Source organism: Lygodium microphyllum, chromosome 23 (genome assembly GCF_053477565.2).
Source record: "Lygodium microphyllum isolate KBCC chromosome 23, Lygodium_microphyllum_v1.1.10, whole genome shotgun sequence".
Taxonomy (NCBI): Eukaryota; Viridiplantae; Streptophyta; class Polypodiopsida; order Schizaeales; family Lygodiaceae; genus Lygodium; species Lygodium microphyllum.
This window is the reverse complement of record NC_141157.1, coordinates 105,013,266-105,085,354: the sequence shown is the minus strand read 5'-3', so window position 1 is coordinate 105,085,354 and position 72,089 is coordinate 105,013,266. Positions and strand designations below refer to the sequence as shown.

Sequence of the window (72,089 nt, the reverse complement as noted above, 5' to 3'; positions counted from 1 at the left end):
CTCTACAAAAATAGGTGAATGACAGAATAGAGGTTCTATAATTCTAGTGTTATTTGTCATTATTATGGAAGAATAGGTCATATATCCATTGTTTTGATAAGAAGGATGACATTTGTAGTGGCGAATTGCAGCAAGAAAATTACGCAACGTCTCCAAGGTAAAATGATGACAAAAATAAGTGTTTGTTTATTATATAGCATACGATGAATATTGTTGTATAAAAGGGGATATGTCATGATATATAGTATGTTGATTCATGTGCATCTAATTGAAAGGGAAGCGGAACCCAGGAGGAGGAAGCTTGGCGGTGAGAGCTATGGCGGATGGAGAGCAAGAGCCAAGAGAGAGAGAGAGAGTGACTCAAAAGTGGGAACTCCAACAACCACAATGTGTGGCCGGGCCTAATACACGAGCGGCTAGGTGGAGGCGCCTTTACCCCCAACAACCTCCCACTTAAAGGCGAATCTACCCCAATGAGAGAAAAAGAACATATAGTATAACATGTACACATGTACAATAGGATGAGGAAAAAGATGTCATCTCATCCAATGCCCATCAAACTCCTGAGGAAGACAAAGCGCTCGGTATTGAGGCTTTTCGTGAGCAAGTCTCCAGAATTCTACTCAGTCGAAATCTTGACAAGGTCAATTGACCTGTCCTCAATGACCTCGCGAATGAAGTGATACCTCACCTCAATATGTTTCGTCTTCGCATGGAAGACTTGATTCTTGGCCAACTAAATGGCACTTATAGAATCTGAGTGCCTCCTTGCAAGCCTCTGTGGTTGTAACATACTCGGCCTCTGTAGTAGAAAGAGCCGTACACTTCTGCGCCCTGGACATCTAAGAGATAGCCCCTCCAACATAAGTGAACACATAGCCAGAAGTGGACTTCCTACTATCTACATGTTTTGCATAATCAGAGTGAGTGTACCCCACGACTCCTGTATCTTGGCTGCCATAGCAAAGGCACATATCTGTTGTGCCCTTCAAGTACCTCATGATACCCTTTATGGCATCCCAATGTTTCTTGCCAGGTGTAGCCATATAACGTGCCACAACCCCAACTGCAAAAGCTATATCTGGACAGGTGGCTATCATGGCATATATAAACTGCCCATGGCTGATGCATAGGGAATCTTGGCCATCTTGGCCCTCTGCTCATCTGTGTGTGGATAATCGGTCTGTGAAACCTTCACATGAGAAGGTAATGGACAACCAATAGGCTTAACATCCTGCATACAGAAGTGCTCAAGGACTTTATGAATGTACTCCCTCTGGGACAAATAGAGTAGTCCTTGAGATCGATCGCACATAATGCACATACCAAGTATATGAGAGGCATGTCCCAGATCTTTCATCTCAAAGCTCTTCTTGAGCTGAGCCTTAAGAGCATATAGCTCCTCGTGAGCTGTCCCTGCTAAAAGCATGTCATCTATATAGAGTACCAAAAGCAGTAAAGAACCGTCACAGGCTTTCTTCGTGTACAAGCACGGATCCATAACATTGCGGTTGTAGCTCTGTGACGGCATGAATGCATCAAACTTATGGTACCATTCCCTAGGTACCTGCTTCAAGCCATATAGACTCTTCTTTAGCTTGCACACTAGGTGTTCCCTGCCAGGGTCTGCAAAGCCCTTAGGCTGCTCCATGTAAATCTCATCATGCAAGTCCCCATGTAGAAAAGCCGTCTTGACATCCATCTGGTATAAGTCCAGGTCAAGCTGTGCAACCAAGGCCAAGACTAAGAGTAGGGGGGTCATCTTGACCATAGGAGAAAAGATTTCATCAAAGTCAGTACCATGCTCTTGCTTAAAACCCTTAGCAACCAATCGAGCCTTATATGTCGGCTTGGGGTGTCCAGGGGTACTTTTTAGCTTGTACACCCACTTGCATGGCAAAGCCTTCTTACCCTGAGGCAAGGAAACCAAATCCCAAGTCTGATTCTTATGCAATTATTCAAGCTCAGACTGCATAGACCTCTCCCAAGAGTGACAATCACCCCTGTGCATAGCCTCATCATAAGTGAGAGGCTCTCATGCATATGTAACCAGTACATAATCCATAGAGGATGCAAAATGGTCAGGAGGTCATCTATCTCTAGTAGAACGCCTCAATCCAGGCTCTGGTGCCTGACCGACATCCTGTCTAACATCAGCATGTCTAGCATCTGGGCCATGAGTATCAAGTGATGTTGCACACTGTCTAGCTGACCGTGGAGCGGCGGGCTGAACGGGAGCAGGTGGCTCTGTCAAGATTGTGGGAGAGAAGGAAGGAGTCTCGCTTGAAGCTTTCTTGCTTGCACAATGGGGGAATACACACAAGGGTGGAGGCTGAAAACAGTTTTCCTCTTCTTAGTTGTGTAAGCCAAAAGAACTCTTGTACAAAGAAATAGAAGAACCCTAGATATGGGTCTCAAACCAAACTCAACTAACTAAGGTGGCATACTAACTGAGCCACGAACTAGAGTAGATAAGGATAGCTATCATGTAGCTATTATTCAGGGGCGGTGTACCAACCGCATCTGCAACTGACAAGTCAGTGACATAAATACACAACGGTCACCCTGGCGTATCACGAGTGGAGCTCGATATCTCAACACTCCCCCTCGAGCTCAATCCCAATTCCTGCACACCAAGCAGGTCTCTGAACTTGCGCAGCTTCTCTGCGCCCAATGCCTTCGTGAATATGTCAGCTACCTGATCCTCTGTGCTGACATAAACTAGATCAATAAGACCTAGTAAAACCCTCTCTCGCACATAGTGATAATGCACCTCAATGTGCTTTGTTCTAGCATGATAGACTGGGTTATTTGCCAAGTGTATACTACTCATGTTGTCACAATAAATGACAACTGGCCCATCTGTAGACTGATGCATATCATAAAGTAGCTTATGCAACCAAGCTACCTCACATGCAACCATTGCTGCACCCCTGTACTTAGCCTTTGTGCTCGACAAGGAAACTGTAGGCTGTTTCTTGCTGCTCCAAGTGACTGCAGCACTCCCAAAAGAGAACACATATCCACTGGTAGATCGTCTATCAGAAATACTACCAGCCCAATCAGCATCAGTGTATCCATGCAACTGTATCTGAACCCCAGTCTCATAAAATAGTCCATACTGCAATGTGGACTTCACATACCTGAGTATGCATCTAGCCGCATCCAAATGTGGTTTCCTTGGAGCCTGCATAAACTGACTTACCAATCCAACAGCATAGCTCAAATCTGGCCTGGTAATAGTCATATAAATCAAACTTCCTACTATGCGTCTGTACATAGTAGGGTCTTCTAGAAGCTCACCTGCATCTGCGCTCAGCTTCACATTCTGCTCCAAAGGAACTGAAATAGGCTTATAGCCTGTCATCCCATATTTGGACAGCATGTCCAATCCATACTGCCTCTGCAAGAGCTGTATCCCACTTGGTGATCTAATCACCTCAATGCCCAAGAAATAACGCAGCTCTCCCAAATCCTTCATCTCAAACTTCTGCTTCAATAGCATTTTCACATGAAGGATATCTTCATCACTGTCACCTGTCATAATCAAATCATCAACATAAATGACAAGTAGCATAATACCTTTCTCTGTTTTCCTCACATAAAGTGAGAAATCTGCCTTGGAAATCTGAAAGCCAATAGTGACAAGATACTGTCCTATCTTGTCAGACCATGCTCTAGGTGCTTGCTTCAAGCCATACAAGGCTTTCTTCAACCTGCAAACAAACTCAGGATGAACAGCATGCACATAACCTTCCAAAAGGCATTGACGTGTAAGGATTTAGGCATAGAGTGCAGCATCAAACTCGGTATTTGCGTCTCTGCATCATGGTCATGAGGGTCTGCCATGACCTGCTCTCATGACCCTTCAACCCACTGCTTAAGATCTTGCCATAGGGTGGGATGCTGCCTAAGCAGATCTCCCAAGCTGAGTGTTACAGGGGTAGTCACCAACGTGGTCAAGAGATCATTGGGTGCTCGTCTTTCTCCTAACCTGGATTGTCCTAGCCAATGGTCGTGACTGATTTGCGGCCCTGTAGCATCAAGGCTTGGCCTTAGCGGCACTGCTTGTGGTGCAGTTGCTTCTCCCGACCTTGGTTGAGGAGGTGATATTGGCGTGCTTATGCTAGAGAGATCATCGATCTCATCCTCTATGATGGGCTCAACGTCTTTTAGATGCTCTTGAGCCTCCTTCACCCATTCCTTCACTTTTTCTATGGCCTTTAATTGTCGCTTCGAATGCGGGTATTCCCCTACCTTAGCACTTCCCTTTTTGGCCATCTTAGGGTCTGAAGTCTCTGCCTTTGCGTCAGAGACCTTCTTTCCAGCAGGCAGAGTTGTAGCACTCTCCGTTTTTAGTGCGATTTTAGCTTCCGACCTCTTCTTCTTCCGCCTGCAACTTTTCTTCCCTATCGAAGCTGCGTCAAGGTTGCTAGGTCCTGGCAGTGATATGCCGGCCTGCTTTTTCTGGGCACGGGTCATGACCTGCAATGGGATAGGTGTAGCCTCCCCATCAAGGTTCTCGACACCAAATAGCCCCAATGGGACAGATGGTACGTTGGCTGAGCTAGAAGACAGCTTTCGCTTTCGGCAATCGATGAAGAGATGAGTGATTCCACACTCAGCACAACTTTGCTCAGCCTTGTCTCTGTTTTGCTGCTCCCTTTCAGGGCAGCGTGATGAGACATGACCTAGGTGACCACAAGTCCAACAAGTGATTGGATCCTATGTCTGCCCTCCTAGGCCTCTACCTCATCCTCTTCCTAATGCCATCACCGATACGGGGTGATAATCCATGAGGACAGCATTGCCCTCATTGTTGTGCGAGACGTAAGGGCTTATGTAAGTCTCTTCCTCATTTGGTTCTTCCACATAGTGGATTGGAGCATCGCTCGGTGGATGGGTTAGGTGGTCTGGGTATGCCAGTAGGGTTTATGTCCATCCTAGGAACAACTGGCTTAATGTCGTTAGGCACAGGAAGGGCCAATGGGGCTCCCCTTCCGAAGAATGGCTATGGCATGTTCGCTAGGTAAGGCTGGCCGTAGGGTTGCGAGTACGGAAGTCTTCTTGGTAATCTACAATGCGCGAGTCATGACCGAACCTACCACAGTTAGCACAAGGTCTTGACCTAGGGTCTTGAAACTCGACTGGCAAGTGGCTTCCGCCATAGTACATGCATTGGACATGTGGGCGCGTTGGTTGTCTCAACATGTCTTGCAACTTGGCTAACTCCATCTTTACATCTGGTTCGTCTCAGTGGCCTTTCCCTTATCTTGGAATGATGGAACTGATCACTCACTAGAGGCTGACGCTCTCTCTAAGCTTCGCAAGTTGGTCTCTTCTAGGTTCGAGCTCTTGGAGCTCCGCTCTTTCAGCTGATCATCGACTCTAATGGCTTCCTCAAACATCTAGCTAGCGCGTCTTGCTGCAAGCTCAAATTGCCCGCCAAAGCCTTATATAACTCCTCGGCTCGAATTCCACTGATAAATACAGTCGAAACTGCTCTTTCAGTCGGTCACTCGCCCATAGGGATTCTCTTGAAGAGACTCCTCACGTGGGTTACGTAGTCGCGAATGTCCTCCTTCTCTTTCTGCTTGACGTTCATCAAGCGTACTAGCAGATTATCAGAGTATCCAGGCTCGGCAAATCTCTTAATGAAGAGATCCTTGAGGCCACTGAAGTTGGCTCGTTCTACGGCATTGAGGCCGTTGGCTTCGCAAACTTGCTCAAACTGCTCTACAAAGCTGTATGGATTGTCATGGGATTGGTATTTGTCAAGTTGCTTGGCAACAATAGGAATTTTAGACTGGCTCTTTGAGCCTTGGTCCGCTCCTAATCCTGCGAGCAACGATGTTGCTAGTGCCGCGACACTTTGCTCTGCTGTCATGTTATCTAGCAATCACTTCATGAGAAGCTCGCTCAATGTCAAGTCTCCTTCTAGGGCTCTCTCATTATCTGTTCGGTTTCTACGTGCTAAGTTCAGCACTCATTGTACCTCACACAACTCTGTGCTTTGCCTTTAGCTCCTAGCCTGCTAGTCCCTATTGTATTCGACTATGCTTTGCAAAGCCTTGTGGGCTAGTTTTCTCTCTTCCTCTAGGTCTATGATGATAGTGTCTGTCGTCCTGCCGCGGTGCTCGTACCGGGCGTGTGCATCATAGCTGCTGACCAGCTGCTAAATAGCCTCCGAGAAGACGTTCAAGTCGAGTTCCTCATTAGACCTATGCTCTGAGCCTTCTTCTGCCATAGTCACCATTTGACCAACTGACACCAAGTTCTTTGTAATAGATGGCACATGTAATACATCTGAAAGACTCTTTGTCTTACCATCATGCAAGGACAAGGGAACTTTTCCAATGTGTAAAATTGGGTGGCATGAATCATCACCCATCTGCACATAACCTACATTTTGCAAATCCTACATCTCTCCAAACCATTCTACATAGCTGGTCATATGATTGGATGCACCTGAATCAACATACCAAACATCATCATGCGTTCCCTTTCTTGTAACAGCATTCAGCATATGCTGCATAACAAATAGACGTTCATTTTTGTCTTCATTCTGTCGTGAAGACGATGCATAGTTTCCTTGCTGCAACTTACCACTGCGAATATCATCTTTCTTAGCATAACATTGGGCTACAATATGACCTGTTTTGCCACAGTAGTGACACACAATACCAAAGTTGTTAGAACCTCTGTTCTACCATCCACCTCTTCCTCTAAAACTCCCCCTGCCTCTAAAGTTACCACGACCTCCTGAAACCTGCATATCGCCAAATTGCTGATTCAATCTGTTTTGCTGGTTGTCACTACCACGTCCTGTACCACGGTCTCTTGAAGAGAACCTGCCATGTCCCCTTCCTAGAACTGGAGTAGAAAGCTTGGACCTGTTCACCGCTTTTTTCAGATGTCTCACTCTGCATGTTGATCTCTTCAGTGATCATAAGGGAGACCAACTCATCGGAATCTGGAAATGGCTTTCTAACATATACGGAAGTTATAAAAGACTTCCAAGCCTTTTCATTATTAAGTCCACCCAAGGTAGATGACACCAAATCATCATCATCAGGCATTGCATCAATTGCTGCCAAGGCATCTGCAATGCTCCTTACCTTCAGTGCATACTCATTGATAGACATCTTTCTTTTCTTCAATGTATTCAACTCTTGCTTGAGTTGAATCTTTCGTGCCTTTGTATTTACGGAAAACATACTTTCAAGTATGGTCCAAGCTGCATATGAATTCTCTGCATTTCTAATATGTCCCAGCATATTATTGTCAATTACTACAGACATCCAATACATAACCTTTTTGTCTTTTGCATTCCATTCCTTCCGTGCCTTTGTCTCTTCTGCAGTTGGATGATCACTCACCTCTGGCTCCGTTTCTTCACCTGAAACAAACTCGTAGAGGCCTTTTCCAATAAGGAAGTTCGTGACACGGAACTTCCATGAAGGGTAGTTGTTCTTGTCAAGCTTCTCAATGATGGGGTTTCCACTATTCTCTGCCATTATCACAAAACTAATACCAAACAGAAAGCAAATCTTATGCAATCCTCGTCCTGTAGTACACAATAATACACCAGACAACCTTTTTCACTGTCTGCTCAACAATACATGCAATCTACAACCAATTTATAGATAACCCTTGTGTTTATTCACTAATAAACACCTTTGAAGTTACAGATCTGAAATCTGTAACCTGTGTACCCACTTTCGGTCAATACAGCCAAAGTCACAGTGTACCCTGAAACTGTTGTCTGCAACCTTGTGGCTCTAAAACAGGGACTGAAACCCAAATCTAAAAATCTTTGCACACACCAAATCTCACTGAAATCTGAGATTTTTGCTTTGCCTTGCTTCCGGTGCCTCCACAGGCACTATCCAAGAGAGAGAGTGGAAGAATGAGAGAGCTTCTTACCCGTTGCTTGCTTGCTCGAACCTTGCTTCTTCTCCTTCACTTCAGCCTTCGAAATCAGCCTCTCTCAGTGGCGCGGCTCTGATACCATGTCAAGAATCATGTGGTGGGGGGACTTGCTCAAGATGTTGTGCCGAACACACACAGAATGCACAAGGAGAAGCTCACTCAAGAGACAAGAAGAGAGATGGAGGCCAAAACGTTTTCTTGCTGGTTTCTTCTTCTCCTTCCACACACTTTACAATGTACACAAAGTATAGATAAGATACAACATAAAGGAAAGTGGCCTACTAAGTCAAACAATGCATAACTGACTACACTAGTCGACTGGCACTATAACTATGCCAGCTATAAATAGGTGTAACAACATGAATATAATAAGTAATGAGTCAGTGGTCATGTGAGAGTCATAATGACCACCGACATGCTAAGTGTAGATGTGTGGGCCCATCTAACCAGGCGGTCCATCATCAATGTCCGCATACGTTGAGCTTGTCATCTCAACAATGGATAGTTGATAGCACTCATACAGATGTAGAAGTGACATATGTAGGGTCATGTAGGGAGGTCCAAATAACGTTCCTTTGCTCAGTTATTGTTATTAGTCCGTGGCTAATTTTAGTTGCCAGATTGTGGTTAGAATGCCATTCGTGCTAAAGATACATTCTCCATTTTCTTTTTTCTTTAATGCTTCTAGTTTTTCCTTGTTTGTCTCACGAAGGGCAATGTAGAAGGAGGGAATTAAGTGCAACTCTCGAGATGTGGCCTTTGGTATACCTTCCATGAGCTCTTTGGCAATGATCATGTAGTGAGAGAAAATGTGTTATGCTCATCCCACAACAATGACTTTTCTAAGAGCCATTTGTGCTTTTCCATTTGTTTCCCAATGTTAGTGTAAATATATGCAAGTGTGAGTGATGTTAGTTTTGCATCTAGCTAGACTAAACACTTCATTGTTGGCTCATTTTTTTGTTGTGTTATCTTGTTATAGCCATCTCCTCAAGAGTTTTCTTCTTGTGCTTATGACTTAAGTGCATTGCGCGTTTTGGAGGTGACAAAGACATTTCTTGAAATATCACCTCTAAGAGTGGACTGACAAGAGCTTGTTTCTTTGTGGATGTGACCTTTGTCACAACCAAAGGCTATGCATTTTGAGATTCCCATTAGAAAGTAATAGCAATTGAGTTAGAGCACTGGCTACTTTTATCAGTCAAGGTTGATCACTTGGTCAAATTCTTATCCTAGTTGGGTGCGGCAATGTCCATAGGCTAGGTCTTTTGGTTGATTTACATAGGTTGAGCAATTTTATGAGATTGCTACTAGTGGGCTTCCTATTTCAACTTATTTGAAGAGTTTTTAGTAGACTTGGGACTCCTAAATGGGCTAGTTGGCACCTCTAGTGGCTACTTGTTTGAGCATTCATGTGTACTTAATCTCTCTTTTGTAGTTGACACCGTGTGAGCTAGAGCAATATCATGAGGTGGGTACTTGGGTCCCTCTTTTGTAGTTGATGCCCCATGAATTATTACCAATCTCTCCTTGGATTTGACAAACTGCATCCACTAGTTGCACATCAATCAAGTTAGTTTGATTCTCTTTTTTCTGATAGGTGAAGTTTGGCTTCTTGGTCTCTATCTTAGCTCTCTCAATCTCTCAACTAGTTTTTGTCCTAGATCGTGATCCACATTTAGGTCATTTGTGGTGATGAAGGTGGCTTGGATAACCAAATTCATCAATTTTTCATGTAATATCCTTGAGCATGTAGTAATGCTATGGAAACCCATCATAGTGTTGTGCTAACTCTCTGTCAGTGTTTATGGTAGTATCCCCAAAATCTTTATCTTTTTTTCCATGGGGATCTATTTTTGGCAGTATTAGAAATTGTATTGGAGCTATGAAATGCTTGGATTTCCTCACTAGAACTAGGGAACTTCACATGATGGGCATTTGATTCCGGTCTTGTGCCTTCAATAGTTCTCTATGAACTTCATGATTCTCTTTGCTTGAGTTTTGTGATAATATAGATATGGGTTGCTCACCCTTCGCTTGAGAAATGACAAGGTTGCTTTTACTAAAGGCTATGATGATCTTGACATTAGGTAGCATCAAGTGTATTCGTTATGCCTCATAGTCTACATCACACTTGGTTGTGCATTTAAAAGGTTTGCCAAGTAGGATTTCCTTCTCGATGTCCTCTCTATTAGGGAGCACATAAAACATAAATGGCAAGCTTTCAGTTTCTAAGGCCATTAAGATTTTGTATTTGCTTAGAAGATAGTATGGTGATCCTCCATAAAAATGATTGACTCTAGCCACTATAGGCATTAGTTCGGGTTGTCCCATGCACATCCAAGTGTTATATTTGAGGATATTATAATCGGCTCCTTCATCAATGAGAGCTTTAGCGGTGTGCTCTTGTTTTGCAATTAACTTGACCCTAAGCTAGGCCGATGGAATTAGCTCATCGTTTTTGGGGACAATGGTGATGATAGCCTTTGCCATATGAGTAGAAATATTAGGGCCAATAGGCATAGGGAAATTGCTTCTGGGGTTATGGCATATTCGAGACATTTGTGACACACGGAGGTGAATCCAATGCATTGAGGGTCTGCAGCATTGGCTCATTGCTTTAGGTAGTGGCAAGCCACACGGTATGATTGATGGCAATTCCAACAAGTTGTAGGCTTGCAAATTTATGTAGCAGATGTTATATGGGGTGAGTCATGAGATGATTGCATGGCGTTTGGATTTTGTCTAATTTGGGCACATTACTCTTGAACTACTTCATGAGATTGAAACTTGAATAAAGATCACATGCTTAGAACTACCAACGAGTGACATATTCTTGGAGTTGACTAGGACCATGTCACCTTTAGTGAAAAGTACGGCCTTTCTCTTTTTGTTGGCTTGCTCTGTCATGGTGATTTTGCTTTGTTCTAGGCTCTACTTGGCTGCCACATTTCGAACTCTCCATTTCTTCAAGAATTCCTCTGCATCTTGATCTTCAACTTTGACCACTCCAGATGCTAAGGCAAGGGGGGTGATGACTTCTTTTTCTATGGCCAATTCAAAGGGTGTGTAACCTGTGGCGAAGTGGATGGAGCTGTTGTAGTGGAATTCCAGCACATCAAGGTACAAGGCTTAGTCCTTTTGGTCCACCCGGTCAAAACTCTTGAGATAATCTTCAATGCCTTGGTTGACTCATTTTGTTTGCCCATTTTTCTCGGGGTGGAAGGATAATGAGAATTGCAACTATGTTTCCAAGGTCTTGAAGAGACACTATGGCTAAGGGTAGGCCATGTAGCTTGAACACATGTGTAAAGAAGAGGCGGCAGGCTACCTCTTTGGAATTCAATAGCTTGGCTTGGGTTTGGAAGTATTTGCAGGAGATGTTGTCAATGAAGACTATTGTGTGTTTGTCTTGAACATAATGCTTCCATTTTTTGAGGCAATGGATGACTACAAGCATTTCCTTCTCATGTGTGCTCCACCTAGTTTCAACGTCTATGAACTTCTTGGATTCATAAGGGATGGGGCGGCCTTCTTGCACCAATACACCCCCAATGCTATAATCGGATGCATCTGTGGATATCTCAAAGGGTTTGATAAAGTTAGGTGCTTTTGAGTCAGGGGTTTGACTCATGCATTTCTTTATTTGTTCAAAAGCATCCTGTTGCTCGCTACCCCACGTAAAGGTGTTATCTTCTTTGGTGAGGTGGGATAGTGGTGCAGTGATGAGGTTGTAATCCTTGATGAACCTTCTACAAAATACTGTGGAGCTTAGGAACTCCTTACAGTCTTCAATACATGCCATTTTTGGACAACTTTTACTTCTTTGAATTCTAATTCTTTTACTGCAAACTCACAATTTTTTGGTTTGGCATATAGCTTATGTTATCGCAGCTTCTCAAAAACTAAGCCTAAGTGTTGTTTGTGTTCTTCTAGGGTTTTGCTATAGACTAGGAGATCATCAATGTAGATAATGATAAAGACATCTATCTCAGGTCTAAAGACTCCATCCATGAGGCCACAAAATGTGCATGGCCCATTGATTAGTTTGAATCCTAAGACTAACCATTCAAAACTACCATATCGGGTACGTAAAGTTGTTTTTGAGATATCTTCTTCTGCTATGCAAATCTAGTGGTATCCTGACCTAAGGTCTATGTAGCTAAAGTACTTGGCTCCATGTAGCCTATCTGAGAGGTCCTTCACTAGGGGCATGGGATATTTGTTTTTTATGGTGATTTTATTGAGGGCCCTATAGTCTACACATAGTCTAAGCCCCCCATCCTTCTTCTCTTAACAAACAACACTGGGGCATGGGATATTTGTTTTTTATGGTGATTTTATTGAGGGCCCTATAGTCTACACATAGTCTAAGCCCCCCATCCTTCTTCTCTTAACAAACAACATTGGGGCACCAAAGGGGGATTTTCTAGGACGAATGAAACCTTGTTCTTCTAATTCATGCAATTGCTTCTTCAATTCCATGAGTTCTGTGTGATTCATATGATAAGGGGCTCTGGCCGATGGGGCAGATCCTAGAATGAGTCCGATTTTGTGATCCACATCCCTTTTGGGTGGTAAGCCCTTGGGTGGCTCTGCTGCCATTACATCTTTGAACTCATCAAGTATTTTTGCCACTTTTGTGTTGTTGGTTTGGGGTTTGGGCTTCTTGGTGGCCTCTTGCTCAATGGGTCAAATCATACATAGGTAAACCATGTCTCCTTGCTTAACTAATTTCTCCACTTGCTTGGCACTGCACATCGTGATGTGGGACCTAATAGGGTTCACTTGACACAGTGTTGCTTGGGTTGACTCTCATGGATGGTTTGGGCTTGACTTCATTGTTTGGTAAGAAACTCTAGGCTTATTCTCATTCATTTGCACTTTGATTGGTGTCTTGCCTAGCAACTGCATTCTTTCACAAGGTGCTTTGATGCCTTCTCCTTGCATATCTAGCTAGCATAATCTCATTAACTCCCTTTCCAAACATTGCAACGACACATTTAGTATAAAGTCATGGGTGGCCCCTGTGTCCACCATAATAGCTTGATTCCATTTGCTCACTCTGCCTTTGATGTATAGGTGGTGGACTACTGCTACCCGGGCTGCCATGCATTGGGATCACGCACTGACTATCTCCACTCTTATGTGGTCCATGCTTTCATCACTTCTGCTTGGGATTTCTTAGATGCGCAAGAATTGTGGTTCCTCTCCTCCATACGCACTAGTGGTAGTCACCCTCGACCCATTCAATGAGGTTGTGTCTTCCATGGGGCATCTATTTTGATAGTGTGGTCCCCCACGTTTGAAATGTTTGATCCCTGTGGTTGGGTCTGGGGATCTCCAACATGATGTGTTTGATCCTGTGGGACCATATGACACACTTGGAGTCAACTTGTAGTATTTGTTTCCCCATCTACCAACTTCTTCTCTTGGTACTAATGCAGATTGTGACACGGCTAGTGTTATGTTGGAGGTATGGCTCCATGTTGCCATGAATGGGCCTCTAGGAGCATTGGGTCTCAAGGTCCATGAATTGTTGTTGAGGTTGGTGTTGATGGTTCCCCTAGGCTGTCCTCCTGCCTTCCAGATCCATTAGTCTTTCATCCATTCTCATGGCCTCGACTAAGCTAGTTGGCTCTTGCCTCTCTACATCTCTTCTGGCCTATTCTTGCATTCCAAATAAGAATCCATACAATTTGATGTCAGTGTCCATGTTGGGTAGTTGCAGCATGAGTTACCTGTATTTGCTGACATATTCTTTCATCTTCCCTTGTGTTTGCTTGAGGTTTCTCCATTCATCTCTAACTTTGAATTTTTCCATCTTTGGAATGAAGTAATCTTTGAGTTCCTCTTGGAGTTCTTCCCATGAAAAGATGGTGTGTCCCTGCTCTTGTTCCAGCATGTATCAACTAGCAGCATCCTCCTCCAAGTAGATGGCTGCCACCTCTACCTTTCTATCTTCAGTGATCCTGGCATATTTCAAGTATTTGTCCAATTCTACAATCCACTTCTTCATAACAAACCCGTCCCTCTCTCATTTGTACTTGGTGGGTTGGGGCACCTTGAATTTGCCGTAGTCGTCTTTTGAGTTGTCACTACTCTCCTCTTCTCTATGGTTGTGTTTCTTGTCCTTCTTCTTACTTCCAGCTTCTACTACCTTCTCCTTGTCTTTTCTTGTATCTTGCGCCCTCCTAGAAGTTTCCTCTCTCCCTAATCTATCCATCTCCTCTTGTATTTTCTGCCTTTTCTCCTCTTCTTCTTGTTGTAACACCCATTCTCTATAGCCCTACTCCACTTCTAATTTTATTATCATTTTCTCTTCCTCTTACTTCATCTGTATGTTCCTCCAAATTGACTCCAGCATGCCTACCATGCCCTCCAACTGCCTCTCCAATCCGGCTACCTTCTCCTCTTGGGCTACTCTCCATGCTTGCCCTCTACTCTTATTCCTCTCTTCCATTTTTGGGATGGGGGAAGGGGGACAGTTCGCCTTTGGGTAGTGGATGTGCCACGGGGAAGCTGTGTCACATCTTCAGATGGTGAATGGTATCGGGGTCACTATGCCAAGGTTGACGCGACGTGGATCATTTTGGTTCGTTCTCTTTGGGGCACTTGATCTTCTCTCCTGCTTCCATGAGCACTCCTTCACTCCGAGCAAGAGTTGCTATGATATCAAGTGTAATGCACCTACACTCATTACTCACTCAACACAGCACAGAAAGGTAACACGATATGTGAGAGCAAGGTATACTCTTGTATTATTCAATCAAAGAAATGGTACAACATAGGCACATCCCAGGACTACACCCTCGTGACACCACACATAAGAGGGTTCACAATTGGGTATAGGGAATCACATGTAGAGTGGAAACCAAGCAGGGCTCAGAGTCACTACTACTCCCCATATAGATATTTCTGATGATAATGCCATGGTATAGCTACAAAGCCCTTACAGAGAGGGAGGAAGGGGGGAGATGGGTGCCTTCCCTCCCTCCTTTCTTCCTCCTCCTCTTCTTCTTTTTTCTCCTTCTCCTCTTTTCTTCTTTTTCTTCGTCTTTCTTTTTCTTTTCTTTTCCTTCTTTTTTTAATTTTCCTCCTCCTCCTTTTTCTAATAAAATATGAATGCCAATTAGAGTTAATGCAACCACGATTTTAACAAGCCAACCTCAACCATGGGCAAAACCCATAACTACCCCAACATTTTCTCTTTCTAAAATAAAAATTGTAAAATAAAATTAAACAGAGTAAAACGGATGTTTTATGTCAAAAAATTTCAATATTCTTACTAATAAACTTTAGTCTCTTTGTTAATGACCACAAAACCCTAACTAAGGCCTTGTGTTTCGAAGTTGGCACTTTCTCATCCCCTTCTATTTCACATGAGCGATGCATGAGTGATTTCATGGTGATCGATATGTCCTTGGTCCTGGCAATGGAACCAAAATGCTATGCTACACTAGCTCAATGTATTGGGATATTAGACACGCTCTTTTTCCTTCAAAAGCTTTGATGCATGAGAATCAATGACTGGCTCTCACATAGCCTCTCGCACTCTTATTCATTTGTAGTAAGCGACATTTCCTTTCTTCAATCTCATGAAGGATGTGCTTTGGACACTCCACGATCCAAGTGAGTACTCTTTCGACCCTCAACCCTTGATAACCTCTACATGCAAGAGAGAAACATGGGCATGGCAAGAGAGAGTGCTTGGAGAGAATATGAGAAGTGCTTCACCCTCTTGGTCCGTCACTCTTACTCTCTCACTCTCTTACTCTCAATCCCTCACTCTCATCCTCACTCACTCATCTCACAACAATGAAATAAAGAAGGCAAGTGCACAAAGTTTACACACACATAAATAGCTTGATCTATTCTTTTTATATACATTTTTAGGGTTAGGGTTTTTCCATCCCTCTTTGGTATCTAGCTATCTTTTGGGCCTCAAGACTAGTCATCTCTTATTGTATGCTTTTCCTATTATGAGAATGAACTAGAATCTTTGCAGTTTTTTCTCGATAGCCTATTCTATCCTTAGTATTGACATGGGATCAATGCCTAGCTTGTAGATTTACATGATAAATTAAAATAATTACTACAACCTTTTGGCAATTCAAATATGCAAGTGCTCCATGCACATTAAGTTGTGGCTAATAATCCAAAGAATAATTTGAAAATCTAGGCTCCTTCCTTATGCTTGCCTGCACCTTGTATGTTGCTTACTTTTTTCGGTTAACAAAAATATTCATTGGTTAGTTTAGGCCGATATGTTCGCTTTTGGCATATATAGAAGCATATTTAATATTTGCAACCTTCTAGTTTTATGCTTTTGAAAATGTTTTTTTTTTAGTTTTAAAAATAAATGTTTCCACATGTGAACCTTTTGGCTGAGTTTGTGTCAAAGAAATATAAATTGAGCTATCATAAACCCTCACTGAATGAAGGAATAGGAGTAATTGTGAAGGTGAACTTCTTGACGTTTTTATAGATTTTAAGTTTGGTAAAATACCTAAAGAGATAACAAACAATTGTTAGATGAAAGTGAAGTAGAAGTTGTGGGCTGAAGTACAGAATAAGTAGTGCTTCTCGAAGTATACCAAGAGTGTGCCATGTACACTTAATAAGCAAAACCACATGGTAAAGAATTTTTGAGACTAGTATCCATATAAATCTTAAAACCTCATTTGATACCAGAGTGTCCATACAAAAAGGAGAAATGCATGTACACAAAACCATAGTTGTAGTAAAATTATTGTCACAAGAGAAATGTCTAAAATGTAGTGAAAGGCCTTAAGTCACATTTCCAAAGATAGCAATGTTGCTCCTAAACTAGGGCCTCTCTCTACAAAGAGTTGGTCAGCATGCAATGTTTGAGAAGCACTTCTAATGTAGTAGGTCATCAATCTCCATGCAAAGACAATGGCAACCTTCCTCGGTGCTAGCTTACCTGAGGCTACCACCACCCCACAAACACATCCAAGGCATAATCACATCACTTTGTAAATGTAGTGAGTAACGACCTAATGAAAACACAACTATCAAAACACATCCAAGTCATAATTGCATCGCTCTGTAAAAGTAGTGAGTAACCACCTAAGGAAAACACAGCTCATCCAAAATGCATTCAACAAACTATCCCCTAGCATTCCAAGTATATGAGACATCATTTGTAGAACAATAACGATTAAGAATCCCATGCACCTTTGTAGGATAAATAGAGCCATCTAGCACATAGCTCTGACAAGCTAGAAAGTAAACTCCATTAATGGCCTTGCTAGCCTCTCGAATGTATGATGGCACCCACTCGCCTACCCAATGCCATAATCAAATGATGAGGTATATCACCTATTTTAACATTACAAAAAGTGCATGTGTGTAAATGCAACATAAAGAAACTCACAAAATTAGATAATAATAACTAAAGAAGATCCTAGGTTCTTACAACCTCTTAAGTGATAGGGTGTCTATAGCCCTTCATATTATAAAAAACCATCCATGTGCAATGAAGGATAATGCCTACCTTCACGACATCTATAATGAACTCTCCAATGTGCTCTGGCAAGCACATACTAACCAAGAATCCCTTGTCTATCAAGTATTCATATCCCAGGTCCATGGTGTTGATCACCAAGCTCTTTGTAAAGACATTCCACTAAGGCATGACCATACTTTCTATACATATCACAATACAATGACTAATAAACTTCAAAAGTGGTATTTATTTTTAGCATTTTCATTTGCTACTTGTTGTGGATGTTGGTCATTGATAGGATTGGTTTTGAGTATCAAACAATCTTAAGGGGATACTCTCATAGAAAAGGGCCAAATAAGGTACATTAGTTGGTGATGGGTATGCCTTTTTCCATGGAAATAGATTTCCTAGACAGGAATTATCTAAGGACAAATACTATTTGTTTAATACACTTTGATCACACTCATCGTGTAGATGTTTGGGCAATAGTGTCATACTTAGTATATGATCCTTGGTGAGTATCCGTCAAGATACTTTAATCAACATTGTTGTGGAGTCAATACTTCATCTTATGAACTAAGTTATAATTCTTTATAGCATGAGAGCATTGCATATAATAGCAATATGCGAGACAAGAGGAGGATTATGAATCTCAAGTGTTATATTGTAAGAATCTAAACAATGTCATGGAGCAATGCGGGCATAACCTGCCCCGACTTGAAAACAAGACCTGCTCTAATTGAATTAAACTAATATTTAAATCCTAAAAATATGAAATTGGAAGAGGAAATCGATGGTCTTCCATTAGACATGAGCTTCCATGAATCCATGACTACTGCATGTTATAAGATACCATGGAGTAATAATTAACACTAAACTAAGAGTTTTTGTTGGTTTCTTAAAAAACAACAGAAAAATATTTACATTAGGACCTTTTTCTCCTTTCATAATAACCCCTAAAGCCTCCAAATTAGTGGTTCCCTTCTAGCTTTAATACAAAGACTTGTTTGGGTGGGTATATTTCCTACATTGCAAACCATCGTTGCCTCAAAAGCTTTGTCCTTAAAGCTGGCAAATCAAACAAGCACAAGAAGGAATCATCCCAAAAAAAACTATATCATGAAGTATTATTGTTGAATATATGCCACAAAGTCATAAGACTTCCCTTCAAGTAATAGGCTAAATCATCTAGTTGGAAACTGTGAAAAGCTTGCATGTTATCTTGAACATGGTTGTTGTAGTAAATAAGCCATAAATTTGGATGGAGATGTCCGATTGAGACATTCAAGGTATAGAAATAAAGAAGACATCATAAGGTATCCATCCATGACATAAAATTTAAACTCCGATGAAGATAGGTCAATTACTTCTAGCACAAAATTTTATTATGGCAAGCTATATTGCAAAGGAAACCTATTCTTCTTCAACCTTCTTCCCATAGAAAGCATACATAAACCATGAAGACAAAGTAACACAAAAATTTGGACACGGACTGCCTTGTTTCATGGTGAATATCCATAAAAGAAAGCCTCATGGGTCAAAAGGAATCCCAACATAATGATCATCAATCATAGGAAAACTGTCACCAAGGATATGTGTTGTACCACTTAGATAAAATGGGTATGAAGAATCATCGCCATAAGCACCCAAATCAAAAGGAAACATAATGTCATTATTAGCATTATATGCATCCACATCATTATCATCCTCATGGTCATAATACCCATATTCAAATGCATCCAAGCCATATGCATCATATGCATCCAAATCAAATTGTTAGTTCATAGGCTCATCATAAAGTTGTCCAAAGTCTTTAGAACCTACATGATCAACGTAATTATCTATAATCTCAAGACACTCATGTAGACCTTCACCTTGCTATCCATCTTGTGCTTTAGGATCCATTATGTCACTCTTTTATTCATCTTCCTCTTCCTCTTCACTATCCTCTTCTTCAACTTCTTGCTCTTCCTCCTCCTCCTCGTCATCTTCTTCATCTTCATCTTTTTCCTTGGATGATGACATGCCAATTACTTATAGCACAAATTTTTTTACAGCAAGCTATATTACAAAGGAAAACCGGTCTTCTTCAACCTTCCCATAGAAAGCATACATAAACCATGAAGATAAAGTAGCACAAAATTTTGAACATAGAATGCCTTGTTGCATGCTAAATATCCATAAAAGAAAGCCTCTTGAATCAAAAGGAATACCAACGTAATGATCATCAATCATAGAAAAACTATCACTAAGGATATGTGATGTACCACTTGAATAAAATGGGTATGAAGAATCATCGCCATAAGCACCTGGATCAAAACGAAAAATAATGTCATCATCAACATTATATGCATCCACATCATTATCATCCTCGTGGTCATAATACCCATGCTCAAATGCATCCAAGCCATATTAATCATATGTATCCAAATCAAATTGTCCATTCATAGAGTCATCATGAAGTTGTCCAAAGTCTTGAGAACTTGCATGATTAGCATAACCATCTATAATCTCAAGACACTCATGTAGATCTTCACATTGTTGTCCATCTTGTGCTTTAGGATCCACTATGCCACTCTCTTGTTCAGTTTCCTCTTCACTATCCTCTTCTTCAACTTCTTGCTCTTCCTCATCATCTTCTTTATCTTCTTCATCTTCATCTTCTTCCTTGGATGAAGATAGGCCAATTACGTTTAGTGAAAAAATTTATTACAACAAGTTTTGTTGCAAAGCGAAAACCCAATCTTCTTCACCTTCTTCTCATGGAAATCATGCCTAAACCATGAAGACAAAGTAGCACAAAATTTTAGACACTAAATGCCTTGTTGAATGCTAATATCCATAAAAGAATGCTTGATGGGTCAAAAGGGACCCCAACATAATGATCATCAATCATAGGAAAAGTGTCACCAAGGATATGTGTTGTATAACCCAAATCAAACAGGTATGAAGAATCATTGCCATAGCCATCCAGATCAAAAGAAAGCATAATGTCATCATTAGCATTATATGCATCCACATCATTATCATCCTCATGGTCATAATACCCATGGTTGAATGCATCCAAATCAAATTGTCATAGGCTCATCACATGAAGTTGTCTAAAGTCTTCAAAACTTGCACGATCACCATAACCATCTACAATCTCAAGATACTCATGTGGATCTTCACCTTGTTGTCCATCTGGTGCTTTAGGATCCACTATGTCACTCTCTTGTTCAGCTTCCTCTTCGCTATCCTCTCCTTTAGCTTCTTGCTCTTCCTCATCTTCTTCCTTGGATGAAGACATGCCAATTACTTTTAGCATAGAAATTAATTGTAACAAGCTGTATTATGGAGGAAACCCAATCTTCTTCAACCTTCTTCCCATAGAAAGCATACATAAACTATGAAGACAAAGCAGCACAAAATTTTGGATGTGAAATGACTTGTTGCATGCTGAATATTCACAAAAGAAAGCCTCCCAGGTCAAAAGGAACCCCAACGTAATGATCATCAATCATAGGAAAATTGTCATCAAGGATATGTGTTGTACTACTCGGATCAAACAAGTATGAAGAATCATCACCATAAGCACCCAAATCAAAAGGAAACATAACGTCATCATTAGCATTATATACATCCATATCATTATCATCCTCATGGTCATAATACCCATGATTAAATGCATCCAAGCCATGTGCATCCAAATCAGATTCATAGGCTCATTAGGAAGTTGTTCAAAGTCTTCAGGACTTGCATGATCAGCATAACCATCTATAATCTCAAGACACTCAAGTAGATCTTCACCTTGCTGTCCCATCTTGTGCTTTAGGATCCACTATGTCACTCTCTTGTTTAGCTTCCTCTTCATCATCCTCTTCTTCAGCTTCTTACTCTTCCTCATCATCATCATCGTTATCTTCTTAATCTTAATCTTCTTCCTTCTCTTCAAATTCTTCTTCTACTTTTGCATATCAATAAGCAAAAGTTTTACCCTTGCATTGGTTTGTCCCATGTAAGTATGCTATCCAAACTCATTGGGATATGGCTCAAAGTAAGTAGCATGATTTAAATTTAGATAGGACTCCTTATAAGAATAATCATGGTTGTCAACGTGATGTTGTCCAAAACCAACTGAATTCCTGTATGCATAACCACTAACTTCTTGTCCATAAGAACCATGCTGCTGAATAAACACATCCTTATGTACCTTTGCATAAGATTTAATTCCACATAGTTGCTGCCCAAATAAAAAAGGTGCACAAGAAAATACATCATATGATTGCCCATATGATGTACCACTTTATGGTTATTGCTGCCCATAATAATGTTGTTGATAGTCATGGGTAAGGAACTCATTGACAGTTGAATAAAAGATATGAGAGTCTGATTTTTAAATGGACAGGTAGCCAAAGCAATCAATTTGTCAATATTTGACTCCATCATGTGGCCAAAATGATCAAGCACTTCCCTTAGTTGCCTTGTGTCCTATCAACCATGTTGTCCTAAATTTCTGTAGCAATTTTCCCAAATCTGTCCACAGCAAAACAACACCTTGTCTAGGCCCTATTTCAACCTTGGCGTGACCCACTATTGTTCACCCAAAGAACCTTAGAAAACACTCTAGACAATTGATGGCACTGTTTAGACACTAAGGACCAAGTGGAGCATGCGGTAACTCAAATTTCATCCAAAATACTTTGCTGTAGCACCCACAATTATATAATTCCTTGCAATACCTCAATAAATCTCATCTTCAAAGAAAGTCATGCAACTTTTCCCTGTTGAACAAATGGATCACAAAAAATTAATCATCCCATAACAAGAGCCCCAAATCTACATAGTGAAGGAGATCCATCCCAGGATGGCTCTTGATCAAAATCTTTGCAACAGTTGTAGTCTTCTACTGTAAGAATCTTTCAAAGTCAAATAAATAGCTCCACTTCAAGAAAATATGCTAAAAGAACCCCTACTGTCTAAGAGAAATGATGAAGAGTAATGCCTTCAATCTGTGTCAAGAATCCAATGTTTGCTGGAAGACTGAAGAAATCAGATCTGTGAACTAATCTGCTTTCCTTTTCATAAAAGAGTTTTTGAAAATGGAGAATGCTAAAAATGCAAAGATCGAGAAGCGATGTGCCTAAGATCTTTGCCAAAGATACCTCCAATGATGCAGAATGATGCCATAGTTAAGACCTCAGAGACAATTAATTGTTAAAATGAAGACTACCGGCTATTGTGTAGACAGCATTAACTCCACCAGTCCCATGAGTTGAATGGTGGTTGTATACTCCATAAAATTTCGTAAGACCGGAGTTGATATGTTGGAGGGAAGCTTGCTTGACATGGAGAAAAAGAGAGCTACTGAAGTAAGAGATTAAGTTATTCTAATTATTGCTTCAACAATGCCACACAACTGTCTTGACTTGTGAGCTGCATATGTCAAAAATCCACCATCAATTCGAGACCTGAGATCAGGCCAGCAGGTCACTGGCTATTTAGTCTGGGACTGCTCAACAGGATGCGGCTTCTATATCTTTGTCAGCAAGGAGAGCAATTCACTGTAGAGCATTCCAACCCAAAGTTTGATCTCTGAACATTAGAGAACCTCATATAGAACCTTGACTTAGGCACCCAAAGCTTTGTCTCCAGTCTCTCTACATTGACAGCACTAATAGTCTTGTTAATTGCCCCACCAATTCTACCTGTGGATATTAGCTCTGCATATGTCACTGGCTCTTCACTGCCTCCAAAAGACATGGGAATCCCCCACCTCTCAGTATGCCGATGGCTCTTCATGGTTAACTGAAGCTTAATTCAGCCATTCTTGGATCTAATGAATATGACAGGGTCAGTTGCTCTTTGGCCTTTGTATAGAAATGCACAGCCAAAGCTAAACCCAAAATTGCAAGTGGAACTAGAAATTGCAGGATTTTTATCAGATAATCGAATATCTGGTTAGGATTATAAGCCGCTTGTTGTGGAGGAACGTACTCTTTCTTCTCAGGTATTGTTGAAGCGTCAATCTCACCAATATAGTACTCCCCGATCATAGCTCTCATTGTGGTGCTATGTCCAACATTCTCAATGTCATTTGTTGCATCCTTGCTTGTAGTTGATAGAAGGACTTCATCTCTCCTCCTTGGATGTTTATCGACGAATCTAATCACATTAGATACCTTGCCGAATATGATAAGCCAGCAGTCCTTAGAGTTGCTATGCTCGGAGACCTCTGTGAGGGTGTAGATCTTGGGGTATCAGCAATGGCGACCAGTGACGACAGAGACTCTCTCTCTCTCTCTCTCTATATATACTCGTTTTGCTTTCTTCTCCTCTCTTTGATGAAGAGAAATCTGCAAGTCTACAACAAACAGCCCCATGCTAGCCCTATTTTTTTGCACAAACAACGCTTCTCCACATGGATTGGCTGGCGATCTCAGCTTAGGCAATGTGATGTTCAATTTTCTCCTTGTGATGCAAGGATTTAGGCTTTAGAAGTTAGGTTGAGAGATCAAGTAAGGGAAAAAAGAATAGGTGCTAAGCTTCATTAGCTTCACTCAAGAGTTCCTCCTCGGAACCAATGGGCACCATGCAAGATGCCAGCTCATTGTGTCAGAAACCGCTTTGGCATGGTGGGCAAGAAAATTTGCATTAACACACTTCAAAGTCCCAATACAGGTTTGGGTTGCACCATGTTTCTAGTCAACACGGGAATACAAGGACAAGTACAATGCAATGGTTGTGGTTGTTGAACACATAAAGGCAATGAAGAAGCAAGTGAAAGTGTCACCTCATGTATTTGTGTTGTGGCCTATTGCAAAGGAAACAAAAGTCTCTAGTGAGGAGTTATCCACTAAGGGAAGCTTGCTTCCACATTGCTTGCTTTACCACACCAATATGGACCCCACCTACTTTTACTGAGGGTTGTTCGAGTAGTAGTAAGAAGTAGAAGTGGAGCTATGGGATCTCAAAGGAAGCACAAAAAATAGTAGGAGCAACTAGCAGCATGGTTGTGACATTCTTGAGGAGGTCATAAAAGTACATGCATAGCAAGTAGTGTTTTGGGTACTCAGAGAGTACATATAATGTCCATATTAAAGAAGAGCCTAGTTGCACCTATCCCAATTTCCAAAAAAGAGAGAGTGCACAAAAGTCCTTCATTGCCTGCAAACACATGTATTATGTATATGTGCACATTCTTGGTCTCCAAGCAGCAAAAGGAGCACATAATCATACATCAATCGGTACTCACACCCACTGACATTGCCTTTGTGCTTGGATAACCATGAAAGATACACCCAACCATGTGAAAAGAGCAAGCCCCCTTTTTTCTTAGGCACAATAGCCATGCATCAATGCCATTGAGTTACCACATGAGAACTGCTGATTTCTAAGAATACATTTGAATTGGGCCAATCTGGGTTCACACTAACTTATTTGTCCATCCATGAAAGGAAACTTTTGAAGATTGATAAATTTTTAGCGGCCATTCCAACTTTTGCAAAGAAGTAATGCTAGTGGCCATTTGCATTCAGTAACACTCAACAAGCTCTTTTTATTTTTTTAATTGATATTGATACTTTTTGCTTTAAATATCAATTATCTTTTTATTTTTTATTGACATTGGTAATTTACTTTTCAATAACATGTGATACTACATTCACATATGATGTTCTTAACTACCCAATGTATTATAAAGCATAGTATTTACATGATGAAACAAATTTCTTGCTAAAAAGCTTGAAATCTCAAATTTTGATAACAAAAACACGAAAATGAAAGCTTGCTAATACAATGCACTCTATATAGAAGAGTAAATGTTTTGTTATTAAAATAAGATAATATAAAAATAGTCTATCTTGCATAAATTCATATACATGATCAATTCATTCAAAGCTTGGTTTTTAATGTTGCTCACTCCAGGTTTGCTTGGTTTATAGTAATCCTCCAATTGAAAGGGCTACAATTCAAGAGAGACATTAAGATATACCTTCTTCATTTATCCATTATCTCATTTGGTTTGAATTGGGTGGTTGTTATTATCCAAAACTAAGGGTCAGCTTGAGCAAGGAGCCTATTTAAGGGGGTTGTGTAAGTCATGTGGTTAAAGGACCTACTTCACTAAGCCGAGGCCTTGCTTGAAGTCAAAAGGGCCTACTTAAGCAAGGACTCAACTTGAGCAAGGAGCCTACTTAAGGGGGTTGTTTAAGCCCTGTGGTTAAAGGGCCTCCTTCAACAAGTCGAGGCCCTCCTTGAATTCATAAGCTTAGGGCCTACTTAAGCTAAGGCTCGGCTCTTGAGAAGGGAGCTACTTGTCAAAGCTGGAGGTCTGCTTATTAGAGAAGCACAAGGGTTGCTTTCATACAACATTCAAAAAGAAGAGAAGAGTTGAAGACTTGCTCTTTATTACTTGGCACCCCAAAGTCAATCACAACAAGATAAGAAGACGTGATGGGTCGATTCAAACACAGTGAACGCATCCCAAAACCTAGGCACAATCTGTTGACATGAAAAACAAGTGCTCGGTTGTCCACAAAAAGCCTATTCCTCAAGTAGATTCCTTGTAAGCCTCATTTGGATAGAGTGAGACATACCTTGTAGTATGTTAAGGCCATGTTGGATTAAGATATATTTTATGAGGCTAATTTAGTGGTGTAATTATATGGTTATAGTGATGTAGATTGGGCAGGCAATGTGTTTGACAAGAGGTTCACTAGTGGGGTTATGCATTTCCCTTTAAGAGTGGAGCTGCGACTTGGAGCAATAGGAAACATCCCACTTTTGCATGATTGATTACACAGATATAGTATAGGGGTGCTGCTATGGCAACATATGAGGTAGCTTGGCTATGAAAGCTACTTGATGATTTGAAGATATAGATAGACAAAAGGGTTATCATTTATTATGACAGCATGAGTAGCATACTGAGAAACCTAGAATTTCATGTAAGCATGAAACACCTTAAGGTTTATTACATAAATAAATAAAAGAGTTGTCATTCATTGTGACAGCATGAGTAGCATACAATTGGTGGAAAACCCAATATTTCATGTAAGCATGAAACACATTGAGGTTTATTACCATTTCATTAGAGAGTAGATCTTAGCAAGTCAATTGATCTCACATATGTGAGCACAAAGGACAAGTCATGGAGTTGAGCTTGAGAGGGAGTGTTGAGATATCAAGCTCAACATGAGCACTTACGTATCTGGATGATCGTTTCCACATTTATATCATTGGCATACTTGGTATACGAATTAATATATGCTTCCCATGATACTTTGCAATTAGACATTGCAATTGGACATCAATTAGTCTACCTACCAAAGTTACAAGATATCTATCTAGTTATCTTTTTTGTTAGTATTCCACACTATGGAATGCTTATATATTGTATATGTTATACTCTTCTTTATTCCTGATAGACTGTTATAGTAGAGAAGAAGAAGAAAAAAAAAAAGCTTAGGGTTTTTTGCTTCCTATCTTGTATGCATCCTATGTGTATTCTATGTCTCGCAAGATCTCAAGATCCCTTTCTCTCCTCCTATCTTTACACCACCTAGATTTTGGATATTTCATGACGTAATCAAGTTTATTGGAAGTGGAAAGGATAGCTTATTAAAGTATTGTAATTGTTTGTAGACTCAAATGTAAGTGAGTATAGACAACAAGCAAGCAAAGTAGTCAAGGTAGACACAAACTTAAAGACAATGAAGGAGGAAATGAAGGAGAACAAATCACAAATGGGTCAATTGATAAATTAAAATGTCACAAACTTCTGCTAGTTTTAGATTAAGAACAAGGCAATTTAAAAGCCTTGATGATTCAGTATCAAAGAGTAGGAGCTTCATGCAAACAATAAAAAAGAGCACAATAGGTGTTAAATTCAAGAATTTTCATTTCAGGAGGTGAATAGCACGCCAAAATAAAGAGGACATTATCAATTTGCTAAGGTATCCAACTTCAATCTCTCTACGGAAAGATATGTGAAAGAAGTTAAGCAAGGATCCTCAAAACATAGTTGAACCATAAGAAGTTTTGGAAGCATGTGACAACGCTTCAATAAGTAGACAAGGGTACAGAGTAACTAACAAGGTGGCGTTGAATAACCTTCATCAACCTTATCAAAGTGATTTAGTTTCCTAGATCATACATGCTTGCAAAAGAGAGACAAAAGTAAAACCTAGAAATCATAAAGCTTCTAGGTGACTACAAGCATACTAAAGATTTAATACATTTTACAAAGGGAAATAAAAAAGATATGTTAGTTTTTTAGTATAATATAATGATTTCAAAAATGTATCGGTAGATCTTAGGAGCATGCATATTGCAATGGTACATGCTTATAATGTGACTCTAGAGAATAGAGAGGGTAGACTCGTCTTTGTATAGAATTAGACAAGGCATAAATACTAAAACACCAAAAGATGAAATATATAAGTATTGCACTCATGAATACGGATGTGTAGTATGCAACGGATTTGTTATTAGAACAATGTTAAAAGCATTCAATCCGAGAATAATCTATGGTGAATAGGTGCACCTCAAGTACCCAATGAGAGCCATGAGACCCTCAAATGGCTTTCTAATCACACAAACATCCCAAGTATTATAAAGTCACAAGACAAAGGAAAGCCTTGAAGTAGAAGGCATTGGGTCATTTGAAGTAGAATGGCATTTAAGCACTGACTTGAAAGCCCTAAAATGCATGTTTGGGATTTCTAGTGGAGTGACAATGCCACATCCATGCTTGCATTTATGGATGGAATGATCTCCTTAACTTGGTCTAACACAAGAAACATAGGAGTTGCCCCATCAAGGAACAAAACAAATAGTCAAGCTAGGACTTTGAACAATGCACAAAGGCATATAAAGAAGCACCCTCTAAGAATTGCAAGATGCGAATTGGGATGTCATTCTTTAACTTCCATTAGAAAGAGTACATATTTGTACATTGTATGCAAAGATTCATATTCTTGATAAGCTTCTAAGTTTGCATTTAGATTCATATTCTCATCAAGCCTACATCACTTTTAGATGCCGGTATCAAGAAATGTAAAGAACTCCTTTCAAGAATGGGCTTTCATGGGGATCATGTGCAATTTCAAAAGGATACACAATAATAAAAAATATCCGGTGATGTATTAGCCTATGTATCCATGGGAGGGGCAAAGGCTAGAAGATTTCTCTCCAACTTTGATAATGTCCAAAAAAATACAATATGGGAATGTTAAAAATAATTGTTGTTAACTATAAACAAAAAAGGAGCCTACAAATTTTAAAAAAAAAAGTAATTTTATAAGAATTCACGTTATTATTTTATTGAGACTTAGACTCCTATCCATGCAAATTGTAACAACCAACTAGTACTTGAAGTTATCATTCATATTATTCATCAATTTCTAGTTAAGATTAAGGCCTTAAAAACTTGATTAGAATCCATGACAAGTAAAAAGGCCACAATAGGGGTAGGATGCCCAAAGGGCATGGGAAAAACTTAACCCTAAATTTCATGTATAAAAAGTATGAGAACTAATGGAAAAGAGAGTGAGAATGAAGAAAAGTGAGAAACATGGAGTTTGAAGCTCTTTGCATATTATATTCTCTTTTCCATCCAGTCATGGTGAGTACCTTCATGAGCAAGGGCAGGAGTTGAGAGTATGAGAGGGCAAGGGACATGGAGCGAGAAAGCGGCTTGTTCTCTTCTTCTTCTTAAGCTCATTGTGGATATATTATGTCCATCCTGGTGATAATCAAGTGAGACTAAAGGTGAAGGAGTATATGCTTAGATTAGAAACAATATAAACCAATTTGGGCACTACAATGAAGGAGGTAAGTATGGGTAGGTGTGCTCTTCCATCTCAAATGGATCCATCATGTGAGTAGGCTAGGTGAGAGCTGGTTGCAGGTTGCATATGTCAAGCTCTTGAAATAATAAAAGTGTATCCAATGATCTTGATGTTAAGCTCATAAAGCATGACATTTTTGTTCTATTTTGTTGGGACCATGGCTACGTCGACTATAAAACTAATCATGCACATCAAAACTACATAATAGGATAGCGTACTTGCATATATATTCTCAAACATTGGTAGTAGGTAGGTCTTTTAGTCTTAGGTTTCATGATTAAAAACATAGTTATCCATGCTATTAGACAAATAATGACAAATAATGAATGAGCTAGACGAGTGGTAAATATCATTATAAAAATATAGCATGCTTAAAGAAAGAACTACCAAGGATAATTGAAAGAAAGAACTACCAATGATAATTGGAAGAAAATACATTTAATTCTGCGGAGTCACAATAGTGAGTGGTGCTTCTACCATGGGAGCCAAGCATTAGATCTTAAGAGATAAGAGGAAGACATAGAGAGTGTGTGTTTTAGGTTATTTGGCCTTCCATCTCCTCTGAAGGGAGAGGAAATTGCAAAAATAGAGATTAAAAAACATGAAAAAATAGAAAGACAACATATGTACACTTTTTAAGGGTAGGATGTGTGCCCATCATAGAAGGCGTCCTTCTCTCCATCTTCTACTTGAGAATCACATGCGCGACTTCCATCTCCCTCATCAGAGCGATCATTATCGTTATCAGCACAACACTTCAATGGGAGGGGTAGTAAGCACCTCCATCATCTTTTGCATCAAAGGTAGCGGCAACCCAGTCCCCTGCATCAACAAAAGCACAATCACCATCATCAGCAGCATCAACAGAGGCTACGCCTGATCTCCACGCTGCTGTCCAAACATATCGACATCAGCAAACTGCGCCTGCTATCCACATTTCCCGGCCTGTTCATCCCCATCTTCTGTTGCACATCAATCACCATCATCTTCTTCACCCCCAAAGGCAGCAACCAACCAGTCATCTCCCACCAACGAAAGCACCGAATTGATTTGCAACAACAACAGGAGAGATCGTGCCTGTTTGTTCACCCTGGTCTGATACCCCACCTGCTGTCCACCTAGATAACCCATACCATCTTCATCTCCCACATCAGAATAATCATCATCAAACCCACCTACAATTGCAATAGGAGTACCTCAACCTTCATCATCATGAAGGAATTCTGGTATCTGTCCTGCTACCCTATGATCTGCTTGAGGTCTCATCATCACCTTCTTCGTCAAATTCATCAGTATCCTCTTCGACAACAGTACTAGCAGGGCTTGAGAGATTGTAGAAACACCTGTAACTCCATCTTCAATTTCTTCATCTCTTGTTGAAGCAGCAGAAACATTGACCTTGTCTTCATCAGCTTGCAATACCTTCCACACAACCGACACCATTGTCTTTTGCATCTCCATCTTCTCCACTGCCCCCGACTTCTTCTGTGTAGCAACCTGTGCTCTCTTCTTTTCCCTCCTTCTGTTTGACATATTCTGCAAAGCAAGTTAGAGAAGAAGCTTCAGTCGGTCATTGGATAACAGATTAGAATTTATTAAGGGTCTTTGTAGAGCATTTAATTCAAAGTGGTTGCATCTGCCTGGCTAGGGGGTTTGACTGTGCATTGAAGAGAAGGAGAGTGGGGGGAGACTGTCCAACAACTTGGCCTCTCCAATACCCATCCTATTCGCAGCAAGGGATTTGACACATGCCCTTTTACTCGACATTTATGTTTGAGCACTATGCATGCTGGGTCAAGTGGAGTGAGTAGTGATTGCTCATTAGATTCTTGCATTGATCTTTGGAAGCTTTCAAATGTATATTGAGAGTAGATGGAGTAACTAAGACATCGGACGTGTTGATGCCTTTCATGTACAATTGCACAACTCTTTGATGCCTTTCATGTACAATTGACATAGAGTTGTGCAGCTGAGATTTTTCTTGTTTTTCTAGAGAAACTCTATCAAAATTTTGTTGGGATTTGATCACTTGAGATCATGTCCTTCAAGAGAACCAAGAGAACAATGATGATTACGGGAGAAATTTTGGGAAGAACTACTCAGTAAAATCAAGATTTCACATTAGAAGTTACCTTATTTGTAAGGACCATTAGCCTGTTTTGTGGATAGCCTGTTTTGTGGATGGCAGTAAGGTCAAGCCAACAAGAGATGATGTAGCTATCAAGACATGGGTGCACAAAACTGGCTAAGCTATTCTCTACATGTCATTTCTCATTGAGGACACTATATTGGGCCATATCTAAATAAGATTGTGCCATTGTAGGGCTCTTTGGTACAACCATTAAGGGTTCAAAATCACGAACTCAACTAGGAGCTACATGACATTGTGAATATGTCATGAATTCAAGACTATGTCATGAAGATCTACAATATTGGATACCAATCGGCCATCATAGGGCTCTTTGATACAAGTCACCAACTCAACTAGGAGCTACATGACATAGGGGGAAAAACATCCAGAATGCAAGACTATGTCATGAAGATCTACAGTATTGGATATGAATCGAGGAGCATGATGATGTCAATGACATAGGGAGAAAATATAAGTAGATGAGCATGACTTTGTGATAGCTTGCTTGCATGGGTTAGGCAAAAAATACTAATCTTTCTATGATCAATATCTTAGTGAAAGAGAATATCCCTATATTTAATGACCTCATTCTCCTACTTGTCAATAAGGAGACAAGGTTTGCAAAAAGATGGTACTATTAGCACAAGTGGTGTCTCTAGTGCTAGCAAGAAGGAAGAGCATCCACTAGTGCAAGTTGCCATAGTAGGGGCCATAGAGGACAAGCATGAGACCAAGGGTGTGGAGGGTACTAGGGGCATCAAACTCAACCCTAAAACAATCAACAAAGAGCCAAATTTCCTATAGGCAAGGGAAGCAAAAGAGATTGAGGTGGAGGCTATAGCATGATCCTAGCAAACTAGGATCATGCAATTATTGTGGCATGGCATGCTATTATGCATATGAATGTGCAAAAGAGCAATCAAATATTCATGTAAGAAAGATTCCCAATGTATCTATGCTTTAAATGACCATGGACATAGTAGGCATCGTGATTTCAAAGCAATCTTGCATGTGGCATCATGTGAATGGATACACCTGTATCTACATGAGACTTTGCATTTTTTGTATGCATGGCATCCAAAATATCCTTCCTCAAGGGATGTGCCCATTGAGAATGGTGGCAGTACACAATGATTATATATGTGCCAAGTATCAATCAAGACCTTATGCCCACTAAGAATGGTGGTAGTACACCTTGAATACTTGGTGATTATTTATGTGCCAAGCATCAGTCTCAAGATCTTGTGCCAGTGAGACAAATAATAGAGAGAGGATGAGATGTCCATTTCCAACCTTAGGGATGCACAATGCAAGTCACTAAAGTTCATACATGTGTTGTGACATGTGATAAGAAAGTGGGTTGTATGTTCAAACTCAATGCAATTACATAGGCTAAGGGAAATGCAAGAGAACTTAGCATGCTCCAAACTGAGATTTCAAATATTGGGATATTATGCAACAACATTGGCCATATGAATCTCTAGCAGTTATCATGCCTTCCAAAGTTTGGACTAGCAAACCTTCCATCATGAGGCAAGGGAAGCACACATAAAGCTTTAGACTTGGTGCACACTCATGTCTAGACTATATAACAACCTAACCTAAATGGGCTCAAATATTAACTTTCATTTGTGACTACACCAGAAAGACCTAGGTCTACTTTCTATGTGAGAGTCACAAGTTTTTGAGATATTCAAAGCTTTCTACATTATGATTGAGCAAGACTTTAGATAGAGGATAATCCATGCAAATGGAGGGGGAGGACATGTCCAAGGAAGTTAGTGATTATCTAGAATCTCATGGCATTGTTACGACGAATTTCATATGCATACGTAGCTAAGAAAATGGTGGTAGCATGCACAAAAACACTACGTTACAAAAGCTGCAAGGCATCTATTATATGAGAAGCATATATTCAAGCATTTTTTGGAAAAGGTAGTGCAATGAGAAACATACATAATGAACAAATTCCCCACCACATCTAACATAATAAAACACCATAGGAGATATATTCAAGACATGCCATATGTATCATACTTTTAAGATTTTAGTCTATATATCTATGATGTTCACGTTCCTCATGAGAAGAGGAAGAAACTATACTCAATGGAGGAGAAATGTATCTTTGTTGGATATGCAAGAGACTCAAAAGGTTAAACATACCTCAAATCCCGACTCATGAGCTATTTGTAAGTCATGATGTTGTGCTTCATGAGTTGAGTAATTAGTATTCCCATGTTGTCACAAACAATATATATTCACAAATATTGTTAGAAATAATGTGCACTAAGATGCACAAAGTAGAGTTGCATGTAGCTCATGCAATGGCATTGCTACCATTGATTCGAGTGGCACATGGATTGGACAATTGATAACGCATATAGGACACTCTAGAATCATGAGAAACACACTGTTGATGGTGTTACAATCCTAATCGAACCTAGCCACATGCCTTTACAAGCTCAAGGTCAATGCCAAATAGCCCAAATCTCATGCTGACGAGAACACTAATATTCAACCACATATTGGCTATATTATTATTTAGTTAATAAAATCAAGGGTAAGAGATTTTAAGAAAAAACATTAGAGCCTACAAAAATATGGAACAAAATTCAATTTCTGGAGTCATTGCATATGTAAGATTTCCAATAGGGAGGTTGTCATACCATGGATTTGCAATTATACATGACTACATAACAACTACAAGAGAAAGAGCCTAAGAGGTTCAAAGATGTAACTAGAAGATCCACAATGGATACATGCTATGGATGAGGAGATAGATGCCTTGGAACAACAAGGCACATGGACACTTGTGGACTTGCATGTGGACAAAAATACCATTGGATGCAAAATGGGTACTATAAGATTAAGCAAAATGCAAATGATAGCATGAGTATACATAAAGCTTGCTTAACAATATAGGATTGACTATGATGAAACGTCCAAAGATGCAATAAGACAATCCACAATGGATAGATGCTATAGATGAGGAAACGATGCCTTGGAACAACAAGGCCTATGGACAATTATGGACTTGCCTGCAGACAATTATATATTGTGGATAGATGCCATAAATGAGGAGATGATGCCTTTGAACAAGGCCTATGGATAGTTATAGACTTGCATAAAAACAAGAATATCATTGGATGCAAAATGGATATACAAGATTAAGCAAATGCAAATGATAGCATATGTAGACATAAAGCTTGCTTAACAATACGTTATTAACTATATGATGAGATAGACGGATACATTATAGAGTGGTAACTTAGCTGACAAAGTACACATCCAATAGCCACATGGATATAACTATTGTGACAATATTAGAAACATCAAGCTTGCAAATAAGTCAATATTTCATGATCACATAAAACACAAAGATCCACTACCACTTCTTCATAAAAAGATACTTAGTTTAGATATAGACATATAGCACATCTACATAGAGCAGCAAGTTGCAAATACATTCGTCCCAAGAAAAATTAGGTTCCTAGGATATGGGGTACACAACTTAATGATGCAAGCTCATGCACTCATTCACAAATTAAGCTTGAGGTGGAGTTTTACCTGCCAACTCACACCAAATAGGCATACACAATGTCCACATTGGATGAGCAAGACGTAGCACATGCTACCCCACATCCACCTTTTTGGTATGATGTGTGCATGTGCACTCATAGTGACTTGTCATGATAATAAAACAAAGCAAATTCCAAAACACTTCATATGTTTCACTAGTACACATGCACATGGCAGGTCACATTTGACAACTTGCATATTTCCGATTCTAAATTTGCTGTTTTTATTTCCTTGGTACTTTTCATGGTACTATCCAATTGAATCCTCTTCCAAAATTGGCCTTTAGCCAAGCTCTAGCCTATACGATTCCAAACATCCTTGGTATCTTCATCCTCTTATGTTCCTTCGAACCATCCATAAAGTAGGCTTGCTAAACATGCATAGGGAGCGGGAGCGGCCACGTAGCTTCATTAACCACCGAAAAATTGTCCATTTGTTTCAGTTCTTGTTTTTACCTCCCTTGGACTTCATCTTCAATCTTCTTAGAAGCTGTAGCCGCCTCTGCTGAGAACTTTCTCACCAAGTCCACCAAGCGTGTAAACACTTCGGCAAGTGAATCTTTCAAAACCACATTGGTGCTTGGCCAAAGGAAAGAGATATAAAGAAAAAGAGAAGGGAAGGGTGTTGGAGAGGTGGAGGGCTTTAAGATTGCGTATACTACTTTCCAAATAAATTGTGCAACTTATGTGACTTCTTGTTGAAGCAATAATAACAAAACCTACTATTGTGAACAAAACTTGTATGAAGTTCATTCTTGTTTTTCGCAATGTGCAAAGAAGCTACATGAGTGAAGATGTGGTGGTACACATCTAACTGTACAAATTCACTGTCAATGCAGGTGAAAGAGTGCAGGTTAAAGACCTTTAGATGTTAATTGTGACAATGCAACTAGTTTGCCTATCAAAACCAACCTTGGATGGAGATGGTTATGTTCTGTTCACTACCCCAAAAAATTCCATATACAATATAAGATACTCAACAGATCAGACACTATCCTGTTCAAGTAGAGATATAGATGCTTTTGTTACGATCTTGCCAAATGACCCATACATTCAGATGTGGTCAAGTTTATCTTAAAGACTTATTAAGGGGAGAAGCTTTGGGAAACATCATAATTTGTGAAATCTAATTTTCCAACACTGGCAGACCTTGCTATTGAAAATAAGCATTCTTTATTATCATCTGCTAAGTCACATCAAACTGTCCATCTCCCTTCATTGCTTGAAGCCATCTTCTAATTTGTGTAGTAGTTCATGAAGCCGTCTTACATGAAGCATTGGCACAATCAATCACTCACACAACTCCCAGTTTGCATTACTGCCCTGAATCCATTCACCTGAAATTCTTGAGAGCCACTGCTGTTAGTTAAAGCTTACCCTCTCCAGGACAATTATCAGGACATACCATTGAGGAACAAAACCTTTCATCGAGAAACCTGAAGGTCATAAAAACCATGTCCTTTTACATAAGGAGGTGAAGAATGTCATAGCCAGCATCCTAGGAGTAGAAAACCTACTCTCGTCCTGAACAATGATACCCAGAACTCAACAGGGAATACACCAACTTGACAAACTCTATTCAGAATCGTGCTGCAATTTCTCAAGGAATTTCCACACTCCCAGGGAGGAGAGGATACCATGTTGAGTCCATGGAGACTAGTTCAAAAAGAGTTGCTACCCAATGGACTTGGGTACACATCAAAAATTCAGGAGCACCTTTCTATAATTTTGCTCAATGAACCTCATTTCCATTGAATGACAGGGTATAAGCTAACACAGCTGAATAAATGTTCCTAGTGACAAGAAGTTCATACATATGTCATCCTCAAAACCAGTGGAAGTTGTCGTTCACTTTATCTTCTTCAAAGACCGTCGATATCTGGAAAAAACCAAGCAACATAACCCCTTAATAAAAATATAAGGTCATATTTTGAAAGTGCAAGAGGGCTAGGCAGCAGGGACTCCCAACATTATGAAACTTCTTCCAATCCCAAAAAAATACCCAATAAGGCAAAAGATACACAGGTAAGCCCAGTCCTAAAAAATGACAGGACCTATCATGCCTCCATAGAGTGTCTTCCTTTCCAAAACACGACGACCTTCTGTCCAGAAATAAACTTCACGTGCCATCAGGTCCATCTGGTAAGAACAGCAATGGCAGTATAAACCATGCTGACAATTCAAGAAGACACCAGTTGAGATACCAACTGCTGTCATGTGTCAATCTTCAACATCTGAAGAATCAAAAGTTCAGAAACAGATTTTGCACCCCACTCAGGCACTAAGATTCATTCCCCAATCTATTCTTATAATCAACACTACACGGTGGTATAAATAAAAAACTGCACCTATGACTTCCAATGATTCATGCCCAGTTTTAACTGTAGTAGCTATATTCTCCATCATAATCGGTTGCAATATTCAAACAGAAAATCAATAATACAAGGCAGGCCCACAGCAAACAACTAAGATGCATAAATGAACCTCAGCTGAAGAATGCGTTTATTCCATTTAAGGTAGAACTGCACAACTGTTTGTTATCTTGATTTGAGAAAAGACAATGACTAAAACACAATTTCAACTAGATAAAATAAACTGCAGGATGCAGTAATTTTAATAGCTAAGACTAATAGCGCTGAGGAATCGATGAAAAGAAGCTTACATTTTTATGGTCCCTTGAAAAAGAACCCTGCCAAGAACAAGGTGCAAATATTACATAACTGATGCCTTTACCCATAATAAGTTGCACAGAGAAGACAATTGAGAAAAGACATCGTCAAAGTCAATAGAGCCCAAGTAAGGTTTCTTTGCTGGAAAGTCTAAACTGGAGATGTGACACACAGGATAGTGTGAGGTCATGAGTACCACAGGCTGCAATGAGGTCATGAGTATTAAGGGGAAGGGCTCGCTAACTTTGCATGACTGCCATCATTATAATCATCATCATCAGAAAACAAGGAAATGCAGAAGCCGTTTTGATACAAGTGGCAATGGATGACGTCATCAAGGCAATCTCAGCCATTGCCAAGATCGGTTTTCATTGTCTACCTTCTTGTTAACTACAGTATAACTGACATCAACAACAGAAGTTTGATTACTTCACATCCAACAATGCTTGATTGGGTGAACATACAGGAGCACAATGGTGCAGATCAGTCCCACACAAATATTTTGAACCAAGCTCAACAAATGGCACTAGTCCGGAGGCTTGTTCTTGGACTAAATAGTTAGATAAAGAAAAGGTCAGACCCTTTGACAACCTTACACCTTCTACATAAGACAAAGCATCTTTTGGCACGACCTCAAATAGCCACTAATAACTATTTTCAGAATCAAGAACCACTAAGAGATGTACCACAGAGCCAACAAAAGAATGCTCTGTGAAGATTGATAGCTTAAATACATGCCTGCACTGACCTAATGTACCACCCATGAATGCTCATCATCCAAACCCAGAATAAATCAACTTACTTGAATATTTATTAAGAAACCAATGCACCATCCAAAGAGCATAACCATAATCATCCAGGTAAAAGTGTGTTGATTAGTAACACACATACTTGAATATTTATTTCGACAGCAATGCACCATCCAAAGAGCATAACCAGCATCATCCAGCATCATCCAGGACAAAGTTCTATGTATTGATTAGTACCACACATGGTTTTCCAATCTTATATTGTTGGAACTACAACTCAGCTCGCATGCACATACTTTTGACCAGCTCAAATGAATGGGGAAAATAACCTTCAAAACCAATTGGTCACTGAATGAAGGTCCCTTACTAGTAGCAGGAGAGGTAAAATCTGTAGTATGTCAATTTGATGTCAACACAAATTCTGGCAACAATGATAGGTTAAACACAACTGTTTGCTGGTCTGATTGAGAAATAAGGGTTTCAGCAGTTGAACAGAGTGAAAAAGAGAAAAATTAGAATGAGCTGCTTGATTCACCTTCCAGCTTGTTATGACCCTTTTTGTGATTAATTCCCTTCATCCTTATCGTGTGCATGCCAGCCACATGACCCACTTACTTTACTCTAGTCCCACTTCACATGCATCAATTGGCTGGAGCATCCTACATAAATGTGTGCTATTAGTTGTGCCCCACCTGAACCCCATATATTTATATTCTATAATACATGCATGGTCACAGCTCCTTAAGGTGTTTCCCCATAAATATCATGATAACTAATTAACACTTTAATTTGCATGACAGACAATGTGGTTTGCTGGTCCAATAGCAAGTGTGTGCATGCCTGCCACATGACCCACTTACTTTACTCTAGTCCCACTTCACACACATCAATTGGCCGGAGCATCCTACATAAATGTGTGCTATTAGTTGTGCCCCACGTGAACCCCATACATTTATATTCTATAATACATGCACGGTCACAGCTCCTTAAGGTGTTTCTCCATAAATATCATGATAACTAATTAACACTTTAATTTACATGACAGGCAATGTGTTAGAGATTGGCATCTCCTAGATAGGCATTTCCTATCAATTGTGTGTCAAGTTCCATACAGTCCGTAGGTGTGCCACGTGGCAGCACTGGCCAGATCGCCACATCAGCAATCCAGTCGAACAGTTTTTTTCTGATCAGACAGTATAGTCAGCTGCATTTACAGCATATTTTCATGATTTTTCCTCAGGCTATTTATTGCCTGTTTTCAGCACACAGTTGGACATATTTTCTGATCACAGGTTTCCAGATTGCTGATCATGGAGACTGCTGCACATACTGGTTCACAGCCCGTGAGATCTTCAAGGTGGAGACATATGCAGACATACACTCTACACCTGTCTACATATCTGCTTCCTTATACAGCATTCTTCATTGCAGATTTTTTGCATTCCACTCTCTTTCTCTCTCTCTTCTCTCTTTGCTCACTCTCACTCTTGGTCATATGCTTCTGCACCACTTCACTTTGACATGGTATCAGAGCATTGAAGGACTGGTGGACCTACCTGAAGAGGAGATTTCAGCGTGACACAAGGCTACGTTTTCAGCGTTCAAGGGTTGCTGAAGCTGCTGCTGGTTTTTGCTGTTTGAGAAGGAATAAGGCTGTGTTTTGGGCCTTCAAGTGCAAAGTTTACCTTTTCATCACCTGACTTTTGCTGTTTGAGAAGGAAGAAGGCTGTGTTTTGGGCCTTTGAGTGCAAATTTTACCTTTTCATCACCTTCGAAGGGTGAAGAAGGAATGGGACGAGCGATGAAGAGCCCTAGCAGATTGCATTTACACAATCAAAGGGGGTTGCTTTTTGTGTTTTGTGCAGACATTTTAGGTGAAGATGTCTTCCGAGGCCAAGACAGAGTTTCAAGCAATCATGGACCAGAAGGTGCCCGTGTTATTGGCTATTCCATCAGATCAAAAGCTCGATGACAAGAACTACCACATCTGGTATGTTATGATGCTTGCTAATTTTGGAGTTCTATGATTTGGCAGAGCTTGTTATGGAGGCTATCCACCATTCTTCTTCAAGAGAGGAGTCCAAACTCTCTACCAAGTGATAAGTTGGAGTTGGCAAAGGCTTGAGCACATTGGGACAAACTAAATGCTCGCATCCACTTGTTTTTATTTCTCTCATGCACTACAAATGTAATCTCCCAAATAGAGCATTGGACGGTGGCTCCAAAGATATGGCTGGAGCTTGATCAAATGTATAATCGAATGACCGTCATGAAACAAGTTTCTTTGGAAATGCACATGAGGACCATGAGTGTCAACGAGTTTCTTTGGAAGTGCATATCAACAAGCTGAGACAGCTTCAAATGTAGGTGCAAAACACAGGAAAGGTGATCACTTTTGAAGACATGGTAATAACTCTTCTTTCACAATCACCGCCTCATTTCAATGGTTTTTATTCCGCCTTGATTGCCTCAAGGCAGTCCGAGACTCTTCGTTGAGAGGAGTTAGTTCCTACGGTCTTGGACCAAGAGGAGTAGTTGAAAGGGACCAATGCTTCTAAATAGGAGGCATTGATAGATAGTCAATCCTCTCAGAAGAAGGGGAAGGACTAAAAGGAGGACAAATCAAAGAAGGACAAGGAAGGAGTCCAATTGTCACATTTGTGGCAAGAAAGGTCATTGGAAAAAGGACTACCACAACAAGAGAAAAAGGAAAAGAATGAGAAATCTTCAAAGGATTTCGGAGCGGTGGTTGCTCCCTCATCAGCTGCTTTTCTCCACTTGGAGGTGATTGAAACATCGACCCTAAAGGCCTCTGATGTTGCATTGATGGTCCCCCACACTCTGGAGTGGATTGTTGATAGTGGTGCATCCCGGCACATAACTCCTTCTACCACAGGTGTTGCTCATTTGCAGCCTTCATATGGACAGATTCTCATTGGTGATAGTTATTCTATCCCTATTGAGAGACAGGTAACATGCATCTTATTCCAAAGGTGTAGGGTGGTGCCCATATATCCAAGGTGTGCTTTATGTGCCGCCCTTGGGATACCATTTGCTTTTGGTACACAAGATTTGCGCCCTTGGCCTCTTGGTCAAGTTTGAGGTGGATTCCTTTCAAATTCTTGATCGTGGATCGAGACAAGTTCTTGCTTCAAGTTATGAGGAAAATGGAGTCTACAAGTTGCGGTCTTCTTCTACCATAACTTCTCTTCTTCTTACCTCTCAAACACAATCAGAGCTTTGGCATGCTCGATTTGGCCATCTGAACTATGATTACCTTCAAAAGGCGTCTAAGGGACTACTTATTTGAGGTTTACCGGATATTGTAACTAGCCTTTCGCCTTGGATAGGGTCGTAAATAACCTGATTAAGCACTATTTACAGCAATTAACAAATTCACAAAACTAAAATGCACACTTTTCCATATAATCTTGGACATTGGACACCCTATTGGCCCCAAAAATTGGCACCCCTTTCGGTATTTATTTAACTTAATTGAAAAAGAAGTTAATGTACAATGGGATTCTCCCAATCCCTTTTGGTATTCCAACTCCCCTTGCTGTCCAAAATGACCAACAAGTCTTCAATCTAATTCGCCCCTTGATTCAAGCAATCAATTGGCCTTCACCCGCTTTGATGGAGATGAAAAATGCCCCAAATTCAATGATTTGCTAGTCCCTCCACTTAAATAGGCTAAAAACATCTTCAGCCCTGTTCAATCCAAGTCTTGGAGCTTTTTGGCACGCTTTCCAAGGCTGCTGGTAATAATTTTTGCTGCAGATTAGGGTTTACAGCAAAGAAATCCGATATTTCTGTTGGGAATCAAGGCTCACTATGCCTTTTACAATGTTCGGATGTGAACGCACTCTTACACTCTTGTACTTTATATATATTATTGAAACCTTAAAAGTTGTACACTTGTCTTTGTACCGAACATCAAGTGTATCGTGCTCACTCTTCTCTCTATTGCTCTCTACTCTTTGTGTGAGATATCTGACGCGCTCACCCTCAACTCACTCAGTCCAGACACGCCAGGCTCCAACCAACTGGTATCAAAGCCAGTGACGGGCGTCAAGCCGCAAAACAGGCGAGCAAGAGGAGTTGCAAGTGTCGCAGGCGAGTAAGAGCTGCAGGTGTCGGTGCTATCAAAGGAGTTGTAGGGTCGCAAGGCACACGACATATCACGCAACACATCAACAAGGGGGATCAAGCAACTAACGCGCGAGACAAATGGGATTGGCAACCAGGACCAATAACCACAAGACTAGCTTGTGGCCACCAATCAACGGTGGCCAAGCGATGACGGGTCAATAGTCAACGTTTTTTTAAATTAGAAATATCTGTTTTTTTCTCCCTTCTCTACCGAGCGTTTCACATGCAAAGGCACAAAGTGAAATTTTGCCCAAGAAAATTGGGACTTTTCTCCAATTAAGGGATCTCAGTGCGCGACAAGACAATCTGACTCAGAATTTGCACATTTGGTGCACATCTACCCGAGAAATTTTGGGGATTCTCACATTTTGGGGCTTTTGCAAAATCCCTTCAATCTGTGCAACAAACGTATGGTACATGCACTTGGGTACATGTACTGAAGCAATCTGGACGGATTACCCTCTAAAAATTTATGGCTTTTGATCAAAATTGTCAAATTTATGCCCGAGAATGCCTTTAAAGCAGAAATTGCAGTGAAATTTTGGGGATTTCACATGGAACTAGTGGCCTTGATCTCTAAATGTGTCAATAATTGCTTAAGGAGTGCAGCAAAAGACATCCTTTTAACTCTGAAAATCTATTTGCAGATCTGAAATTTCTGCAATCTCGGGATTTTTTCACTGTTGGTTGATACTTTCGTGTACCGTGGTTACTTGTGTCACATTTGGGCTTATCTTTGGTGACTCGTTAGTCAATTTGGGCAGCAAATTATGGTTGGAAACAGTGACAGCAGTAATCTTTTGCACATTAAGAAGCTTGAGGGTGCACATAATTTTGTATGGCAAAAACAATGCTACAATGTCTTGGTGCAGAAGAAACATGTAAAGCCCATCAAAACAAAGGAAATCAAACCAGCAGACATGTAACAAGACGGAGTGGGATGATTTGGATGACCTTGCTCGCTCTACCATTGAACTCTCAATGTCAAACAAGTTGCTCTTTAACATTGAGAGGCTGAATTTAGCATATGTAATGTGGCAAAGGCTTGAAGAATTGTATGCTCACAAAAGTGCAGCCAACAAGGTTTATTGGCTGAAAATTTTAATGGATTTTCACATGAAAGAAGGTACAGCCATGTCTATACATTTGAATGAGTTTAACTCAATTCTTAGTCAGCTGATTGCTTTGGATTTCCATATTGATGAAGAGTTCAAGGCTACTTTCTTGATATGTACTTTGCTTGAAAGTTGGGATACTTTCAAGACAGCTTTGAGTAATTCGAATGCTCAACTGTTATACTCTGATGTGGAGAGTTCTTTGCTGATGGAAGAACTCAATAGGCAGAATAACTCAGCAAACAAGTCTTCTAATGCATTGCACACAAGAGGTAGATTTCAGCACAAGGACAGTTCTGAAAATAGAGCACGCAACAAGTCCCATGGAAAAAATGTGGAGTGCCATCATCGTGGCAAAAAGGGCACTACAAACGAGATTGTTTTCAATTGAAGAAAGAGAAGGGCAAAAACAAAAACACTAAAGCCAACAAGGCTGAAAACAAGGACAGCCATCCTGCAAAGAAGAGCAATGTGAAAATAGAAGAGGTTAATGAAGTCACTCATGATACTGACAGTGATGGGGATGTACTCCTTGCTTCTTCTTTGAGTGCACATGCATTGATTGCAGATTTTGAGGATGATATGCACACTTGGATACTTGATTCAGGTGTGTCCTTTCACGTCACACCACATCATGAGTGGTTCTCTGACTACAATGGTCGTGTACGTGGTGTTGTCCACTTGGGGGGTAACTATGCATGTAAAATTGCGAGCATTGGTAGTGTGAAACTAGAATTTCAGCATGGCTCCCTGTTTGTTTTGCATAATATGAGACATATACCTAAGCTCAAAAAGAGCTTGATAAGCACAGGGCAATTAGATAATGAAGGCTATTGAAACGTGGAACCAAACTGACGAAGAGCCGAATCCCCGCACTGAAAACGTCTGACAATCTTGAAAACAGTGCACGAGAGCCTCGTCTCTCCTCCCAACCTCGCCTAGATAGTTGCTACCACCTCCCTTCTCGTTTCCTCTGCCACCATCCACCTCAGGTGAGTCCTACTATTCTCGAACTCTCTAACTCTCTTTAGGCTCCCCTAGACCCCGTTCAGGTGCCCAAGGCCCCCAGACGGTCATCCCTCGCGCCTGTTTCCCATAATTTACCTTATTAATGTAACATTTCCTTCCCCTTAAGAATCGGTTTCGTCCTTGAAAACAATACTTGGAAGGTCCAACTGTAAATTGGGAAACCTTTTCCTTAGGGTACTCACTCACTCCCATGTTGAGCTTTCTTCTGAACAATCTTTCCACTTAACCAAACATTCTTGATAAATAGTATTCCTTGTTCGTCTGTTACGAACATTTAATATTCTTTCTGGTTCATGTGGATTAGATTGGTCATCTAATAGCTCCTCAAGTTTATCATTTAAGATTAGATTATCCAAATCACCCAGCTTCTCCCTTAGCTTACTTACATGAAAAACTGGATGTATTTTACTACCAGCAGGTAGTTGGAGCTTGTAAGCCTGTTCTCCCACCTTTTTAAGTATTGTGAAAGGACCACAATACCTGGGTGAAAGCTTTGGACATCGTCCCGTTTTCATGGTTTTAGTTTGTTCAGGCGCCTTAAGATAGACCAATTCTCCTTCTTCAAAGGAGATGTCTCTTTGATGAGGATATGCATAAGCTCTAGCTCGATTTTGAGCTTTCTTTATATTTTCTTGAGCAAATTTTAACATACTATTCATATCCTCCAAAAAATCCTTGGCTGCCTGAACCTTTTCATTATGCAGTCCCACTGCATGAGGAGCTCTGGGCTGAAACCCATACATTAACATAAATGGACTATATCCAGTGGAAGAGTGCTTGGCACTATTATATGCAAACTCTGCTATTGGTAGATACTCTTCCCATTTAGTTTGCCTTTTACTTACATATGCCCTGAGCATATCTTCAAGGATTTGGTTAAACCTTTCAGCTTGCCCATCAGTTTGCAGGTGGTCTGCCGTACTCATGCTAAGTTTAGTATCCAACTTTCTAAATACCACACGCCAAAATTGACTATCAAATTTTCTATCCCGATCAAAAACTATATTTGCCGGAAGGCCATACAATCGGTACGAACAATCTAGCCAATTCTGGTGTTTTAACATCAGTTGAACTTGGAATAAACCTAGCCATTTTGGTTAACCTATCCACAATCACCCACACAGAGTCGTGCCCCCTCTGTGTTCTGGATAATGCAACAATAAAGTCCATGGAGATACTCTCCCATTTTCACGAAGGAATCTCTAATGGATGGAGAAGTCCTCTCATTTTCAATCTTTCAGCTTTATTAACCTGGCATTTATTACATTTGACCACATAGTTAAGGACGTCCTTATTCATTCCAAGCCAATAGAACTGCCTTTTAATAAAACTATAAGTCTTATTAACTCCTGGATGTCCCGCGCTAGGGGTATCATGACACTCAAAGAGTATCTGGCGCCTTATTTCTTTATATTTCGAGACACATACCCTACCCTTGTAGAGTAAATAACCATTATCAATGGTAAAATTCTTCCACTTGAATCCCATTTGAGCAACCCCTGATGCTCCATTTCCTTGTTGAACATCCTCAGATATTCCTTCCTCAGTGGAGGCCCTTCCATTTGGATCCCCGTTTTCTATTGCTTTCCATATGTTAGAATATGCCGGGTCAACCTGGTATTTCCCTTTTAAGGATTCAAGCAAATTGGAAGTGAACTGAGTAAAGCTCAATTCATTTATGATAGGCATTCTGCTGAGTGCATTAGCCACTACATTATACTTTCCTTTTCTATACCTTATCTCATAGTCGAACTCTTGGAGAAGTTCGATCCATCTGGCTTTACACCCTTATAGATCCGGTTGGTCATTAAGCCACTTAATGCTTTCATGACCCGACAAGATCAAAAGTTTGGCACCATACAAATAGTGTCTCCATTTCTTCATTGCATGTACTATTGCATACAGCTCCCTCTCATAAACAGAATAATTCCGTTTTACACGGTCTAATTTCTTGCTTTCAAAAGCAATTGGTCGACCGTCTTGTAATAAGACCGCGCCTATCGCCTTATCACTGGCATCAGCTTCAACCACAAATGATTTACTGGGATCCACAATTAATAGTACTGGAGTTGTAGCAATAGCTACCTTAAGTTTTTGAAAACTTTCATTTTGGTCTGTTCCCCAATTAAAACTCTTCCCTTTCCCTTTAAGTTGGTCTGTCATTGGAACAGCTATTTTGGCATAATCTCGAATGAATCTACGATAAAATCCAGATAATCCTAGGAAAATCTGCAGCTCTTCTAGGTTCCTTGGAGATGGCCATTCAATAATTGCCCTTACCTTTTCTGGATCCATCTTGATTCCCTCAGATAATATGCCCCAAATATTTGACCTCTTGTGTGAAGAATTCACATTTAGTTTTCTTTGCATAAAGGGAATGTGTTCTTAACAATTGAAATACTAATCGTAAGTGTTCCAAATGTACTTCTCTTGATTTACTAAAGATCAAGATATCATCCAAGAATACTACTATAAAGTGTCCTAGATAGGGCCGTAACACACTATTCATCAGCTTCATAAAGGTAGCTGGTGCGTTAGTGAGGCCAAAAGGCATCACCAAAAAATCATTATGTCCATATCTACTACGAAATGCTATCTTAGGAACATCTTGTGCCTTAATTCTTACTTGGTGATAGCCTGATCTTAAGTCTATTTTTGTGAAAATTTTTACCCCTTGTAATTGATCAAAAAGATCTTCCATTCTGGGGATAGGAAATTTATTCTTCACCGTTATCTTATTAAGTGCTCTATAATCAACACAAAGTTGCATAGAACCATCTTTTTTCTTTACCAATAAAACTGGCGAAGCCCAAGGTGAATTGCTGGGTTGTATAAACCCTTTATCAAGGTAATCCTTAATTTGTCTTTCAACTTCTTGGTGCTGTGTTTCACTTAACTTATAAGGTGGTTTAAAAATAGGGTGTGTATCCTTATTTGTGTCAATTGGGTGATTTATATCACCCCTATCTGGTGGAAGGCCACTTGGTAAATCAGAAGGAAACACGTCTTTAAATTCATCTAACAAACCACTTTATTCATTACTTACATTCAACTCAGAAACATAAGAAAATTGTTGCTTTATATTACAGAAAGTAAAAGTGTTTTATACAGGAAGAGACCATAACATATGTACCTCACAAGCTTCCTTCTTTATCAGCTTCTGAACTTCAGTGGAACACAATAAAGGATTATCAGATACTTCATGTTCACCTTGAATCACAAAAGTCTTACCATCCCTTTCAAATTCCAGTGTATTATGAAGATAACTACGTTTTAAGGATGGTTCCAATCTCCATAGCCACTCCCTCCCCAAAGCAATATCGGCTCTTTCCATATTCATAATTTGGAAATCAAGTTTATCTTTATATCCTTGAATCTCAATTTCCAAATTGGATACCATTGTATCCCATATCTTATTATCCTGGCCTTGCATCATACGAACAACATATTGATGCCCACTCTTTTGTTGGGGAAGTTTCAATTTTTTGACAAGTGCATAATTTATAAAATTGTGGGTAGCGGAGTCATCAATCATGACTCTAACCCTCTTTCCAGCTATCAATCCATGCACTCTAACTAAATCATGTGGCCCAAAAGTAGGCTGCCACATAGAAGTTGACATACAACACCTGTGTTGTACATCCTTGTGCAAAACCTCTAAAGATTTATACTTTTCATGCCCCTTTAATTCTAGGGTTTGCACTACATGGATTTGTTTTTCTTTTCCCTTGCTCTTGTCCTTATCCTTTCCTTTATCTTCCCCCTTTTTCCTTTGAGGACAATTCCAGGCAACATGGTTAGGGGATAGGCAATTGAAACATAGCTTTTCTTTTTTGGCCTTATCAAAGTCATCTAGACTTAACTTTGGTCTTACATATTGTTTCTTTTCAAAGGGTTGTTTCTTGCCCTTAAGAAATGGCATTTTCCTTTTTAATTTACCTACAAATTTTAAGGTTTCTAATTCTTTAGTCTTGAGCTCCGTATCAGTGAGACTAGTGAGTGTACCTGGACGGTACTATCTTCATTGATTAATGCAAATTTAATAGTCTCTTCAAGCATCTTAGGTAAACTCCTTTTCACTTCCTTTTTACAGGCCTTATCTAGTCCCCTAATGAATCCTCTTGTCTTTTGAAATTCATCTATTCCTTCCAATTTGAGGATTATCTCACGATATTCCTCCAAATATGTCAGCAGGGGTCTTCCCTTTTGTCTGACATAATCCCAATCTTCCCAATTTCTTTCCATTTCATTTTCAGGAAGGAATTCTTTCAAAAAGACCAATTCAAATTGAGCCCAAGTTTCAGGTATTTTATTTGCCTCCTTTAAAGTTCACCACCATTTATACGCCTTTGGCCCCAAAGTTAAACTGGCCTCCAGTGATTGGAGATGTGGTGGAGTATTTTTAAGTTTGTGCAAATCCTCCCATTTTTGGAGAAAATTAAAGATAGTGTCTTTATTTCTATCTTTTTCCTCCCCATGAAACTGAGGGGGTTTCATATCTTTTAAAACTGGATTATCCCTCAACTTTTGGTGGGGTTCTTTAGGATCTCGCATAGTCACATCCAAATCTTTCGATGAAGATGGAATATCCGAGGTTTCTAACTTATTTTTATCCCTTTCTAATAATAAAGTTAATTGAGATTTTATTTCGGTAAGTGTTTAAGTTAAAAATTCCATTTGAACCCCCTGTGTCTGCACACGAGCAGTTAGATCATCAAATTGTTCTCGTGTGGCAAAAAATTCTTCCCATTGCTCTTCTTGTATCTCCGTTTCATGGGGATCTACCATAGGGTGGTCCCCAGAACTAGAACCCTCAATTACTCCCTCTCTCCCTTGCTCCTCCATTAATACACTGGAATTAGAAAGCAAATATAAGAAATTTGGGTACAAAGTGAAGTACTTCCCTGGTTATAGTGATAGGGCAGCTGTTGATGGCTTTTAACAAATAACCCCGAAGAGTGAGGAATAGTTTGTCTTTCTCCAACTGAGCCAGTCACGTTGAAAATAAAGCTTATTGGCAGAAACACCGAGTAAGGAGGGGACTAAGCACACCCCTTCCCAACGGTCACATGAACCAGCTGTACACCGGCTATGTCAGAATCGTCAGACTGGCTTCATCCGACTGGCTTTAACTGCCGTTCGATTGCTACTGTCGTTCGCTTACACTACACGAATTCAATCATGTATGATAGGAAACGGGCCAGTGTGACGTGGGACATATGGGCGTCGTCTTCTCAAATCTGGTACCCGTGTAACATGTAGACGCCGTCTTCTCGTCCGATACCCATATGATGTATGACATGTGGGCGCCGGCGAAGACTACTCGAATCTGGTACCTGAGTGGCGTGTGACGTACAGGCCCCGGAGAAAGCCTTCGCGATGACAATCGAAAGCTTTCATGAGAGACAAGCTAAAGCAGGACCGCGCAGCTCTAATACCAATGAAATGTGGAACCAAACTGACGAAGAGCCGAATCCCCGCAGTGAAAACGTCTGACAATCTTGAAAACAGTGCACGAGAGCCTCGTCTATCCTCCCAACCTCGCCTAGATAGTTGCTGGCACCTCCCTTCTCGTTTCCTCTGCCAGCTGTCCACTTTAGGTGAGTCCTACTATTCTCGAACTCTCTAAATCTCTCTAGGCTCCCCTAGACCCCGTCCGGGTGCCCAAGGCCCTCGGACGGTCATCCCTCGCACCTGTTTCCCATAATTTACCTTATTAATGTAACAACTATCACATCACCTTTGAGGATAGCAAATGGAAAATCTGTAAGGGCTCTCGCATTGTTGCCAAGGGGTCCAAAAGTGATACCTTGTATCCTTTGCATGTATCTAGTGTGCATGACCATGTAGTCGCCATAACTGAGCAGCCAAGTGTTTCTTTGTGGCATAGTCGGTTGGGACACATGAGTCAATCTGGAATGAAAGTGCTCTCTCGTTTGGATTATTTACCGTCTTTAAGGTATGCTGACTTTGAACAGTGCCATCATTGTATTTATGGTAAACATGCTCAAACGTCACACAAAAAATCTCTTTCTCTAAAGTCTTTACCCTTAGAATTGGTAAATTCAGATATATGTCAAATGCCAGGATTATCTTTAGGGGGGAAGAAGTATTTCATTATCTTTGTTGATGATGCCACACGCAAAGTATGGATTTATCCAATCCATCACAAAGATGAGGCCTTGGATAGATTTAAAAAATTCCTGGCACTCGCTGAAAATCAGACTAGCAAGACATTAAAATGTCTTTGCTCTAACAATGGTGGGAAATATATGTCCAAAGTCTTTCAGGACTTTTGTGACAGCAAAGGGATTAAAAGGTAACTTACTACCCCTCATAATCCGCCCCAAAATGGTGGGACAAAGCGTATGAACAGGACCATTCAAGACAAGGTCCGTACAATGCTATCACATGCTGCTTTACCCCACGAATTTTGGGCAAAGGCTACTATGACAGCCGTACAATTGATTAATCGGTCACCAAACAGGTCTTTGGGGGGGAGTCCCTCAATTAGAGTGGTCGGGCAAGCCACCTTTGTATACTCACTTGAGAGTGTTTGGCTTGCGAGGCATTTGTGCACATTCGCAAGAAATAATGCAGCAAACTTAAGTCAAAGTCTTGTAAATGTATTTTCCTAGATTATAGTGATGAAAGTGAGATGGAGTATCGATTATGGAATCCCGAGAAAAGAATAGTAGTACGCAACAATGATGTTATCTTCCAGGAAAATCGCATGCACAAACAGCCCGAAAAAATAGAGAAGGTCGGAAGGGTTGTATTCCGAGAGGATGTACCAATAGGACAGCAAAGAACGGCCGATAGACAGCAGCAAATACCTGCTGTAAATGTCCCTAAAAATGCAGGGAATTATGCTGAAAATGATCAGCAGGATCAAGATGAGAAGCTTAGTTCTCCGCCACCGAACTCCCTATTGAGCCCCAACAGTCGATGGACATTCCAAAGACTTCAGCAAATGGAGAGCGGCGAGGAGAGATCCAACCTCCTCGTTGGGCATGTGACACTCTTCGTGATGCAAGCATTGAGGGGGGCCCCCACCCTGAGGTGTGGCAACCACAGGATGGCCCCCGACATTCTTGGAGGAACCAGGCACATTACACCGACTAATTACTATTTATTGACTCGTGCCATGCAAGATCAGGAGCCCACCTTCGTGAAGGAGCCTTTGCAGCATGAACATTGGCAGCGAGTGATAGAGCAAGAGCTGGAGTCAATTGAAAGAAACAGCACTTGGTACCTTGTGCGTAAGCCTTCTCATAACAAGGTCATTGGAGTCAAATGGGTCTTTAAGTCCAAGTACCGCAGTGATGACACGTTGAACAAGCACAGACCCACCTTGTTACTAAAGATTTTTCCCAACACCCAGGCGTTGATTTCCATGATACTTTTGCCCTGTAGCTCAGATGGCTACTATTCGTGCACTTCTTGCCTTGGCCAGCCATAGGAGATGGCCCGTCTGTCAAAGTTGGATGGGAAGTTTGCCTTCTTGAATGGAAACTTGAAGGAGGAGATCTATGTTGAGCAACCTCCAAGCTTCGATTCTTCTTAAGATAAGATATATAAGTTGAGGAAGGCCCTGTATGGCCTTAAGCAGGCTCCCTATGCTTGGAATGAGAAGCTTGACTCCTTTCAAGAGAGATTGGGGTATCGGTGTTCCAAGGCCGACCCATAGTTTTATGTCCACACCTCAAGTGAAGGTCGTGTGTTGTTTGTCCTTATGTGGACGATCTAATTGTTACAAGTGACCATGCCCAAATGATCAGGAAAACAAACGCAACACTTCATGAGAAGTTTAAGATGACGGATATGGAACTTCTTCACTTCTTTCTAGGTCATGAGATCTATCACACTCCAAGGGGGATCTTTATCTCCAGCAACGGCATGTGCAGGAGGTACGTATGGAGCGATGCAAGTCTATTATAATCCCTATGGATCCAAACTGGAAGGCCACATCCCAATCCAATTCTCCTTTGGTGGATACTACCCGTTACATGTAGTTGGTTGGCTCCTTGATCTCGCTTCTCAATACTCATGTTGACTTGTGTTATGTTGTAGGTGTGCTCGCCAGGTTCGAGTAAACCCAAGATGGTGCATTGGCAAGCTGCTCAGTGAATTTTGTGGTTCCTTATTGGGACCCCTAATCTTGGGATCTATTATCCAGCAAGTACAAGTGTTGCAAGCTTGGTAATTACAGGATGGAGTGATTCAAATTAGGCCAGCGATGTGGATCATCAGAGGTCCACGACAAGTTATTGCTTTACCTTGGGTGTCGGTGTTGTTTCATGGAGCAGCAAGAAGCAACCCACTATTGCCCTATCTTCAACTGAGGCCGAGTATCAAGCTGCGTCTTCTACCACATGTAAGACAGTGTTGCTTTACAGGTTATTGGAGAAGCTTGACTGCCCACAGACAGGTCTTGTTGTTCTTCAATGCGACAATGAGAGTTGCATTGCCTTGGTCCGAAACCCTGTGTTTCATGCTAGGACAAAGCACATAGAAATCCAATACCATTTCATTTGGGAGAAGCTTCTGATTGAGACTATTGATGTAGTATACTGCAAGATAGAGAGCAATACAATGGAGGCTGTTGCACACACTTTGAGGTTCACAGCCCATGAGATCTTCAAGGTGGAGATATACGCAGTCATACACTCTGAATCCGTGTATATATATGCTTTCTTATACAACATTCTTCATTGCATATTTTCTGTGTTCCACTCTCTCTTTCTCTATCTATTCACTCTCAATCTTGGTCATATGCTTCCACACCACTTCACTCTAACACAATGTGTTTACTGGTCTAATATGAAGAATACAAAACATCATAGTATCATTTTCCTTAAGATTCAAATTGCCAACAGCCAACCAGCCATGTATGTCATAGGGACAGGAAATTTTGCTTGCTTTACTTGACATTTGGATTGATTTTAAAGCAAATGTTTAAGTATGTGTTGCACATGTGAAGTGCAACTGAGATTATTTCATATTTACGAGCCAAGGACCCAAGGAAATCAATGCATGTCAAACACAAAAGTTGTCTAAAGTAATATTGCACATGTACTAGGTGGTATCTTGTACCAAAAATTGGTCTCTAAGACCTTTTATTAGCCATAAGTGTCACTTGGTGACACTAGGAATTTGGCATTCAATAGTTTCTAATGCCAACCCAAGGGACTAAAGAAGACTTGAGAACACATGGGAAATGAATTGGCCTTGCCAATTTAATTGTTGATTGACCAAATTAATATTTTGGGCACTAAAGTAATTATTAAATTAATTTCTAAAATGTTAAAGCTAAAATTAATTTAATAATGCAAATAATGCTGAAAAATGGGATTAGAAGGCTGCCACTTGGCAAACTTGCCCGTGCAAGTAGCAAAAACGTTTTTGAGGCTGGGGGGAGAGAGAGAGCTAGCATAGCTGCTACAACAGTTGACAAGCCGATTCCAACTAGCAAGAGACACTCCGAGAGCTGGTGACATGCCTTGAAGAGACTATAGCAATAGGTGATAGCAGTTTGAGGGTTGTTTAGCCAAACAAACCTCATATTCAGTGTGTTCCATCAATGGAGACAACTTTCATGGTTGTTTAGACAGGGCAGCAACTAATTTCTTCCATTTTCTCATGATGGAAGTCTGAATTTTCTCTCAATTCAGCATTCTCCCTCATTCTCTAGTCATTTCCCAACCTTGCTTCAGAGACTTCAGCATTCTACTCCCTAGAGGCTGAGAGATTGTATTTTCTCTGTTGTAAGCCCTGATTTACAGTAGAAATAAAGGTTTGACAGCAACCTTAGGAAGCATGCCAAGAGATTTAAGTCTTAAGACTTGAATTTTCAAGGCTGAGAATTGATTTACAACAAGATTCAAGTGAGGGACCAATTCGAATTTGGGGCAAATTTCATTTCCCAAGGAGTCGATGAAGATCAATTGCCTGAGAAAATCAAGGGGCCAATCAATTCAAAGACTTGCTAGTCATTATTGACAATAAGGGGCTTTTGGATTGCGAAGGGGATTGAAGGAATCTCATTATATTCAAATTCAATTGCAACTCAAGTTAAAGAAATACCAAAAGGGGCACTAGTTTTGGGGCCAACAAGGTAAATGTTTGTGTTTCAACATTTCATTAATTATTGCTTTCTATAATTAAGTTATTAGCACCCCTCCACGAAAGAAAGATTGGTTTCTGTTAGCATGCCCTATTTAGTCATGTCAGTCTGTCATCTCTTGGTTGTGAGCTTCTCTCTCAGTCTGACGGAGACATTGGAGCTCTAAAAGTTTAGTGAACATTTATATGCATTTCCTCTATTTTAGGCATATTTATTGTGATTTCCTCTATCTATCATTTGGATTCCACCCCCTGACAATGCCTACCTACTCTATGATTACCTGGGATATTTTGTCATTATTTTTCCATTTTTTATGTGCAATCGGACTGCATTTATTACAATCATATCGCCTATTTTAGCAGGCCAGTCAAATTTAGGGGCTTTTTTAGCAATCGGCCTGTTTCAGAGGTGTTTGGCTATTTATAGCCACAACCCACACTTGGCTGATCACTTTTTCTTACAGATTCCAACACACACTAGCTCCCAAACACTCCAATGTAGTGCTGCCATCATCTCAGCCTGATTTGGTGCCCTCACTGGCACCTTGGGCTACATGCAAGGACTAATCAATTCTCATCATTGTATTCAGCATTCATCTTAAGTCAATGCAGTATTTTTTCCTTCATCTTTTGCTTTCTCTCTCTCTCTCTATGTTTGTGTTCCTTTTGTTGGGTGTAAAGGCCCTTTGCTACTCTCGTGTATAAATTTATATGTACATGTGACCGCACCCTTGCAGGTGCGAGTATAATACATTCTTTTATTCTTTGTGTGTACCACACTGGTACACACCCAACTCGAGTCTTCACTCTCTTTGCACTCTCTACTATTAAACACACCTTGTTTTCTCTGCGCACACCACCTAGGCACTCCTGCTCTCGTTCAAACTGGTATCAGAGTTGCAGCGAGAGTGTGTGCTCGTCCCAAGGACTATACGAGTCAGTCCCTGCGTGCGCACGCAAAGAGACCAGCAGGTTGTCACTTCTCTGTGTTGCAGACGACATTGTCTTTAGCAGGCGAAAGGAAGGTGGCAATCGGCATGACCACTCAGCGGTCAGTTCTAACCAACGCAACTGCAAGCAGCACCAGCGTTTGACCAGTGACTAACCAGCGACAGGCAGGCATGACCAAGCAACCATCAACAAGCAGGCGTGAACAAGAGGCGACCACCAAAAGGCAGCAGGCGCATGTCACAAGAGGCTATCAGTAGGACAGCAACGGCATTTCTCTCATGGAGCCTCTAGGAAGGCATGTATTTTGGATTTAGTCCATTCTGATGGATGTACCATGCCAATAAAAACTCATAGTGGTTTCTATTATTTTGTGTCTTTTATTGATGACCGTTCTAAAAAGCTATGGGTTTACTTACTTAAGCAGAAAAGCGAGGCATTGGACGCCTTTAAAAGGATTTATGCATTTGTTAGTACTCAAAAAGGTTTAAAATTAAAATGCATAAGGGCAGACAATGGGGGAGAGTATGTATCTAAAGATTTCAATAAGTTTTGTGATATAAATGGGATTAAACAGGAGTTTACAGCCCCTTATGATCCGTCATCTAATGGTGTGGCTGAGTGAACGAATCACACTTTATGTGAAAATATTCGATGCATGCTATCCATAACTAATCTCCCGCAATCATTTTGGGGAGAGGCACTTAAAACCGCGGTACATATTTGCAACCGATCTCCACATCGTGCACTTGAAAGTGGCATCCTTGAAGAGGTTTGGCCTACCAAACCTGCTTCATATGGCCACTTAAGGGTCTTTGGCTATGAATGCTATGTACATGTACCTATTGATAGCAAAACCAAACTTGACATGAAATCCCACACAGGCACCTCCATGGGTTATGGAGATGAAGGTGAAATGGGTTATAAAGTTTGGGTTCCAAGCATGAAAAAGGTACTATGCAGTCGAGATGTGGTATTTAATGAGTCAAAGCTGCCAAAAAATGCCATATCTAATGATCTAAACAAAAAGAAAGTGAAATTTCAACATGATTAGCCACTTGAACTAACATCAGCCACACTAAAAATTCAATGGCACTTGATGCTGATAATCAACATATCATTATTGAGCCAGATGAAAATGGGCAGCAAAGGGATGCTGAAAATCAGCTTGCGCAACAAAATCAACATGCTGAAAATGAATTGCAGCAGCCTGAAAATGTACTACAGCAACATGAAAATGCATTTTACTCACAGATGAGGGTGAGCTTATCACATATAAGGAGGCATTATCATGTGAGTTAAAGAAAAAGTGGGAGCTAGCTATGCATGAAGATAGGTTCCATTGCCCAAAGATAGGAAAGTTATTCCTAACAAATGGGTCTATAAAATCAAGTATATGGATGGCAAACCCAAATACAAAGCCAAGCTTGTGGCTAAGGGTTACAAACAGAAAGAGGGGATTGACTTTCATGAAGTCTTTTCACTTGTCAAAATGACCACTCTTCAGGTATTGTTTGCTATTGTAGCATCTATGGATCTTGAACTCGATCAGATGGATGTTAGCATAGTTTTTCCATACGTGAATCAAACGTCAAACGCAAACGCGTATGAAAGTATGAAACGAGTATGATTCAGACCCTAGACCTGAATCATATGTGACCCTAATTTTTTAACATATTCTTAACAAAATATGAGAAAAATACACAACTTTAAGATATGATAAACATGATAAGCATGTGCTAATTTCAAAATAAAAGAACAATGCACAACTCTTGAACTTTGAAGACTGAGACTCGAGAGTTTGAGTCAATATAGAAGGATTCATCATTCATCATTCAACTTTCAAGGAATTGACATGATACATGATACATCTGTCATCAAGATTCAAGCCAAGTTGCCCAATGCCAACTGCATAGTAGACTAAAAACTGAAAGGGAACAACCAAAAGCAAAACTGCATAATATATGATGAGTAGATTGTCACGATTCCTCAGGAGTGTGTGTTTCACACTGCCTGGATCCAGGGAAAGAGTCGGTAGATAAAGGCGACCACATTCTGTATGCTTTTGTGTAAAGTCGTCAACATTTTTTAATTTTAAAAAACGTTAAGTCTAATATGGGGTTTTCAGACGTCTGTTTTTCAAACGTTTACAGACATCTGAAATTCATTTCAGACGCGTCTGAAAACAACTATGGATGTTAGAACTACATTGCTACATGGTGATTTAGAAGAAGAGCCGTACATAAAACAGTCAGAGGGCTTTGTTATGCTAGGGAAGGAGCATTTGGTGTGTACACTTAAGAGAAGCTTGCATGGTTTAAAACAGGCTCCTAGACAGTGGTATAAAAAATTTGATGCCTTCATGCCCTCACATGGGTTTAAAAGAAGCAATGCAGATCATTGCTTACATATAAAGAAGGTTGATGAGGAAAGCCTTATAATCCTTGTGCTTTATGTGGATGATATGCTTATTGCTAGTAAGCATAAAAGCTAGTTAATCCACTAAAAAGACAATTAAATTCAGCCTTTTCCATGAAGGACTTGGGTGCAGCCGAACACATTTTGGGCATGCATGTGATGAGAGATAGAGAGCAGTATCTCTTATTTCTCTCACAACAAAAGTACATTAGCAATGTACTTGATAGTTTTTCTATGCCAAATGCTAAGCCACTTGGTGTTTCTTTACCACCAGCCCAAAAGATGATAAGGTAGCTAGCTCTATGAAGGGTATTCCTTATGCTTCAACTTGTGGGTGTCATGAGGACATGTATTTTTGAAACCTCACTTAACATGTGGATTAATTTTTAATCACATGATTAAGTAAATGATGCACATGTGAGGTGCAACTAGGGTTAAAGTAAATTTACGAGCCCGCGATCTGAAGAAATCACGAGATGTCAAAGGCAAAAGTTATTATGAGTTATGCCGCACAAGTACTTGGTGGTATCTGGTGCCAGTTGTTGGCCTAGGTCATCCATTTGGCCATAAGTGTCAATTGGTGACACCAGAGAAGTGGCGTTTAATGATACCTGAAACCAATCTGATGGTCAAAGCACAGAGACACTCCGGAATGAAAGTTGCCTAGCCAATTTAATTATTGGCCAGTCATATTATTTTTCAAGGCACCGAAATAATTATTAGATTAATTTCAGTATTTTAAGGCTGAAAATTAATATTTAATTATGAAAAATGCTCGAAAAACCATTTGGGAAGGCTACCACTTGTGAAAAATGCCCATGCAAGACTGAAAAACGTCTTTAGAGGCTGGAGAGAGGCATTTCTATAAATTCAGCCTGCAAGAGAGAGGAAGGAGAGACTGTTGGTCTGATTTGCAGCCATTGGAGGACCTTTCTGAAGCAGCCAGGGACAAAAGAAGGCCAATCAATAGGAAGAGACAGCATCTACAAGCTGTTGAGGCAGGGCAACAGCAGTAAAAAACTGATTTTCTTCAGTTCTTTGCATCTACACATTGTTGTGGCAGGGCAACATTTGCACTTGACTGATTTTCAATCATTCTTCGCGACAAAACTCTGAATTTTCTCTCTCTACAGCTTTCCCTCTCATCTCCCAACCATTTCACAGCCTTGCTCCAAAGATCTCAACATTTGGACCCTTGGAGGCTGAGAAATTGCAAATTTCTCTGCTGTAAACCCTAATTTACAACAGAAATTAGGGTTTAGCAGCAGCCTTAGAAAGCGTGCCAAAAATTAAAAGCTCCAAGACTTAGACTCAACAAGGCTAAAGGTGAATTTTAGTTGAATTCAAGTGGAGGACTAGCCAGCCATTGAATTTGGGGCATTTCCATCATCTATGGTGGGTGAAGGCCAATTGAGTGTCCGAATCAAGGGGCAAAATAGATTGAAGACTTGCTGGTCACCTTGGACAGCAAGGGGAGTTGAAATACCGAAAGGGATTGGGAGAATCCCATTGTAAGTCGACTTTTTCTTCAATAAAGCTAAAGAAATACCAAAAGGGGCGCCAATTTTGGGGCCAATCGGGTGTGCAGTGTCCAAGATCAGTAGGTCAATTTGTATTTTCAGATTTGCATTTATTGTTTGCTGCTGTAATTAAGTTGTAATCAAGGATTTACCACCCTATCCGAGGAGAAAGGCTGGTTCCATGGTTCCATTGCCGGAAGACCACTCAATCCCTTGATTTGGTGGGCTCGAGACGCCTGATTGCAAGCCAAAGCTTTGAGCTAGTGCTGATTTTTACTCTCAGCTGAGAAATTACAGCAATATGTCTTTCTACAGTGAGATGGACTCGAGCAGTGATGATGCCTCTCAGTATGAACGTTCACATGGGAATGAAGGAAATGCAATGCCTAACCTTGGACAAGGCTCAGACCATGGACAGCAAGGCCTAACCTTGGACAAGGCTCAGACCATGGACAGCAAGCTGAAAATGTTGCTGTTGGGCAAGATGCACGGCCTTCAGGGCATAAGGAAATGCAATGCCCAACCTTGGACAAGGCTCAGACCATGGACAGCAAGCTGAAAATGTTGCTGTTGGGCAAGATGCACGGCCTTCAGGGCATAAGGAGGCTGATGACCATTTGAATGCTCCAAAGAAGGACAGCAAAGGCAAGAAGAAGAAGACGTCCTCTACACCTCCGGGACAGCAAGATGCACCGAAGAGAATGCCCAACCCTAAACAGTTGGTACCTACGAGGCAAGGAATGCAAATGCAAGGCCATCATGAAAGTGCCAATCCAATGGATCTTGGACAGCCAAGCGTGCATGCTATGATGGGGTAGCCAGGATATTTTGGTGGAAGCACGATTTTTCATGCTACCAATCCAATGGATTTTGTACAACCGGGCATACATGCGAAGATGGGGCAGCCAAGATACTTTGGTAGGAGTACTGTACGCAAGGCCCAATGTATTCAGATATGGCTGAAAATATGCAAAACCCTATATATGGCAACATTAGCTTGATGCCTAGGGCACAAAGTAGCATGTTTGGTAATGCATCTACACCCCCGAATGTTTATGGGGCTCAAGGAATGAGTATTGGTCATGCAAATACTCCATTTGGTGTTGGTTTTGATGTAAATTCAACAAATGCACCCTTTTTACAGCAACCAGTGTATAGCAACTTCGCACCCAAAGGGGCAGTAAAAGACTATGATGAGGGTGGAAAAGCAATGAAGTTTGAGTCCTTCAATGGAGCACAAGATAGGTTGAAAGCGTGGACTTTCGTTCAGCAGTTTAATGCAACCTATTCAGGGGGAAACTTCACTGAGTCCTCAAAGATTCGAAAGGCAATCACCTTCTTGAAGGAAAATGCATTGCAATAGTGGTCCACTCTTTTGATGCGAAGTAGAGCACCGTCAACATGGATACAATTCAAGTACATGTTGACATCAAATTTGTTGACAAGTACATTTGCGATAGACATAATGACAACTTGGAATAGATGCTAAGGAATGCAAGAATTTGGAGCAATATAATAGAAGGTTTTGGAATGCATTGTTGCCCATTACTTCTTATCCTCCTGTGCCCCTTCGTGAGCAAGTGAAAAAATATGTTTGTGGGCTGCCTAAAGGAATCAAGGATTTTTGTATTAAATCCAGTGTCTAGCATGTCTCTGTCAGAAGTGGAGCAGCGGTGGAAGCATAAACATGTGCTGAAATAAACTGCTGAAACACAAGACAAAAAGAGAAAAGAAAAGAACACGATACAGATGAGAACTCAGATGTATGCACGGGAAATGGAATCCATATATCTGAACACGAGACAGTCGCATACAACAGTGAGTCACTGGCTGCGTGGGCACTGGCACTGGCACTGGCACTGGCTCCTCTCTCCACAGAGTCTGCAGATGGTGAAGGTGATGATGATGATGATGATGAGGAGCCACTGAGTATAAATAGGCTGAAAAAGTGGGGAGCAATAATGCTGATCGGACAGCATTAATACTGGCCGACTGGTGCATAAAATGCCCCAATGGCATAAAATGCCACACCAGAAAAAAACCTAAAATACCGAATAAAAATGCCCAGCCCAGATCAAGCTCAAACTCACACATGAGCTAACATTTACTCTGCTAACACCCTCTCTCAGATCATGGGTGATCTGATACAATACAATAGTACAAGGAAAAGGGATCAGAAACTATACAACATAGAACCACCAAGTAGAACCATGGATACCCAAGCTGTGGGTGATCAAGTCACCACCAAGGTGCCTCGGAGAGAACATGATGTCGATGTCGATCGTACCAAACACCTGAAAATAGAGAAGATCATAGCATGTCTCTGTGTCCATCACCAATGTCTCGCAGTAGCATACAAGACCATCCTGTCAAAAATGCCCCTGAACATAGGTGACCATGGATTCCCTCAGCATAAACCTGGATGTCAATCCCAGCTCCAAGATTTGATTCCGCCAGACTGAAGTCGATGCGTCAGGGACGTCCCTCTCTGGAACCTGTGCACCTGTATAAAAGTATAGATGAGGCGCGGCTGCCCCATCTGAACACCCGCTCACACTCCCTCTCTGGCACAAGAGAGTCGTGAGGAATGACCTCATCACCACTACTAGAAAGCAACCGAGGAAGGGGCCACCAAGCCCTTCCCACGATCCGAAGAAGAGGATCCCTTCCGCGCCTTGGACTTCACCTTGGTCGGAGGATCTGAGTCGGAGTCGGATGAAGGAGAGAACTCATCGGTAGAGTCAACATCCCGCTTCGTCTTCTGCTCCTTCTTCCTGGAAGCCGCTAACGTCTTGCAGTCCTTCCGCAAATGTCCCTTCTTGCCACAATGGTAACACTGGGCCTTCGACTTCTTCTGCCCGTTACCCCTCTCTGAAGCTACATAAGCCTCACCTCCATAATGTGCCGCAAGCCGCCCCTATAATCTCAAGGATGTCTCATGCTCAAGAAGCATCGAGGTCATATGTGTAAAACTGACAGGAGTCGATGATGTCTGCGCCCGCAAAGCATTGGCCACTCCATCAAACTCCGGGGGGAGCTTGTAGAGGACCGTGCTGACGAGATGCGCCTCGGGAAGAGCAGATTACATGTGCCGAAGCTGGTCCTGTACCTGCGTAATACGAAGAAGAAAAGACTGAATAGTATCTTTCGGCTCAAACTTCATCTGCTAGAGCTGCCCATAAAGTGTGACTGCCCGCATGGTGAAAGGTGCCTCGTACATCTGCTGCAACTTCTGCCATATTTCAGGAGATGTCCTACAGGAGGTAACCACCGGTAAGACCGCTTTAGAAATACACCGAAGCAACGCCGAGTAAGCACGGGCATCGTCCGAGTCCCATGTGAGCACCGCTTCCTCATGGTTGTCCTCATCAAAGTCTTCAGGAAGAGGAAAATGACGGAGAGGACGAGGAGTAGCTCCACAGACGATGTACCATAACCGCTTCTACACAAACCAAGCTTTCATGACAGCACTCCATGTGAGATAATCAGGTCCATGTAACTTATCATCAGTGGAAGTGCACAGAGGAGCCATATGGAGAGGATAAGAAGAGAAGTAGAGAAGAGATGGAATTTAGAGAGGAAACACAGCCAAAACACAAGCACAGACTGCAGAAAATGAGAGTTCACATGCAATATAACCCAAAAGCTGATCAATAGAAGACAAAATCTGCTGCAGAAAGTCAAAAAATCAGTCAAAAACTTCCAAAAACAGCAAAAACGGCCTGAAGTAACAGTCACCTAGCCACGAGAGACGCTGAATCAGCAAAACGCAGGGCGGTAAACTGGAGAAAAGCAGGTAGAAAACTGTCGCCAGCAGCTGCAGATGAAAACGCAGGCAGTAGAGGGTGCATAGGCAGCAAGCGATGGCAAAACTGCAAAAAACGCAGGCTGAAAACAGCCCCAAAACAGGTTGCCTGGCTGCGACAGTAGTCGTCTGATCAGCAGGGGTACAAAACAGTCCTGAAATCAGCAATAAAACACAGCAGAAACACACATCCTGAAAACTGATACCATGTCAGAAGTGGAGCAGCGGTGGAAGCATAAACATATGCTGAAATAAACTGCTGAAACACAAGATAAAAAGAGAAAAGAAAATAACACGATACAGATGAGAACTCAGATGTATGCACGGGAAATGGAATCCATATATCTGAACACGAGACTGTCGCATACAACAATGAGTCACTGGCTGCGTGGGCACTGGCACTGGCACTGGCATTGGCTCCTCTCTCCACAGAGTCTGCAGATGGTGAAGGTGATGATGATGATGATGAGGAGTCACTGAGTATAAATAGGCTGAAAAAGTGGGGAGCAATAATGCTGGTCGGACAGCATTAATGCTGGCCGACTGGTGCATAAAATGCCCCAATGGCATAAAATGCCACACCAGAAAAAAACCTAAAATACCGAATAAAAATGCCCAGCCCAGATCAAGCTCAGACTCACACATGAGCTGACAACTACTCTGCTAACAGTCTCAACTCATAGAGATTGCTATCATAGCAGATACTTTGTTGCATGGGAAGAATTCGAGCTTCCTAAAGAGTACAGAGAAGCCAAATAAAAAGTTATTTAAGGCTGAGAAAAGGAGAAGCTCTGAAAATCAGCCTAACAAGAGACCAAAACAGCAAAGAAAGGGCTCAAAACCATTTTCACAATGTAGGGAATTGATGGCTACAAATAAATGCTTCATTTGCGAACAAGAGGGTCAGATTGCAAGGGACTGTCCCAATAGGCAATAAGCCAAAAAAATCAAAAAATCAAGGAGATCTTGAGCGAAAAAAGCCCAAAACATCAATGGGATTGGTACCCAATGTTCTTAGTGATCAACCCAATGATGATGCTATTGAGTTGTGTAAATCATTGGGCAAAATTAGGGATCAGCATGCATTGTTCTTCTTGGATAATGGTGCACAAGCCAACTTCATCTCTGTTCCACCATTATCATGGAATGGTCATCTATTGAGGCCATTTCAAGCTACATCACTATCTCTTGCTGTATGGGACCTGGATTTAATACAGAAGACATACTGAAGCCAAAGGGATCCTTTTTGCTCCTATGATCTTGCTTTCCTAATATAATCTACAAAGAAATTGTAGGGCAGTTGTGCCTTGTCTGCTATTAATACATGCCCTTTCACGTTCAGACCCTAAAACGATGTGTAATCAAACCAATAAGCAATCAAATACAGACATCCAATATACCACAAAACATCGTGCTCCAAATGATTCTTCTAATAGTTGACAAAGGAATCGTCCATCACACCAACCTTGAAGCAGAAAGGGAACACAGAGATCTCCTGAGCTCAGCTTGGACACAAAATGTGATTTGGCTTCAGCATTGTGCAATGGCAGCAACGATTCTAGACTGACAATGGCCCCTCGCATGCTATCACAACAAAAACAATGCACAGCATGTCATTGGCATGTTTGAATTGAAGCCAACAAGACCAGAAAACTCAAACCAAATGCAGGCAGGAGTGTCCGATAGAATTATCCAATTGCGAATTGTTACTTTCAGGAACCGCTGCGCAAGTGTGCAGTCACGGATTCATCCATTACACGGGACAGAGAAAGGACATTTCTGACATGTAGAGGTTCAGTTGGAAGACTTGTGCAGAGACAACCTTACCAAAAAAATCGCGAGAAGACCTTGCGCGAGTCCCCCGGGGAAGAAGCTTGAGGAACAGCGTTTTTGACAATACGAGGGGCCGAGACAGGACGACGGCAGGCAGCCATGGCAGACTTCATAATCGAGGACGAGGCCAAACGCGCCATCACCGTCTATGAGAGAGAGAGAGAGAGAGAGAGAGAGAGAGAAAGAAAGAGGGCTTTTTCAGCTTCAACCTAAGACCCCTACAAAAACTTGCATTTTGACATGTACTATTAATTAGGACATACTTTGCATAATTGAGCTAGTTTCCAACCTAAAACCCCTTCAAAAGCTTGCATTTTGGATCAATGATTGAGTAGGAGATATTGCACGCTTCTAAAGTGAAGTTGAGTATCATGTCAAGTTCACGAGATTGGTTAGCAATGGCTGATGTATTCTAGGCCATCATAGCTCACACACGTCAGGGTAGAAGGTAGAGACACATGAGAATAGTCGAAGAATATGTCAAATACTATTTTGAGTGAGCATCAACAGATAAGAAGCAAGCTTGTAAGGTCAATATAATAATTGAAAATATAACATAGGTTGATGTGTCACCTCCTTGTTTGATTCTAAGATTATATGTTAGCATTTTAGCTTTCTTCTCATGAGATTGCTTACAATTTGATCCACATTTCATGTTCAAGCTTAACTCTTTTCATCCTATGTTCCTCCATGTGTATGATTTATCAAAAGTCATGTAGATGAGGGCTAACAAAAATACAAGCAATAATAATTCAAGAATATCCTACACTTTTCTCTAATATAGTGCACCAACATCTACAAACTAAAACAAGCTTAGAACAATCACTTATCTAGTTTCATCAAAACAATTGACTTTTGAGCCCAGTTCACACTACGATGATGCTAGACAACAGATCACTGGAAACCTCTATCCACCATATTAAATATCTAATGTCCACTAGAACTTTCAGGCTTGGTTACTTGGTGCCCAATGGTTATGTATCCTACTTATAAACAAGAGTACATGGCTTCAACCTATTCCAAAAGTCACTGGAAAACATCACATTTAATCGGGTAGGCCCAAATGAGATGCATCTCACCATGTCAAATTTTGGGCATTAACCATCCACCCTAATATGAAAACCCATATCTAATGTGTCATGCATTGATTGGCTACTTTTTCCTCTTTCAAATATTATCCACCCAATCTAATCCCCCCTTATTAGATAAGAAGCTTCGACACATAATAAACCACATCCACATTGAGTAATAGTTTGCACTTTTGGCCATTGTTTTAGCTAACATTGTCAAAAAATTTAGTATACAATGGTTTCCAATGAGAAGCTCATGTGTGTGAGCTATGATATTCATCTCATTATTCACATACAATTTTGACTCCAAGCATAAGGCAACATTATGCGAGTACATTTTCATGAGCATTATATGCCTCCTCTAACTTCCATCAAGAATGCATTGCAGAAAGCCTACTACCTTTAGTTCGTGCTCTTTGTATCTTTTCTTTCTTAGGTGGCAAATCGAGTCTTCTTTGGTTATCTCTTCATTCATTAGGTTGATCTCTCTAGTTTGCACCATGTCTTTTAAGGTGCTTGGTATCAATCCTAGTATCTAATTGCACCTTATGTTGGCTCTCATTATACATTGTGGCACCTAGGTCATTGGTCGGTTTCATTAGGGTCATTTCATACAATCTATGTGTTTCACCTTCTACTTAGCCAATAGTCCCTATTAGGATAGCAATGATAGTTTCTTGTAGCCCAGCATATGCAACTTTCCACCGGCCTTGTGTTTTGTAAAAATAACATGTCTATCTTTCTTGTAGGTTTGTTTTGGTTTTATATTGGGCTAGTTGAAGTGAGACCTCTATCAATTTATAATCCAGTTCGAGCAACTATTTGCATAGCTTGTCCACCTCTTCCTCCTTAACTTTGAGAGCTACATCACTTTCTTGAAGCTCAAAGACCTTTTCTTGGAGCTTTGAATCTCTTTTCTTAAGTTGAGTTTGGAGTTCCTATACTTAGTATTCAGATTCCACAAAGAACTTCCTATATGCTTTCTAGGTTTCATTGAAACATTTTTAAAGCTCCTATTTTGCTACTATTGCCTCTACTTTGTACCTTTTGAGCTCTTCACATAAATGCTCTAGAGCTCCCACTCTACTTGTTACATTTTGGCTTCCTATGGGAGGCTTGTGTATGTGCTTGGATTATTCATCTAAATGCACCTTGTTTTCCTTATTCACAATCATGGTATCTTTTGTCCTTGTGAGCTCATTGATTTATGTTGATTTTTCCTTCCCCTTGAAGGATTCTTCTTTTCCTGCCAGGATATGAGCCACCTGCTCTAAGGTGGACTAATCTTATGAAGCACTTCTTCAACAGAGGGCCTAATTGCTCTCTCATACTCTTCTTCACTTTGCTTCATCTAGGCTTTTAGTTTCTTCAAAATGTGATAACCCTTATTCCACCAGATCACTCTGTCTTGGTGGTAATGTTACTCTAAATATAGTTGCTCACAATAAGGAATAACTTTCTCTGTCCAATAGTGTGGTACCATCTACAAGTTTAAGCTAGATCCTAAAGGACCTGCATAGGCACCAAATCCAATGTCAGCCCCTATACATAATATGGTTTCATTTTATTGAATTTTACTTTAGTTTTGAACTCTACCCCTTGCAAATCCGCTAAAAGATTGTCCAATCATTCTTTCCTATACAAACTATTTTATAAGGACCATCCCATTTGGGTTCCAACTTTCTTGGAAATAGCCTCATGACAGGCATCATAATATAAAACCAATTGACCCTTAACAAATTTATACTTCTTAGCTCGAAGGTCATGAAGTATTTACCTAACGATGATAAGCTTAGGTCAACTTCTTCCCTTTGATTCTTCATTTTCTTATCTAGCTCACCAATGGGATTGGGATTTTTAGTTTCTTCTCTCTATCTCTTCTCTTTCTCTTGGGCAATGTGTTCTCTAGCATGATCCTTCAGTAGTGATGGCTAAGTTTAGAGCACATACATGGATGACATGATTTCACATAGAGTGATATCCACACTAAGTGCTATGGCATAGGTCAATGTGCTACCATAATTAACTATACTATTTTGTGCCTTTGTGCGATTTAACTTCAATGTTGGGTCCTTCATGAGAACTTTATGTATCTTTTCCAAAGATTCTATCACGTACTCTAGTTAGAGAGCATTCAAGTCCTAATTAACTATGTTTCCTATTATAATGTCCTCTAGTAGCCATTTTAAGACTCTAGCTAGGATGGTGGTGGCCTTGTTGTAGGTAAAGAGAATATATGGGGGGAGAGAAAGAAACCTATAGAGTAGTGAGTAATAGTTGCAAGTGGGTTCATACATAGGTATCAATGAGAAAAAGACAGGAAAGAAAGCATATCAAAGCAAAGAAGGTGTGAATTCTAGCTTTAATCCCATAAGAATCATCTATGTCAAGAAACTATGAATCCTTCTTTTTGGAGAGCTCCATGACAAAAATAGAGAAGAACGTGAGGCCCATGGTGATGGAAGAGAAGAGAGAAGACAATGATGATATTGTTGACAATCCTCTAGCAATTAGCAAGAGCAAAATAGGTGGAACAATCCACCAAGGTTAGGCTAAATAGTGTTGTTTTTATGTGCAAGAACAACAATTCTATAGGAGATGAAAAGTGAATAGTAGCATGTACAGTGGCTACACAAATAGCATGCTGCCTACCACTCTAATGACTCTATTGCACCAAGGGTTCATTGCCTTGAATGATGCCGTGATTGAGGGCTTGATGCCTCAAGTGAATGCTTATGAGGCACGTTGATGAAGCGAGAATAGATTAGAGAGAAAAAGTGAAGTGAAACAAGATCAAAGATAAGGAATGCTCTAAGATAGAGTTGGCTAAAAGATATTGACATGAATCCAAATAAGGAGAAAAAATGGGCAATTTTATTTATTCATTGCACTAAATTGTGTCACTTTTCCTTACATACAAGCTTGAGCTTAAAGGTATAGGTTAAAAGGGGGGGGGGGGGTCAAGAACACTAAGGATATATGTATTTCAAGGGGGGTGTTGAGAGAGAGAAATCTATGTATCAAGATGTGTGTATGTGAAACACATTCAACAAGGTAGAGCTAGGGTTAGGTTTATTTAAAAGAGAGTGTAATAGTGATGTGTGGTAGAGAGTGTGTGTTGTACTTGCAACGTTGGATAATGTAAACTATGGAGTGTGATAGTGATGTGTGATAGAGTAAGTGTGTTATACTTGCAACCTTGGATAATGTAAGTTATGGAGTTTGTGTGTATCTCTCTCTCCCCCTCTTTGATTTTTTTACAAAGAGATTGTGGAATACCTATGTTGTGATCTAGATTTTTTCATCCGTGATGGCCTTTAAGAACACTCTTTCATCCCATCTTGTGCAACCTAGGGTGTTTTTTGCATTCTGTTCTAGCTTTTATCCCAAGTATTTATTCCATCAGGTTCAGTCTGAGTTCAATGTTTGCCATCCTCTCAAAAAATTGATCACCACATTTTAAAGCATAGGAAAATCTACTAGATCTAATGTCTGGGTGGTAGTTTTTAATGAGAGTTAAGAATGTTATGAAGTGAACATGGATTGTTGTGGCTCAAATGTAGTCAACTAAGCCACATCTAGTTATAAGCTCTCTAGTAGTATCGTATGTGTTTAACAAGTTTTCCAAGTTTGGAACTATAGAAGTCCTAGTCTCCACATGCTTATATGCAAATTGAAATCCACCCTTTATTGCGTGGTGAATACCAACTTATCCTCATTGAGAAGGTCTCTAATTAGTGTTGGGCGAGGGGGGGGCGAGTAACATTGGAAGGACTTGGTGAGCTGCAATCCACAAAAAAGAGTAGCAACCATTATATTTATTTGCTAAAAAAGAATAAAATATAATTTACTTTACCACATCTTTGCTACTTGATTAACCTTTTTACCACAAAAGCTACTGTGGATTGGTTAGGGGGTCCTCGATGGTCACTTTTCCTTGTAAGGAGGAGTTGGATATTGGGAGAATAGCTTGAAGCTCTTCCCTTGAGCACAAAAGAATACAACCTTTCGAGCTTCTAGAGTCAGGTGCAATATGTGTAGAGTTTTTGTATTTTTTAATTGAAGGTTATAATATTATTAGTATTTATGCAAAGAATGGTTTTTTAATGTACAATAGGGGTTTAAGGAACTCGATAACCATAGAAATCCAAATTATACTCTCAAGCTTAGCAAGGATATCCAAATCTATCTATTGAACCATGAGAACTCTCAAGTAGAATGTAATGTTGTCGAGCAACGAGGGTCTATCAAAAAGACTAGCAATGTGGAGCTCCTTTTCAATGAAGATCTTGTCCCAATAATGGATGATGTAGAAACTTGTTTGGTGCATATAGTTTGCCAGACTTGACGGTAGATCTTAAGGATGTAGCTTCATCATATGTGGGGTCATTTCTTAGCAAACTAATCTCATGGCATTGTTCAACCAAGGTGAAAAGGCAGATGTCTTTAGTTGCCATGTCATGGCATAGTTGGCACCAACGTTGTGAGAAGTGACTATAGGAGGTACATGTTGTTTGAGTGCTTCAACCTGGGATAGATCTTTAAGCCTCGTAGTAGATATGTGGATAGGAAAACTACTATATTTTTGCAATTGGTATTCATGGAGTCTACATGAGAGTTGCTCTTGGACAAGAAGGCTTTTACGATATAAATGCTCTTGATCTGCCCATGTTTGGTGCCATGGGATGAGAGCATAATTGTGTCATCATTGGCTAGACCTAAATCTATCATGATGAGAAGTTTTGCATAGGTACCAAAAGTGGAGTCTAGCTATAAGAAGCATTCTATGGGAGATCACTTACTTTGTTGGGTCAAGTCTTCCTCCATTTTGTAGATTGAGTGATGGTGCTGACTCTTATTTAAATGGCCAAGGGGGAAGCGACTTATGATCACACTTATCATAAAGGTAAATGCACTAAAATCTTTCTCATTAAGTAGAGAAGTTGAGGTTAGTCATGTAGTGTGAGGGCTTTTGTGAAGCATTGGATGGTTATTCAGGCAAACACTTTCAAGTGGTACAAGGAAGAACCACGGGGTTTACAATGGTGTGCTTGGTTTGATAAACCATGATGGATTTATGGTCCTTGTGGGCTCCAAGAGTGGTGGATGCTCTACATGCATCTGGTGTGATGTGCTTTGTAGCTTGGAAGGTAAGACTAGCTTGGCACGGTGGTCTTCCTATGATTGTTCTTTAGATGAAGTAGTGGCACGGGGTTGCTACCTTGCTACAGTTCTTGGTCTTGAGCATTTGTGCAAACCTATGTAGGGCAATGTAAGGGCAATAACAAATATTGTAAGGACTCTATAAGTTTAGCGTTCAACAACATCCTTTTGATGCTATCCATATCCACTTTCATGATCACAAGCTATTGTTTTGTGTTCTCCTTAATACCCAACAAATAGCTGAGAGCATCTATCTCCTGCCCCTATACCTCTAAAAGCTTTTGTCCCATGGCTTCAGGGGTCATGGTTGAGACATCAAAGTTGGTAATCCATTGGAAGCTATCGATGATGGCTTAGAAGCCATTCAAGGTTCCTCACAATGTCTTGGCTCTTTTTGTTGTACTTGCTATGCTCCCCCTAGTCTCTTGATTGACTAGTTGGATCATTTGTTTGATCAGGTCATGGAGAGGGGCATTTTCTATGTTAAGGGATCAACTAAGGACTCGAGCCTTGACTAGTCATCTACATCATGGATTGAAAGTTTATATT

At 40.6% G+C, this 72,089-nt stretch overlaps 1 protein-coding gene across 7 annotated transcripts; it reads right to left on the bottom strand.

Moving 5' to 3' along the window:
- Window positions 1-35,811: 35,811 nt before the first annotated feature.
- LOC148016575 (uncharacterized) lies at window positions 35,812-65,498 on the bottom strand. Of its 7 annotated transcripts, XR_015688179.1 has the most exons (5): window positions 65,302-65,495; window positions 64,940-65,058; window positions 37,607-37,633; window positions 36,999-37,083; window positions 35,814-36,823 (listed from the first exon to the last, which is right to left on the bottom strand). XR_015688179.1 is itself a non-coding variant. In XM_087664740.1 (4 exons), the coding sequence occupies exons 1-3, from the start codon at window positions 65,445-65,447 to the stop codon at window positions 37,611-37,613; spliced, it is 288 nt and encodes a 95-aa protein (XP_087520866.1). In that variant the 5' UTR covers window positions 65,448-65,493; the 3' UTR covers window positions 35,821-36,823; window positions 37,607-37,610. The 7 variants fall into 7 exon arrangements, 3 of the variants coding, with proteins under 3 accessions (XP_087520866.1, XP_087520867.1, XP_087520868.1); XR_015688178.1 differs by lacking the exons at window positions 36,999-37,083; window positions 37,607-37,633 and adding an exon at window positions 38,898-39,021 and having other exon boundaries at window positions 35,812-36,823; window positions 65,302-65,497; XR_015688177.1 differs by lacking the exon at window positions 37,607-37,633 and having other exon boundaries at window positions 35,813-36,823; window positions 36,999-37,116; window positions 65,302-65,498.
- Between the last annotated feature and the right edge of the window lie 6,591 nt (window positions 65,499-72,089).

What these genes read in the sequence shown, in the direction of transcription:
- LOC148016575 (XM_087664740.1), bottom strand. Translation starts at nt 65,447, where the DNA reads ATGGCGCGTTTGGCCTCGTCCTCGATTATGAAGTCTGCCATGGCTGCC. An exon ending in GTCTTCTCGCGATTTTTTTG is followed by an intron (nt 65,059 to 65,301) that starts GTAAGGTTGTCT and finishes TTGTTGTGATAG; the next exon opens with CATGCGAGGGGCCATTGTCA. An exon ending in TGTTCCCTTTCTGCTTCAAG is followed by an intron (nt 37,634 to 64,939) that starts GTTGGTGTGATG and finishes TGTTCTTGGCAG; the next exon opens with GGTTCTTTTTCAAGGGACCA.